The sequence below is a fragment of the Lathyrus oleraceus genome, chromosome 1 (genome assembly GCF_024323335.1).
Source record: "Lathyrus oleraceus cultivar Zhongwan6 chromosome 1, CAAS_Psat_ZW6_1.0, whole genome shotgun sequence".
Classification (NCBI taxonomy): Eukaryota; Viridiplantae; Streptophyta; class Magnoliopsida; order Fabales; family Fabaceae; genus Lathyrus; species Lathyrus oleraceus.
In genome coordinates this window covers 53310914-53383002 of record NC_066579.1, presented here as the reverse complement: position 1 = coordinate 53383002, position 72089 = coordinate 53310914, and the positions used below count along the sequence as shown (strand labels likewise).

At 38.8% G+C, this 72089-nt stretch overlaps 3 protein-coding genes and 1 long non-coding RNA gene across 6 annotated transcripts; 3 read left to right on the top strand and 1 right to left on the bottom strand.

The window, feature by feature from the left end:
• The first annotated feature begins 13196 nt into the window (after positions 1-13196).
• On the top strand, positions 13197-13718 carry LOC127091062 (uncharacterized). Its single transcript, XM_051029584.1, has one exon. The coding sequence runs from the start codon at positions 13197-13199 to the stop codon at positions 13716-13718; it is 522 nt and encodes a 173-aa protein (XP_050885541.1).
• A 9117-nt stretch (positions 13719-22835) lies between these two features.
• LOC127104461 (pentatricopeptide repeat-containing protein At3g22470, mitochondrial) lies at positions 22836-27644 on the bottom strand. Of its 2 annotated transcripts, XM_051041670.1 has the most exons (3): positions 27332-27644; positions 25805-26107; positions 22836-25020 (listed from the first exon to the last, which is right to left on the bottom strand). In XM_051041670.1, exon 3 carries the CDS (start codon positions 24877-24879, stop codon positions 23293-23295), a length of 1587 nt encoding a protein of 528 aa, XP_050897627.1. In that variant the 5' UTR covers positions 24880-25020; positions 25805-26107; positions 27332-27644; the 3' UTR covers positions 22836-23292. The 2 variants fall into 2 exon arrangements, with proteins under 2 accessions (XP_050897627.1, XP_050897677.1); XM_051041720.1 differs by lacking the exon at positions 25805-26107.
• A 488-nt stretch (positions 27645-28132) lies between these two features.
• On the top strand, positions 28133-28693 carry LOC127115416 (uncharacterized). The gene is made up of 3 exons (XR_007800719.1): positions 28133-28180; positions 28283-28348; positions 28489-28693. It is a non-coding gene; the product is annotated as an uncharacterized LOC127115416 (long non-coding RNA).
• Positions 28694-29097: 404 nt separating this feature from the next.
• On the top strand, positions 29098-31740 carry LOC127104334 (proline-rich receptor-like protein kinase PERK1). 2 transcript variants are annotated; one of them, XM_051041593.1, is made up of 9 exons: positions 29098-29634; positions 29717-29803; positions 29889-29959; positions 30095-30171; positions 30412-30559; positions 30743-30904; positions 31090-31309; positions 31402-31523; positions 31724-31740. In XM_051041593.1, exons 1-7 carry the CDS (start codon positions 29166-29168, stop codon positions 31243-31245), a joined length of 1170 nt encoding a protein of 389 aa, XP_050897550.1. In that variant the 5' UTR covers positions 29098-29165; the 3' UTR covers positions 31246-31309; positions 31402-31523; positions 31724-31740. The 2 variants fall into 2 exon arrangements, with proteins under 2 accessions (XP_050897550.1, XP_050897498.1); XM_051041541.1 differs by lacking the exon at positions 31724-31740 and having other exon boundaries at positions 31402-31549.
• The last annotated feature ends 40349 nt before the right edge of the window (positions 31741-72089 follow it).

Here is a 72089-nt window from a genome sequence, read left to right as displayed (position 1 = left end):
TCGATTTGGTTTGTTTAAGTTGTTTTAATGGAAATGAACACCATATTTGTGATGCTTGATGTATGCTTATGCTTTTGGTATACTTGATTGGGATTTCTGGACATTTCGAAATTTCAAATTGCATGAGGATGTTGAATGTATGCTGTTACTTGGAAACCCTACCCTGCCCAGAATTCGCATGAGCTTGTGTTTCGTTTGTTTGTGTTTTGATGTTGCATGATGTAGTTCTTGTCATGCTGTTGTGATTGCTTGCTCGAATTTTGTTTTATGATGATGCTTGCATGAAGATACCTTGGCCATACTGCATAAACCCTAGGGTTTATGTTGAAACCCAGAAAAGTGAAAGCTGGTTGGCGCATGTACTGTTCCATTGGCCATCAGCCAATAGGAACATTTCCTTTCCTCTGCCCAAAACGCAGAGTTTAGTTTAGTGATGCCCAAAATTACAAAACTGCCACGCTGTTGACCATGTTTGACCCATTGTTCCATGTTGTTTGTTCATGTTGTTTCAATTAATCACTCATCTTCAATAATTCATTTCTTTCTCAATTTTCATCCAAAAACCATGAGATTTTTTCCATCATGTTCATGAGAGTGTCTAGTATTTGATTGTGATTTTTAATTAATTTTTCATTGGCTGTATTTTAATTGATAATTGGTTTCCTAACATGTATGCCAAATTGATACATTGTGCCATTCCTTTTGTGAAATACTCATGACATATCCATTGCCCCTGAAATTTTTTGTGATGAAACTAGACACATTGACCTTTGTTTCCATATAGAGTTTGTGCATTTCCCATTTGTGGTTTGCTGGATATGAATTTTTGAAGTTATGTGTTACATTTGGTGTCATACCATGATCATGTATTTTCCCTAATTTTGTTCACATGTCTCCTGGCCTCCAAACAACTTGAAATTTTGCATGAATCATCTATTACATGTCTAGTTTGTGTATGAATTTTCTTGGAATTAACCATGCTGTTTTCCATTTGATTGTGAATTTTCTTCCATGCTTAGTCATTTGTTGACTTTATGTGATACATGTTGCCAAATCTTTTGTGAAATTCTCAAATCTTATTGTATGACCATGAGATTTCATATGTGATAACTAGACACCTTGAGCTTTGCATTGGTGTTAATCTCACTCATTTCTCTTCTGTTTTCAATTTGTTTTGATTTTTTGAAGTTGACCCGTGCTTGTTGACTTTCATTGTGCTTACTTGAAATTGTGTTGACTTCATGATTTTCATTGACTGCCTTCCTCTCATCCAAATGCCATGAAATTTTACATGTCTACCATGTTAGATGTTAGGATTGAGTGTGATTTATTTGATGATTTTTGAAAATGTTTGGGTTGACTTTTGATGCAAGTCATTCTGTTGACCTATTTGTGCTTTCCTTTGCCATGCTTTGCATCCTTTTGTGTATGAAATGATAATAATGCATGATTTGAATGTGGGCCCAATTGTGATAGCGTCTTGAATGTTTGACCTTGACTTTGGTTGACTTTTCTTTGCTGTTTTGACTTTTTCTTTTACCCTTGACCCTAGGCTAGTCCTAGTGGTCTTTTGAGCTTACAATTGAGTTCCTGTTTCAGGTTAAGCACCAATGCCTCAAAGATCATTCAAACTTGTTTGAACTTGATTGTTTTATCATATGCTAACCTTTGTTTTGTAGGTTTGACTCATGTGTTTGAGTCTTATGCCTCGCACAGTTGACCATCTGTGTTGACTGTTCACCAATTCCTTTTGATTTAAACTTTTGAACTGTTTGCTGATTGTTTTGACTTTTTCAGGTACTTTAGTTGCTTAAGTTCTCTGAACTTGATTTGCTTTGCTTTTTAGCAACTTGCTTGAGGTATGTCTCTTTTACTTCATGTAGTCTGGAAGACCTGGTCTGTTACTTGGCCAGGCAACTGTCTGAAGTCCTCCTTAAGAGGCAATGTTTGTGATTGTTTAATTTTGTCCTTGCATAGAGTCAAAGACCTCCTAAGTGAAGAGGCAATTGGTGGAAGGTAGGGATATGCAATCTATCCCCCACTATTCAGTGTGTCATCTGCTTTGCTCACACCACTGTGTTGATGCATTGCAGATACAAACCCAAGATCTTGTACAATTGTACAACTGAGTCAGTTTTAAATGTGTAGAAGGGTTCCCACTTTCTGAACCCACACATTCTTGTCTTGAGCTCTCCCAGGCCAGGGATAAGAGTTGTGAGGTCTCATCCTCACTTCATCCTTTCATCTGCTTCACCTTAGCCCCTCAATGGCAAGGTTAAGAGCACATTCACCCCATTCCAGAGGTTTGTTTGTTGAGGTTGATATGACCCCTTGACTAAAACCTAACCCTTGTTTGAGCCACTTGTTTGTGTATAGCGTGTGCTATCTGTGCTTGTAGGATTGTTTGACTTGCTTCCTGTGCAAGATAGGATTGTTTGACTTGCTTCCTGTGCAAGTTAGGATTAGTTTGGCTTGCTTCCTGTGCAAGTTAAGTGTGTGTGGCTTGCTCCCTGTGTGAGCCATACTTAGGATAGGTTGGCCCTCGTGCCATTTAGCTAGAAGCCTTAACTTAGGGATGATTTTGCATGATAACATCTAGGCTCGAGTCGTAGTCTCCCTAGTTGTGTCTCCCTCTGTTATCTGGTTAGGCTAGTCCTGTATCCCTGCGTAGGGGAACTACATCGCCCTGATCTTCATACCAGATGAAGTATGTAGGCAGGAGATTGAGCTGATCTCTCCGGGCGCCCTTTTTCTTTTTTGTGTGTGTTGTTTGACAGTTGCTAGGCTCGAGTGCCTGACTCCTTAGCAATTTGTTGTCTGTCTGTTTGAGTGTGTGCTTGACAGTTATAGGCTCGAGTCCCCGACTCCCTATTAACTTGTTATGTTGTTGTGTGCTTGGAAGCTGATATAAGTCCCTCGAGTGGCATTTGGGTTCCAGTGTGTGTGTGTTTTGGTTCGGATGCTGATGTAAGTCCAGTGATTGGCATTCAGGCTCCACGTTTGCCTTTGCCTGTGTTTGTTTGTGTGCGTGTCAGCCGAGCTACGAATGCTCTGATTCTTCTCTCGTCCGAGAAGATACGTATGCATAGGATGCGATATCCTAGCGAGCATGTGTCGTTTCCCCCAGTCCGAACTACTTCGACTCTGATGTCTATGCCTGATAGACTAAGTAGGCCCAGGATACGATATCCTGCCGAGTCAGTTTCAGTCAGTTCTCTTTTGTCTCTTTTCAGCCAGTGTGTGTGAGTTTGAGCAGTGTTTAGCAACCAATTTTCCTTTCTATTGTGCGTGGATCCCGTAGAGTACTACGGATGCGTAGGGGTGCTAATACCTTCCCTTCGCATAACCGACTCCCGAACCCATTCTCTTTGGTCGCGAGACCATGTTCTTTCCTAGGTTTACTCTGAGCGTTTCCTTTCCCTCTTTTGGGATAAATAACGCACGGTGGCGGCTCTGTTGTTCTTTCTTTTCCCGCCGGTTTTTCGCGCGATGCGACAGTCTTGAAATCACCATTATCGCTCCGGGAATCGCCTATGGTGGTGGCAAGCCTAGAACACACCCAAACATACATCAACATGGAGCTCTCCCCACCCTCTACCATAATCTTACTTCCTCTAACTTTATTTCCTCATAAATCCATCCCAATTCCAAAACCTAACTGAAACCCTAACTTATGCAAAACTCAAATTAAATGGAACCTTTTCATGCAAAACATTAATGGATATGGGAATTTTGTTCAACAAGGCCAATGCAAGATCATGGTAAAAATATTTTGAAGGAAAATAAAGAGAATTGTGGCTTACCAACAGAACAGAGGGTTGTTCCAGTGAAATGTTGAAACGCAACAACTAATGAACAAGAAACCCTGAGAAGCAATGAGATCCAGGTAATGAATCATTTGACTTATTGTTAGGTGGGAATTTCGACATCGGGTTGAAGGTGATAAGCTAAGGAAAGAGAATGTTCCTTAGAGTTATCTAGGGTTTTGATACAAAGTATTATTGAGATGAGGAAATATTGAAGTGTGCCTTCTGTAAGTTAAGTCGAGTGTGAAACTTAGGAATCATCTCAAGTTCAGAGTATTACTTCGATAGAAGAGTTGTTCGACGTGCATTTGAATTTGAATGATAGAAGAATAACCGTATTTCATTCTTATCCTCTTTTGATAGAAAGGACGCGTGGAATGTTGCCCTGAGTCGCAGACATGCCGAGTGTCACGTGGAAGTGCCTAGGAGAAGATTAGTTGGCAATCGTTCTTTCAATTTAGTATAAATAGGCATCCTAGTGTTAAGATTAGAGGTGTTCAAATTGTTGTACAATCAATCATATTTACTCAAAGTATCCAGTGTGTAGAGAAAAGAGTACAATTGAGAATGTACGTTTAATAACACCATTATATTTATATCAATCAAAGTTTATTTACATCTTTCTGTTCAGAAATCATCTTTACTACCAGTCATTTATCAAGCATTGTTTTACACTTTACTAGCATTTCTGGCATTTATCTTCTTAAGAACGCTTTAATCAAACATTCTTTACGCAAGGATGTTGTGGAAGTGTTCATCTTTTATATACAATTTTAGAATAATAGCACATGTCTTAGAATCAATCTGGTCGATCCTGTGAGTAACCAAAGTTTTTGTAATTTGGAAGACCAGCGGTTGTTTACCAAATTTCACGGTAAACAAATTGGCACACCCGGTGGGACTGTGCTAATATTTTCTGAAAATCAATCTTCGTTCTTAATTTTCCAATATCTCTTTGTATAACTGTGTTGCATGTTATTGAGAAGTGGTAAAATAGCCACAACCAACGAATATAGGTCAAGGAGAGGGTACACGAGGAGAATGGTGAATCCACCAGATAGTCAGAATCCTCCAGATAATAATGGAGAACCACCTCTTACGTCAGCGCCAGGGGGAAGTACGGTTGCGACGTCTGTTGTTGAACTGGTACCATCCACAGCAAATTCGAGCTTGTGCGTTCGAGGGCCAATAATGGGTCTATTTTGTCTTATGTGGGGCCACAAGTCCCACCAGCAAATCCTTTAGGAACACAAGGTCCACCAGGGACCCCCCCCCCCCCCCCCTCCAAGGGGAAATCATTTTTTTAGGCCTTATGTGAGCGGCTTTTCGATGCCAGCGAATGGTCGCGAACAACCATTTGACATGCCAACTGCAATGATGACAAATTTACATAATTCGACTTCGACATATGCCGACCCACTGGCGAATGTATCTTCGCCATTACAGGGATCTGGGTCTGGTGTAAACAATTTGGATCGAAACCAACCTTTAGGGGTGGGTCTTCATACTCAGATGTCTAATATGAAGAGTAATTATGTCGCGTTGTTGAGGCAACAAATGGACGAAAGTAACCATGAAATGGTCCAGATGCTAGCCCAAACGATGGGTACAATATTCAACCCATTAATCCAAGATACTACCCACTCAAACCAACAAATGGCAGCGCAAATGACGCGCATTGCATATTTCTTTGGTGTCCCACAACCTCCTCGACATCCTTAGAGGGGGTGGACAAGAGAGAGTCAAGGAGTAGCCATCGAAGATGACCTTAGCACTAACCAGGTCCCATAGAATGCACCACAAGCGAATATGGTGAATTAAGGGACAGGAGTGGAACCACCTAGGGTCGAAGCCGCTAGGGCTGAACAACAGATCCCAAGAGAGAGGGAGCCAAGGGTAGTAATGGAAAATAGGCACCAAAATGCTGACAAACTCGTACAATAAATTCAACGCGACAATATGGCAGCAGGTAATAATCTAGCAGCCATAGTCGCAAGAATCATGGCGCGAAATAGGGTAGATGTTGGTCTCCATAGGCCAAATTATACGTCCCCTTTATTTGAGTATCGTTCTACAGGCGGAATTACCCCTAGGTGGAAGGTCCCTAAATTCACCAAGTTTTCTGAGGATACTAGGGAATCCATTGTAGAGCACGTGGTCAGATACCTCATAGAGGCGGGGGAAATTGCAAACAACGAGAGTCTTAGGATAAAATATTTCCCAAGTTCTCTTACGAAGAACGCCTTTACGTGGTTCACCACATTACCAGCGAACTCTATTGATACGTGGACTCGTTTGGAAAGACCGTTCCATGAGAAATTTTACCTGGGACAGTCGAAGATAAGTCTGAAAGAATTAGCCAGTATCAAACGAAAGTTTACTGAGTCAATAGATGATTACCTGAACAGGTTTCGTCTGCTCAAGGCAAGATGTTTTACGCAAGTGCCTGAGCATGAGTTGGTCGAAATGGCTGTTGGTGGCTTTGAATATTCTATTAGGAAAAAGTTGGATATCCAATACCTGAGAGATATGGCCCAATTGGCCGATAGAGTTCGACAGGTGGAGCGTTTAAAGGCTGAGAAAGCCATAGCAAATAAAAGCAATGGGAAAGATAGAATAGCCTATGTAGAATTAGGCAACTACGAACCTGAAACATTTGAGGAACAAGTAGATTTCGACGAGGTTGAGATCGACCTTGGTGAACTAAAGCAAGGACCACCCTATTCCTGCAAAGTCCTAACTCCCTCAAGCGGGAAAATCCATTCGAACCAGACAAGGATACTAGGTTCCCTAAAAATACTTATACCTTCGACGTGACTAAATGTAACGAGATATTTGATTTACTTGTTAAAGATGGTCAGATGATGTGCCTCTTGGCACTAAAATTCCCCCTCTAAAATAAAGAAAAAATAAGGGTTTTTGTAAGTATCATAATTTTTTGTGCCATAAAACCTCACAATGTTATCTTTTCAGGGACATTGTGCAGAGTGCTATAAGGGACGGAAGGCTCCAGTTTAGGGACAAATCGAAGATTCCAATGAGGATCGATGTTAACCCTCTTAAAGTCGTTGATGCCCATTTTGCCGAAACATCCATGGTCAACATGGTGGAAATTTATGAGGAATCTGGGGAGAAGGTTGGCATAGTCAAAGTTTCTGGTGACTTTAAACAAGAAGCTGCTAAAGGGGTCATTGAAGATCCCCATCAAATGTTCCCAACAAAAACTGCAAAGGGTTTTCTCAAAGAGGTCATTGAAGATCTCAATAAGGGGATTGTTGTCAGTTTCACAACAAATGAGACCACTGGAGGTTTCATACACATAGATATGACTGAGGGCCTTAGAGTCAAGTTGCAAGAGTTAGACATTGTTGAGGATGTCAACATGGGAATCAACATGGTCGAATTAACCAAAAGGCCGCTGAAATGGAGGTAGACGAAGAAAGCCTCCGACAGGAAGAATACAACAAAATATCCTACCCCAAACACGAAGAAGGCATGGTTGAATTCCTCCATAGGTGTCAAAGGAAAAGGTCAGAAGTTATGTTGTGCCCAAGGTGCAATTCGGTTTTCGACAGGAAGGTTGTAGAGAACTTCGAGGGGATTCAACAGGCCAAAAAGGGGAGAAATTTAAGGGATCCAAGGAATAGCCAAGCCCCCGACGGAAAATGGGACCCCATAAGGGGAAACCAAAACGACTTACCCCTTCAGGCGAACAAGCCTTCGACTTATACGCCTACTAATGAAGCCCTGAGGGATACTTGAACAAAACCCATTGAAGGGAGAGGACAAGGCCATCAAAAATGGAAATTTTTTGATGTCAAAAGAGGGTCCTCAATGGCCTATCAAAAAGAATTTCAGGCATCAAAACAAGTGGCCTATCGTTCCGAGAATTATAAAGGAAACAACCCAATGTCCCAATCCCAGTGGAGAAGGTAACAACGGCAGAGGAAAGCCGAAAGAGAAGTTGCAGAACAGGCGAAGGCTGCATCCTGTAGCAACATGGCGCCAAAGCAGGAAAAGAAGTCGGTCGAGAGAAAATTATTCTCTCCTCAAGAGAAGGGGCCTGCGGAGAAGTCTGATCATGACGAAGACATGATGATAGACGATTTCGACTCTGAATCGGACGTTTCTCTGGACATTGCATGCAATGTGGTGTCTATCCTTCCTAGAGAATATGACCAAGTCATGGAGGTCGAGGAGCCAGAAGAGATGGCTGAAATGGAGATGGCGAAACACAAGCCTATGTGTTATTATATCATGAACAATGGTTGCGTGGAGGAGCAAAACGCTTTCTTCGAAAGGCCAGATGAGTCGATGAAAAGCCATCTAAAACCTTTGTTTATCAGAGGCAAAGTGTGAAATGTAGGGGTAAAAAAGATCCTCGTGGATGGTGGAGCGGCAACGAACTTAATGCCGCATTACATGCTAAAAAGGTCCAGTAAAGATGACATTGACACAAAGCCCCACAACATGATTCTCTCAAACTATGAGGGGAAAGTCGGAACTACATTAGGGGTGATATAAGTTGACATCACTGTCGGCACAATAACAAGGTCGATAATGTTCATGGTAATAGCATAAAAAGCCAACTATAATCTATTGCTATGTAGAAAATGGATTCATGGCATAGGCGCAGTCCCCTCTTCGATGCACCAGAGGGTCACCATCTGGCGAAGCGATGGGATTATGGAAAATATGGAGGTAGACCAAAGCTATTTTATGGTTGAGGTTAACCATGTGGACAAGAGCAGCTTCGACAGGAACCTGGCCCACATAGCGCCTTGCAGTCCAGCAGGTTTCAACCTTTCACCTACGGACAACGCATTTTGCTCACTCTATCTGCACCCTACTTAACAGATTTTAGTGGGATAGAGAAATAGTCGGCGAAGTGGACTTCTGCTATGGAGGTACCGAAGGTATCCAACCTACGGGTTAGGGAAGTGAATTTGGTTATGACGTTTGATCTGCAGACATTAAAAAGGATTTCAACTTATGTAGCCGAAAATAAATTGAAAGCGGTCCTAGAGGCCAAAGTTAAATACATGGTTGTCGAAGACAAAAAGACAGAAATGCACTTGGATGGTCCTGGTAAGGACTTCGATCCAGAACCACCTAATAAGGTTTTAGACGAAGTGCAAGGCCATAGGCTCGACGCCATCTATGATGACGAGCCTTTGGGTTTCGAAAAAGATCCGTTGGCAAGTAACACGAAGACGCTAGCACAGGATCCCTTAGAATAAATCGACTTGGGAACGAGGGGAATCAAAAGGCCCACATATGTGAGCGCCAACTTCAGCCCAGAACTCAAGATCGAAGTGATCCTGTTGCTGAAGGAGTACAAACACTGCTTCGCATGGGATTATGATGAGATGCCTGGTTTGAGCAGAGATCTGGTTGAACTGAAGTTGCCAATAAAGGCTAGGAAGAAGCCTATCAAGCATATTGATCAGTCTCCAATTCTACTTGTTTTCTGACACCCATTCGTCACCTTTGTAAGAAGTCGGTAACACATTAGTCCACTTATTTTATTGTTTTGTTTAGTAATGTAAATGTTTTGTATTGTTGTTTCCATTTGTTGATTACATGTTATATGCATCATCATACTCCATTTTATGTCCCTTTGTGGTAGTTCTTTTGGTTTCAGGTGTAAGCAAGTGTACCGGAGGATAGACAAGCAAATCGGACGTTCCAGGGCCGTCGGAAGAAGAAAATTTGACATATTGTAGCCCTGACACGGCCACCCGTGTTGCCCAACACTGGCCGTGTCAGGAGAAATGCCATGGAAGAGGAAAACAGGGAGCTCACACGGGTGCCCGTATCAGCTGACACGACCCGTGTCAGCCTCCCTAAAGGGGCGTGTCAAGGTTTTGTGCTCCAGAAGCCCAACACAGCCTGGCGTGTTGCCTGACACGGCTAGTGTTGGCTTGGGCACTTGATTTTCCAGTTTTGTGTTATTTTTGGCACAGCTTATCCCGAAGGGCATTTTGGACTTTTGCTAGAGAAAAATTGTCATCAGGAACTATTTACAGGAGATTTGAATATGGAGAGAGGGACTTTTTTACACGATCAAAAATTAGAGAGGATCAAGATTGAAGCAGTGGAAAGCGAAGAAAAGTGGAGAGCCTTCAAGAGCGTACGCGATTGAAGATCAACGGAATTTCGAACTTTTTGTAATGTCTCAATTTTATCTTGTATCTGATTTGAATAATATGAGAGGTTAAACCCCTCAATGCCAGGGGTGTCCCTGAATTGATCATGTAATGACTCTGATGTTAGATTTTCCTTAATATATGTTATTTGTTATCAATTTCACTATGTAATTTGCATAATGCTTAAAAACTAAGATTGGTGTATGGTTAACGATTAGCAGGATTACAACTGTTTAGGTTTTTATACAGTGAAACGATAGTAGATATCACCTTGGACTAGGGATACCCTATGGTTACCGGTTTATTCTTGTTAAATTAAAATGCTTGGTTTCATCATAATCACCTAAGGACTTAGAGGTTAGATTGAATACCAAAGATTTCCCTCCGAGGTCTTAGGGGAAATAATCTTAAGATCCAGTAATTGAAACAATTTTCAGTATTAAGGAGATATACACTCAAGGGTCATTACAAGAGATTTTTATACACCCTCCTTGGAATATCATATTAATCTGTGAAAATATGTATTTGTTTTATTTTTCCTTACATTGAATTTTACCAAACCCAAACTCTTACTTTTGTTCAATTGAGTGATTGTTTACTCTTATATTGTTGCGCAATCCTCGAGATCGATCTTTAGGAAACATCCCTCTTATTACTACATCGGCAAAAATAGTACACTTGCTATTTTTCCGATCAAGTTTTTGGCGTCGTTTTTGGGGATCGAACCCGGGTCACCCGCGTGACAGGCGGGAAGAACGGAGATCCTTCCAGAGCAGACGCGATTGAAGATCAACGGAATTCCAAACTTTTTGTATTGTCTCAATTTTATCTTGTATCTGATTTGAATAATATGAGAGGCTAAACCCCCCAATGCCATGGGGTGTCCTTGAATTGATCATGTAATGACTCTGATGTTAGATTTTCCTTAATATATGTTATTTGTTATCAATTTTACTGTGTAATTTGTGTAATGCTTTCTTTATCAGAAAAATTAAGATTGATGTATGGTTAACGATTAGCAGGATTGCAATTGTTAAGGTTTTTATACAGTGAAACCATAATATATATCACCTAGGACTAGGGACACCCTATGGTTACCGGTTTATTCTTGTTAAATTAAAATGCTTGGTTTCATCATAATCATCTAAGGACTTAGAGGTTAGATTGAATACCAAAGGTTTCCCTTCTTGGCATATCATATTAATCTGTGAAAATATTTATTTGTTTTATTTTTCCTTACAGTGAATTTTACCAAACTCAAACTCTTACTTTTGTTCAATTAAGTGACTGTTTACTCTTATATTGTTGCGGAATCCTCGAGATCGATCTTTGGGAAACATCCCTCTTATTACTACATCGGCAAAAATAGTACACTTGCTATTTTTCCGATCACAGACCCCGAGGCAGTTTGCACCCGAAGTTCTGTCAAAGATCAAAGAGGAGGTTGAAAGGATTCTCAGATGCTAGGCAAGATCAACTTCTTAAGGAGGTTCATATCGAACTTAAGTGGCAAGACTCAAGCCTTCTTACCTCTACTTCGACTTAAGCAGGAAAGTTTTGAATGAGGGCAAGTGCAACAAGAAGCTTTCGACAAGATCAAAGACTATCTTATGCATCCTCCAATTTTGTCACCTCCTTGTAGGAATAGAAGTATGAGATTGTACATAGTTGTATCGGATGTAACTTTAGGGAGCATGTTGGCTCAGGAGGACGATAATGGCGTTGAAAGAGTCATTTATTACCTCAGTAGAGTTCTAAATGATGCAGAAACCAGATATAGTATAGTCGAAAAATTATGCCAATGTCTATATTTCTCTTGTACAAAACCGATGCATTATATAAAGTCAGTTGATGTGTATGTTTCATCTCATTTCGACGTTATTAAACATATGTTATCTAAACCTATCTTACATAGTCGAATTGGTAAATGGGCTTTGGCTTTGACAAAGTATGCTTTAACTTATGTGCCTTTAAAGGTTGTTAAGGGACAAGTGGTAGCGGACTTTATAGTCGACCACTCCATAGTACAAAACTCCTTAATCTATCTGGAGTTTGAGCCTTGGAACTTGTACTTCAATGGTTCTACTTATAAAGATGGGACGGGTGTGGGGATACTAATTATTTCTCCTAGAAAAATTCCAAAAAAAATCAAGTATAAGGTCGAAGGCCTTTGTTCGAACAATGAGGCTGAATATGAGGCTCTGATAGCCGACCTTGAGATCTTGTTGTAATTAGGGGCAACTCGAGTCGAAATAATGGGAGACTCAGAATTAGTAATAAAACAAATCACAAAGGAATACAAATGTGTTAAAGAAAATCTAATCATGTACTTTGTGATAGCGAGTAGACTCTTACGTAAGTTTGAGGTGGTAAACATTCGACATATACCTCAACTTCAGAATCAAGAGGCCAATGACTTAGCTCAGATTTCCTCTGGATATAAAATTTCGAAAGAGAAACTACAAGATGTGATTGAGGTCAGAGGAAGAGTAATGTCGACTAGACTCTCCCCATCAGATTTGGAGAAAACAAAGCTAAGATATGTTGACGAATAGAACTTCGAGATTCTTGCAATGGATTGTTTGGCAGACGAAGATTAGAGAAAGCCTATAATAGAATATTTAGAAAATCCAACAGCATCTACTAAACAAAAAGTCAGGTATCGAGCTTTAAGCTACATTCTTATGGGAAACGAATTGTTCAAAAAGACACCTCAAGGAGTCTTACTTAAGTTCCTTAGTGAATATGAGGCATACATAGCCCTCTCTAGCGTCCATAGTAGGGCATGTGGAGCACATCAAGTGGGACATATGGAGCACATAAAGTGGGTCATAAGATGAAATGGCGATTATCTCGACAGGGAATGTATTGGGCTACCATGCTTAAGGATTGTATGGAATTCGCTAAAGGGGGTCAAGAGTGTCAAGTACATGCAGGCATACAACATGTCCCTGCAAGCGAACTTCACTCAATTATGAAACCTTAGCCTTTTAGAGGTTGGGCGTTGGACCTAGTTGGAGAAATTCGACCTGCATCATCTAAAAGTCAAAAATATATTCTAGTGGGTATAGATTATTTCACCAAGTGGATTGAGGTTATACCTTTGACAAATGTCGACCAAGAGACCGTAATCGAATTCATTCAGAAGCATATCATCTATAGATTTGGAATCCTAGAAACTATTACAACGGATCAAGGATCAGTTTTTACTGGTCGAAAAGTCCAGAAGTTTGCTAAAGAAATGGGGTTCAAATTACTAACATCTGCACCATATTACGCTAAGGCTAATGGTCAGGTTGAAGCGGAAAATAAGGTGGTAATTGGGCTAATTAAAAAGCATGTGGGGGAAAAGCAAAGAAATTGGCATAAGACATTATACCATATTTTATGGGCATGTCGAACCTCCCCTAAAGAGGCTATAAATACTACGCCTTTCTGGTTAACATATGATCACGATGTTGTTTTACCAGTTGAAATTTACTTACAATCAACAAGAATTCAGGGGCACCATGAAATTCCATCTGAGTCTTATTGGAACATGATGTTGGATGAATTAGTTGATTTGGACGAAGAAAGATTAAGTGCCTTAGAATTATTAAAAAGGCAGAAAAAGAGAGTAGAAACGTCCTATAACAAAAGGGTCAAAGTTAAATCATTTTCTACTGGAGATTTAGTGTGTAAAGTAATTTTACCCATGGATCGGAAAGATAGAGCATTTAGAAAATGGTCCCCTAAATGGGAAGGCCATTTTCAATTTACTTAGGTTTTTTTTAAACGGCGTATACGAGATCGAAGAGTTAGTTGGAGATCGAAGACTCTTGAAAATAAATGGGAAGTATTTGAAGAAATATAAGTCTGCACTTCAAGAGGTAAAAATAGCGAAAGAATTATTTATGTAACAAAAAAAAAGTTACAGCCATAATGATGAAATCAATGTCAACTAGATTGCCAAAATGGCCAAGTCATTACATAAAGAGCCACGAAGGGCTTTAAAAATTATCACAAGAGAATTAAACTAAGACAAACACTTCGAGTAAAGCCGACTCATTTAAAAGGGGAGAGATTCTTTCATGTTTTGGTACTTCGACTTTTGAAGCTGTAAGCGATGTTCCCTACCAGATTTGTAAGCAGTAAGAGTGTCAATCTCCTCCCTTAGTTTTTGGGCCTTTTCCACATGTTGCAGACCAATTTGCACTTCTTTCGCCAGCACATATTCGTCCAACTTTAGGAGTTCCTCTTTGCGCTCCTTAGCCTTGACAATCTTGGTTTATAACTCTTTGATTTGTTGCTCCCAAGCTCTTATGTTCTTGTCACAGGCTTCAATTTCCTTCTTATTCTTCTCAGAAGTTTTTTCCAACTCATCGTTTTTGGCAATGGATTCAGAGACTGCTTCCCATTCTGCTGTTTGAGTCTTTGATTTGTTCTGAATCTTGTTAGAAGTTTCCCGTATTCGACCAAGGTCAACAACAACACAATCAATCAGCAACCCTAAATATATGACCAAATCTGCGACTTCTGAGGAGGCATTTACGACATCGATTTGTTTTAGGAGATCTTTGATCTCGTAGGAGGCAAAGGTGTTGTTCTCTAAAAGTTGGATTAAGTAAATGTCTAAGGCTTTTTCTTTAAGTTTCTGGAGCACTTCGCCACCAGACTAGCTTGTGGTTGGACCTCCTGATACTGTCAAAGCGCTAGGACTTTTCTCTGACAAGCTACCTTTGGCACTAATGATGGTCTTCAGATATTCCAATGGATTGCTTCGTTTAAGCACTTCTAACTCTGCAGGAGAAAGGGCGGCGACAGTGTCTGTCGAAGGCTTTGTGGCATCATTAGCGGTATCAGCTTTTGAGTTGGTTTGGGGATGTTCCAGTATTGGTTGATCCTCTTGGATATTCCTTTCTTCATCACCATCCTCATTTTGATCATCATCTTGTCGCTACCGTAATTATTAAATGTTTTGAATTTGACTATGAAAATGCCACTTGACGTTGAATCAAGGGTTTATTTTATTTTGATTATGAAATTTGGCTTATGCAACATGAATGCAAAGTAACCAACAAGAAATTAAAGAGTCTCATTGTAAGGTAGCCTAAGAAAGCCTTTTGTGTGCAAAAGTGACCTAAACTAAACAAAGGATAATGGTCTTACAAACATGTCCCTTAAGGTGATGCCATGATGTCATTCTTACAACATGCATGTAAGTTACGGTTAATGGTTAGTGGTTAGTAGAATAACAATAAGCAAATAAAATAATAAGTTAATGTAAAGAGAATGGTTTCATCTATGTATCAAATGACCCAAATATGGTTGAAATAGAGGCAATCTATCAGTGCCTCAAAGTATCATGAATGATCTATTGATCAACCATTAATAGGTTTGAAGTATTGAAGATTTAATCAACTCTAAACAACCATGGTCATGATCTAATAGAACTCATCAACCAAATAAATGTAACAACAAGTCAACAATAAATATTAAATGATAACAAGAAACAATGTAAAGGAAATGGTTTCATCTATGTATCAAATGACCCAAACATGGTTGAAATAGAGGCAACCTATCAATGCCTCAAAGTATCATGAAGGATCGATTGATCAATCATTAATAGGTTTGAAACATTGAAGGTTTTATCAACTCTAAACAATCATAGTCATGATCTAATAGATCTCATCAACCACATAAATGTAACAACAAGTCAACAATGAATATTAAATGATAACAAGAAACAAGGTTTGATTGAAAATGATGGATAAAAAGTAGTAAGAGCAAAAAAAAATCCCCAAAAGGGTGTAAACCCAATAAAACCCACTTGTTTCAAAGTTGACTCAAAACTCTCTCAAAATACAACCCAAGAGTAAAAATCCATTTTCAAACACAAAACAAAACCAAAAATATCAAGGAGTTTGAGTCCAAAATATTACCAACATTGTGGTGTCAAAACTAGGTTGTTGTTGTGTTTGGATTTTAGAATGAAGCAAAAAGCTTGGAAGAGGGTGGCTATGGTTGTTATGGTAGGAAAATGGAAGAGAAAGAAAGTGTATGTTTATATGGGGGTGGTGAATGATTATGTAAGTGAAGGTCACAAGTTTGCTACTGTTTTTGTTGTGTAGAGATTGTGAATTTTTACATGGAGGTTGGGTGGTTTCAAAGGAGAGAATAGGGTTTGGGTGAGTTAGGGTTTAGGTTGAAAAGAGGGAGCTTGAATGTGATTTGGACAGAGGTTTTGTGGCTTTCAAGCTTGAAAAATGAATGGGATAGTGCTCTATTTATAAGGGAAGCAAAGGGGTTGAAGGGGGTGAACCAAAAGGTCCTTTGTGTAAAAAACAGAGTCATTTCTATTGTCTGCAGGTGTAATCGGTTACCCTGATTAGGGTAATCGGTTACACAGTCCCAAAATGGCCAAAAAATCTTATTTTGGTTTGGGTAATCAGTTACCTTGATTAGGGTAACCGGTTACCCAAAAAATTTTTTTTGAAATAATGAATGTATGTATGTGCAGTAGGGTCATGGGTTAGATGAAAATTATATCGGGGTAGGGTGAATTTTGGGATATGACACATCCTCGTCCTCAGGGGGTTCTTCATCGAAGTTAAACATAGAGCAATTATCTTCTTCTTCGTTATCAGGGTCATCTACATCCTGGTCGGTTTCGGGTGAACCGTCTTCATATTCGTCTTCAGGAACTTCCTCAGGGTCTTGCATTTCTGCATCTTTTTCCAATGGGGCATTTTCATTTTGCTCATCCTCGGATTCAGAGCCACTAGTGTGGGAATGTTGGGTGCTGATTTTTGGTGGAGAGTTTTCCTCTCTTTCTGCAACAGGATTGTTCACTTCGTCCATAGACCCTTTGTCGGAATCAGGAGGAGTTGTGGGATGATAAGTGGGAGCACCACTTCTTTCAGGCTGAATTGTAACAATGATCGATGTGACGGTTGGATGTTGGAGATTTCCTGCAGCAGGCTGAGAATAAGGCGAAAATTGGGTAAGTCGAAGGTGAAAGGAGAATGTAGTAAATTAGTCAAAAGTAAGGATGAGATGTTTCACCATAGGATCTTCAGCCCCAGGGCTAGAGTTATCACTCTCCATTTGTTATGGCGCCTTCTTTGACTTAAGCCCAGATTCAACCCCATGGGTTTTTTGGGCAGGAGATGTCTTCGACGCACTGGTTTTTGTTTTCGGATGGACATGAGCACCTTGAATATTCATTTGTTTTGCCTCCTTTGTTTAGTGGGTTTAGAGGCATCCGGAGATAAGTCTTCGTCGTCAGATTCATTGGTTTCGACCTCGATTTCTTTTTGTTTTCTTTTCTTGGGGGTTAACAGTGGTTTTCGGCTGGCCTAAAGGAACAAGGAATGTAAATATTTAGCAAAAAGATTATGCTTAAATCGAAGGTATTAATATATGGAATGCACATACCTTTGTTGTTGTTTCTTTGTTGGTATCCTTCTTTCTTGCTTCGGTGGGTCTTTCTGTTGTGGGGGCAGTTTTCTTGGATGGAACTCTTACAATTGAAAAAAGAATCAAATTATTGCAAAATAAATAAGTAAGAAGGACCAAAAGAAGGAGTGAGTCGAAAAACCTCTCATTCAACACCTTCATAGATTTCAGATTCTATATGAACGTCTTTTATGCCAACATGAAGGTGCCCTTTGAAACTGTCCAAGTTGTGCTTAGTCAAAACCACCAGTTTAGCTTTTTTCTGAGATTTTTGTCGAAGAACTTTTATAAAGTCCCCACAGATGAACCAGTCTGAATGGAGGGCTAAAAGCCACACCAAATTTAGCACTTGGCAGTCGAGGAAATTTATGAGGATACATATTAAAAGCAGTTCGATATTGTTGCTCAGGTTTAACGTACGAAGGTAATTTTAAAAAATCCATTCTTTTCGTAAATTTTTCCTTCAAAGTGATTACTGCTTCGCAGACGGTTTGACTAAGATCATCAGGTTTATAGGTAGTTTTAAAGTATTTTCGGAATGCTTGGATTTCTTTGATGTGAGTCGAAATACCTTTTTTAACATTATCCTGCACAGAAGTAAAAGCTTTGGTAAGATGACGATGAAATGCAGGAACATTAAAATATTTTGTTTCATAGTAATCACGCCACCACAGGTCGAATTTTTTAGTGCAAAGAAAATAAGGTTTGAAGGCAAATGGACTAAGTTTCGTTTGACCAACATATCTGGCTAGTTGCCTGCTGCTAGTAGCCTCGATATGGATTGCGTTATAAAGAAGGAGAGAATTCTTTCTTGCATAAAGGGGTTTAAGGAAGATCTGAATGAGGTCAAATTATCAAGCGACAAGATTTGGTTGATATGCTATCAGGGTAACCTGACTTTTCGACTGATTGAGTCTCAGGGAGAATACCATGGGAGTGACGAATGCTTCCCAGATAGAAACTGATTCAGCTTCTTTATCTTTTGTGGAGAGGGAAATTTCCTTGTAAACCATTCTGGACCACAGGTTCTAAAGGCGAAGGGGGCCATGGTTGGGGTGAAGTTGTAACGCTTAGCAAACATCATCACGTAATTAGTGAAGCTTTGTTGAAGGTTTCGACCTTCATCACTTGGAGTTAACATTGCTAAGCGCGTTCCTTTGACTCTCCTATTTTTCATTTCTGCAACATCTGAATCAATAGGGTTGTGGGTTGGGAGACATGTTTCAAAAGTAGCATTCAACCATAACTGTAGTAGCCAGAATGGGCCAGAGAGTAGCAAATTTCCCTTTGTTCGAATGTTCTTAAGGGCAGTAACTCCTTCGCACATAGATTCATAGAGGTTGGCTAAGATCATTTTGTTGAGGCATACATTGCGCCCATCGTGAAGTTGATTTACCAATGTGAGAAATTTCTTGGCCACTTGGAGAGACTTCGAACAGAAAACACAACGAGACAGCCACAAGGCAAGGAAAGCAATATGCTTAGTGTCAGAGACTTCATCAATATCTTTGTCATGGTAATAAGCAATATGCGTGGTGAAGACGGTCCTAGAAGTGTCGAAGCCAATGGTGTATTTGGATAAGAAATCTGGATAATAGGTTTCACCCATAGGCCTAAGCTCTATGATGGCAGCGATGTCGAATAGTGTATGTGTCATCATACCACAGGGAAGGTGAGAAGTATGATGGGTACTATCCCAAAAGTACAAAGAAGAAACTAGCATAGTCTGACAATAGTCAGGTCCTACTTTCGACAATTGTATCAAGTCAAAAATGCCCATTTCTTTCCAGACTTGGGATTTCTTTTTCTCAATTTTTTCCAACCAACCTACATAATCTGAGGGATCTCGAAAAAAGGGACATGATCGAAAAACCCTGAAACCATTAGTCGTAGAAATTAAGTCGATGGGTTCCTCGGTCGAAAGATTACCCTTGTTATCTGAATGAGGGTTTTCCTCATAGTGGGTTTCCTCGTTGACCTTGGGTTTTTTGACGCAGGCTATAGGTTTATACCTATGGTAAGTTGGAAAAAAATCCTTGAGCCTATAAGGGTCAACATTTGGGTTGGACAAAGGTCCTAGCATTGCATGTGTTTTCCTAGAAATAGAAATAGGAATTAGTACCTGAGATTGAAAAATCATCCTTTATTCTCCAGTCAATGGTTCTGGAACATATTGTTGGTTACCCATGGTGTTTGAGCCCAAGATCTTGTCAGCAAGAGGAAGGCCCTGAGATTTTCTAGAATCTTTGGTGCTTTTGTTGGATTCCTGACTGATTTTCGTAGATAATGTCATTGTTGAAAAGAAGAACTGAATTGTTTCTGGGTTTGAGGAAGATGAAGAGTAGAACAAATAGTTCTTTAAAAGGATCAGAATGCGAAAAGTTAAAAGAGAGAAAAAAATGTTGAGAATGTCTATTTATAAGTTGTGGAAGTGGAAGCGGTTTTTGGTTAGGCATTAATGGGGGAAAAGAAAGTGGGCACGTGTTAGTGTAAATGGCCATGATAAGTGGTAGCAGTTGAAGGCTAGGCACAATTTCCTAAGGGCTAGGAAACATGATGATTACCTAAAGATCCTCACTTGGGTTATGAAGAGACGTTTTTTTAAAGTGGCCATCATGCCTGTGACGTCATAGCAGATGAATAGTTTTGTGATGTCGAATATGATTGTCGAAAATAAAATAAAAAATACATTTTTCTCCGGTATATCGAAAAAGGCATTGTTTGGGGGCAATTTGTTAGGTGGGAATTTCGACATCAGGTTGGAGGTGATAAGCTAAGGAAAGAGAATGTTCCTTGGAGTTATCTAGGATTTCAACACAAAGTACTATTGAGATGAGGAAGTGTCGAAGTGTGCCTTCTGTAAGGAAAGTCGAGTGTGAAAGTTAGGAATCATCTCAAGTTCAGAGTATTACTTCGACAGAAGAGTTGTTTGACGTGCATTTGAATTTGAATGACAGAAGAATAACCGTATTTCATTCTTATTCACTTTTGATAGAAAGGACGCGTGGGATGTTGTCCTGAGTCGCAGACATGACGAGTGTCACGTGTCAGTGCCTAGGAGAAGATCCGTTGGCAACAGTTATTTTTAATTTAGTATAAATAGGCGTCCTGGTGTTAAGATTAGAGGTGTTCAAATTGTTGTACAACCAATCATATTTACTCTAAGTGTCCTGTGTGTAGAGAAAAGAGTACAATTGAGAATGTACGTTTGATAACACCATTATATTTATATCAATCAAAGTTTATTTACATCTTTCTGTTCATAAATCATCTTTACTACCAGTCATTTATCAAGCATTGTTTTACACTTTATTAGCATTTCTGCCATTTATCTTCTTAAGAACGCTTTATTCAAACATTCTTTACGCAAGGACGTTGTCGAAGTATTCATCTTTTATATACAATTTTATAATAATAGCACATGTCTTAGGATAAATCTGGTCGATCCTGCGAGTAACCAAAGTTTCTGTAATTTGAAAAACCAACGGTTATTTACCAATTTTTACGATAAACACTTATACTCCTTAATTCTCAATGTTTTGCTTCCTTCTTGATTCTTCTTATCTTCCAATTTCTTCTGTGAAATTTTGGTTCAATTTTGAGTCTTTTGTTGTGGTATGTTGTTGTTGTTGTAGAATTAGGATAGAGCATGTTAATCTCGATTAAATGGAGCTTACAAAGGTGAAGCACCAACAATCTTGATGATGAGCTTTTGTGAATGGTGGTGAGGCAGAGTATTGTTAGGGTAATGATTCATGATCATGATGAAGTGAGAGAGGTAATGGTTATATAGGTGAGGGTTGAGGAAATTGGAGGGAAAGTTTATAATTCACTTAGTTAGAACCAAACCACAAACCTCATTGAGAAATTGCCAAACAACAATCAGCCCCGAAACAAATTACAAATTACAAGCAAACACTGAATACGATCTTAAAGCAAAATCGATTGCAAACCAAATCACAATCAAAAAGCAACATTGAATCACGAATCAACGACGAAATCACGATCACGAATCAACGACAAAAGCACAATCACAAATCGACGACGAAATTACGATCACAAATCGACGACGAAATTACGATCACAAGGTAACACCAAAACAAAATCAATAGCTGACACGAAACTTCAAACAACTACAATCAAGGTTTCGAAAAATTATTTCAAAACGACAACGAATGGGAACGGAAGAAATAATTCCAAGAGTGACCCAATGGGGGTTCGCTTAACAAGACCAAGGTAACACGATTTCACATATTTGATTTGATCGAACCTTCAGATACCATGTCATGAAAATTGACTTGATACCTTTCTCTATTGTATTTCACACTATATATAGTAGTGTCGGTAGTTACAAGTAATTACAATTCATAATGAATCCTTCTAATCTAAGAAAGTGAATTGTTCACACCGATTAACATAGGGAACACTTGGTCTGCAAATCTTTCACTGATTGGAGAAACATAAGTGAACATTTGGTGAAAGCTAAATCAAAAAGAGATCTAATGGTGGTCTGCAAATGGCCATCATCCAAAGGTTCATCATGTAATTAGTTAGTTATTAGTGAAGGCAGCAATTGGTACCGCTCAAAATCATACCTGAAACCTTTTCCAATGGTTATCTAGATGAAGCTTTAGATTTAGAATCTCAATGTATATTGCCTTATAATTTTCTTTGTTGAGTAGTGATTATAAATTGATGAAAGGTAGTTGTTTTCAGGTTTCATTAAATTGGCAAGTATATTCCCTGTATGTGAATATTATTCTGGGGAAGTTTCAACAATGTAGAATTTGTTCTGCATTTACTTCTTTGGTGTAAAGCAAGGTTAGGATGAACTTATCAAATCACTACAGAATATTACCCTCGAGTAGCTTGTTTGAGTTTCAAAGGTACAAGAATAAAATATCCGTAAGATCTCTAATAATAGTTTTTAAGATATATTTTGGTAAAGAAAAAGTTGTGGTCTGAGAATTCAAGTAATGGTAAGTTATGTATTGCACAAACTAATCACAGTGAAAACAACTTTCATCTTTGTAGAAATGGAGGTTGGACATGAGGAAAACGATAAAATATAGAAGATGGAGGGCTTAAAGAATATGAAAGAAAAAAAATGGATTTCGTCCTTCATTGCCACATCACTAGTGCATCATACGGAAGTTGATGTCGTGGACAAATACCAAAAGGAAAACATTCAAGGATTATCTTTTATAAAAATAAGATTCAGAGAAAAAAATCAAAAACTCGTTAACTTATAGGAACGATCGACATATTTAAGCCAATAATATATTATCAGAGAACAAGAAGTAAATTAGAAATAACAGTACATAGAACTTTAATGCCATTGTCCATTTATTATAAGAGGGAAATAAATTCACAGGCACAAAAAAAGTTATATCTCAACTACATAAAGAGATCCTAGAAACAACTTATATGCGGCACATCATAAACACATTTGCAAAGGTGAATAACAATGACATAAAGACAATAAATCAACCAGTTGCAACATTCCAATGCTAAAATAAGCTCAAAAAAGCATGTACATTGGCCACAACTTGCTTAAGTATCACTTCTAACCAAAAGAAACTTACATAGCTAAACATTTAGACATAGCATCATAAGTATAAATTTGGGTGAAGCAAAAGTATCTTACTAGGTTTAGCCGTTTGTACAGACCTCCAGCAATCATTTCTTGATGCAGTTCCTCTACCTCTACCTTAAGAAAGTCCATTGGTTATAGTGTTATATGTGATGTCTTTCAGACAAATCAAACGATGATGAACAATCTCTTATGCAATCATCGATCTTTGACCTCTGCATAAACCATCAATTAAAGAATAGGCTATGACTATAAATGTAATAAATCAATCCTCTTTTCAACATTAGGTTGAATAATATGCAATATCCTAGGCTACATGTTGTATTTTGCAAAAAGCATCTAATAATGTATTGTAAGTAACAATATCAACCGGTGGTCCACCAACATGCATCAATTTGAAAAGCTCCCATGCATCGGAGATTCTCCCAGATTTACACAAGCCATTAATAAGAGAATTATAAGTTACAGAATCAGGAACCAAATTTTTGCCATGCATTTCATTCAGGAGGTCCATGGCTTCATCAATCCTCTGAGTCTTACAATACCCATTAATCAAGATGTTATAAGTCAAAACGCTAGGAGTCAATCCCCTTTTAAACATTAGTTCAAATAAGGCAATTCCCATGTCAATATCTTGGATTTTGCAAAAAGCATCTATCAAGATATTGTAAGTGATAACATTAGGTAGTGGACCACGTTCATTGATTGTACTAAAAAGTTCACACGCATAAGAGAATCTTCCAGATTTGCACAAACCATCAATAAGAGAACTGTAAGTTACAATATTAGGAACCATATTTTTGCAATGCATTTCATTGAAGAGACTCACAGCTTCGTCAATCCATTTACACTTGCAATACCCAATAATCAAGATGTTATAACTCCAAACATCATGCAGAATTCCCCATTCAATAACTGTATCAAATAACTTTCTTGCCTCGAGCACATTACCGTGTAAGCAATGTCCACTCATTAAAGTGTTGAATGTAACAATGTCTGGTTGCTGACCTCTTTCAATCATCAAATTGAACATACCTTGAGCTTCTATCATCTTTCCTTTTTTACAAATTGCATCAATTAATATATTGAAGGTATAAACATTCGGCTTGATGTTTTTATTAACCATTTCACACATCAATAGATTAACTTCTCCCCATTGACCCGTACTACAAAAACCACGAATTAGAGAAGTGTAAGTTAAAATATCAGGATTTATTCCCAGTACAAGAATTTTCAAATATAAATCCCGAGCCTCAGTTACAAGTCCGTCTTTGCATAAACTATCAATGATCATGTTGTAGATTACTATGTTAGGCTTAACCACTTGTCCTTCCATCTTTTGCAGCAACTGAAAGGCATCTATTGTATGTCCTATTTTACACAAACCATTGACCAAGGTCCCATAACTAATTTCATCCAACAAAATTCCTTCTGCTGCCACTTTGTCTTGAAAGTCCATTGCTTTCTTAACCTCGCCGTTGGTACACATCCCTTTCATGACCGTCGTCAAGGTTATGTTATTGGGTTGATATCCCCTCTTGAAAACTATGCCGAGTACGGAAAAAGCAAAACCCATCTCACCCAAATGGCAGTAACAATTGATCCAGATACTCAAAGTGACTATAGAAGGAGTAACTCTTTTCAACGCCATTTGTTTCAAAAGACAGATAGCAGTAGGGCAATGTTTCATCTTCACTACAGACCCTAAAATCATGTTGAATTGTACAACTGATGGAAGCGGCTGTATATTAATCAAGCGATTGAACAAGGTAACAGCATCCTCGATGCCATTAAAGGATGATAATTTTTTTGCATTTTCTTTCGGGTAATGAGAAAAGAGCCTCAGAAATTTGTGGAAGGCATACCTTAACCTTGTTGTAGCAGTACACAACATCACAACCTTCTCCCCTAAGTTGAAGAAGATTGCATTTCTTGGATAATTCCATTCAACACTTCTTCTGAAAACACTCTCACACTCTTCTTTTTTCAGACTACTTTTCTTATTTTAGTGTATTGAAACAATCAGATAAGCAATCTGGACATAAAATAAGCAAAGCGGAACATCAATCAATAAGAGGAAATAAACATGTTTAGGTGGATCACAAATATAATATTGGAAAACTATACTAGAGAACATGTTTATGTAAATAGCATTAATTCAATTTGGAGTGTAAAGTAAGTAATCTTCAATGATGATTAAAAAACCAACCATTGATATTCCAACAAATCCACTATTTGTTTATGCACATGGAAGTAACATCAACAGTTAATTTTCTCATCAACGGTCGAGATTACTTCCATTACATTCTAATTGTGTGTTTGTTCTACGGTAACAAAAAATGATTTTGAATGAATTGATTACGGCTAAAAGTGAATTGAAGGTAAAGTAATCTATGTTTTAATACATTAAAATTAAGTTGACCAATAAATTTGAGTCTAAAAATCAATTCTAGAATTAAAAAACTCCAAATTCTAGCTTCAAGTAAGAATCAATTTTTGAGGCAAAATCAATTCTACTCGAGAGCAACCAAACAGATCAAAATCAATTTTACACCTCTAGAATCAATTTTGTCTCCTCCAAAAGTGGAACTAAGCATACGCTAAATTTGTGTTTGGTTCTACGGTGACAAAAATTGATTTTGAATGAATTGGTTTTGTAAAATTGATTTTGGTTAAAAGTGAATTGAATGTAAAGTTAGTTTATGTTTGGATACATATATGTAAAAGTGAATTGAACAATAAATTTGAGGATGATAAAGAGTCAAAAGCAACAAATGTTCATGTTAGAAGAAATTCTGTAGGTAAAGTCAATTTTGTACCTCTAAAACCAATTATGACACCTCCAAAAATGGAACCAGACATATCACAAATTAAATTACTCACTGGAGACGGGCTTAGCATTGTGCTGGGAAAAAATAAAGGATTGGGTGGAAAGATGAAATGGCTTGTTTTACCATATAAACAATGAGAGCTAAATTTAAATGAGCTACATTGTAATGGAAATTGCGGATTTGTAGCACAGAGTGGAGCTGTACTATGCTCCGACACAATTCCAGGAAAAGCAAATCGAGCTGGAATTGCATCCCCGCACACTACGGTAGAAGCCTAAAGAGAAGGGAAATCTGAAAAATAAACAGAAAAAGGAAATTATGGATGGAATTTCTCACCGCTTCAGGAGAGCCGCCAAAATAAACCATTATTTATAAACTACATAGATTCAAACTACATTTCTATATTTAGAAAAACTATAGATTGCCAATCATACAATTAATTTTCTGTTTGAAGAACACCCTAAAGACTGCCATTCTTTTTACTGCCAATTATAAGTTGCTATAGCCATAGTCACTATATCTATATAAAAAGGCAAAATTTGCCTCCCTAACAAGAAAGCCACAAAATTCACATCTAATTGTACCAAACCAACTATAACCTTTGCTTTCTATTTCTACTCTCTCTTTTTTCAATAGTTTTTGAAGACCGTGAGAGCGGGAATTTGTAGCTTTAAGTTGTGAATATAGTGCACAAGTGAAACTACTACATGCTGCTAGTGCTATGCTTGCAACTTCAATAGGACTTTTAAGAAAAGATTGTCTTCAATGTCACTCTCACCCTCTTCAATGAAAAGCTCGTGAGCTTTGTTTCAATCAATGTAGTCAAGCACGAGATCTTAAGCAGGATCGATCGGCTTGTGAAAGATCCTAAAACTCGGACCGTTAGCACAACAAGTAAGATCCTAACGAAGGGGAAAATAGTAATATCATATATATATTTATACATACATACACAACCATGAAAATTATAATTCAGGCCCAACGTGATTTTTTACGATCTTGCTTAAGAAAGCTCGATCTTGACCACACAGGCAACGAAAACGACTTTCTCTGATCATAGCACTCTCAAACATCTTTGACATGTAAGATCTTACGTTCCTACGATTCAACACACGATCTTGACTACATTGGTTTCAGTGGCACTCAACCGTTTACCATCATAAACACAAAGTCCACTTTGAGGTCCTCAATAGTCATCCACTCCTTAACCCTCAAATGCATTGGTTGCAGCCTTCCTATAGATTGTGCTTAACAATGATGATGTAACAAGTGTGTTGAGTGAAATAGTAAAGATGGGAATAAACATAGTTATTGTGGGAGAGAGTGTTTCTAATGCTGAGGGAATTATTGCATTGAAGAGGGAAAATCAACCTAACCTAACATTCAACATTTAACACTCAACAACAACAACAACAACAACAAATCAACATTCAACAATAACAGAATTTCAAGAGAAAATCAGAAAAACAATCTAGCAGTAGGGAAATCAGAAAACAAATAAGAAACCTAAGTTACCTAACAAATGAGAGATGCGCCGGAGAGGGAGAGCGGGGTGGTCGACGGCTGCGCTATTGCAAGGAGATGCGTCGAAGACGGAGAAAGTAAATAACTGAGGAGGGAGTCACTCCTGTCTGCACAAAGCTCCGCCACTGTGACCAGCTCCGCCGCGTTTTCTGGCGAGGTTTTAGTTTTACCGCCGATTGAGTTCAGTTCGACTTGTTTCTGATACAAGGCCGCAGCGGCTGATTTTTTTTTTAATGAAAATTTAGATTGAGACGGTTAGGATCTTAACTAATCATTAAAATCAAATGTATTATATCTACGTTAGGGTTTAATTTCTCTCAATGTTTTTTTTTACAAAGCTAAATAAAATATATAGGCTTAATTCCAATGATCTTCTATTTTTTTTTTCTTTTAATTTTAAAATCTCGAACTTTGATGATTTTTTAATTTATTTTTTTATTTTAGTCTAATTTTAATAATGTTGCGTTATAGTGATTAGGGGTGGACAAAATTTCACCAACCGACCCTACCCACCCAGCCCATGCAAACCGAATGCATTTCGGTCGGGTTAAATTCGAATTTCGGGTCCAGCGGGTGATTCAGTCGGTTTTTACTGGATAGTGGCGGTTCGGTTCGGATCTCTGAATTGACTCCACAGAAAACCGAAACCGACCGGTTTTCATTCCTATAGTTGGAGATGTGACAGGTACAGTTTCATTTATTTGCTAATTTGCTAATTTGACAGGTACAGTTTCATTTTGCTAATTTGCATAGGATTCATACGCACAACCATCTACTTTTTCGTGAGATTCGTACGCACAAACAGCAACGTTACTCCGCTAGGGTTCATCATTCTCTCAGGTAATCGGTTGATTCTAGGGTTCATCCTTTCAATTTCCAGTTCGTGGTTTCATCGTTTAAGAACTAACTCTTTCTACCTTCCAATTTTTCGGTTGATGCTAGTTCGTGGTTTCATCGTTTAACGAAGAACCGTCGCCGTCCATTATTCAACCACAAATCACCACCGATGTAAGTTACTCCTTATCTTTCTTTCTCTCTTTCCCTCTCTTTCTCTCTGACTATGGTTGAAATGTTAAGTTTGGTTGAACTATTTCTGATGGGTTTGACTTTGTTTTGTTTTAACTCCGATTCTAAAACTGCTTCTTCAGATTGATTTTGTGAAGGTGTTGTCGGTAAATATTGTTCCTACTCAGCTCGCCGACAACTTCCGGAATAAGAAGCCTGAGGTTTTACTCTTGGCCGTTATAAACTTCATGTTATCTATAGCTACTAATAACTAGCTGTTCAAATAAAAAGTGATTTTTAAAAAGTGATTTTTAAAGCTATAACTACTGCTATGAAGAATCATTAGTTACTGCTATGAAGAAATAATCATTTTCAGTTTTTGTTTAAATCTCTTTGCGTTTTCTTGCTTGATCTGATCACACACCACGTGTATGATATTTTGTCCCTATGAGAGATTCCAGTTTTTTTAATTCTTGTACATGGTTACCAACATGAGTTGGTCCCAATTGAAGGGACATGGATCCTTTAAGCAAGAGGTTAGGGTTTGAATCACGATACTTGTTAATAGAATATATTGTATTAGGAGAGGTCTCCATTGTACTCGATAAAATCTCGAGGGATCCGGCTTTGCAATTGCACGAGAGGATATTTTGGTTTGAGGTCTAATTTTTGAAGAAATTTGTATTTTTGGTGATGGTAAAAGATATTGGTATTCAAAAGAGTGAATGATAATGGTATATATTGTGCAGTTGATCCTTATGGTGGTCCTCCAAATCAGTGGCAACATAATTCTCACCCTCCTTCAGATCATGTAGCCTCAATGAAGCCACCACAACCTCCTGCTCCAATTCCATCACGACCGCCTTCTCATGTTGCTCCGCCACTGCCTCCTCTCATGAGCAGCAGTGGTGGTACCGGCTCAAACTATTCAGGCGGCGAACTACTTCCACCTCCTTCTCCAGGCCTTGCATTTAGCACTGCGAAGAGTACGTTTACATACGAGGAGTTGGCGCGCGCAACGGATGGCTTCTCTGATGCTAACCTCCTTGGACAAGGTGGATTTGGATATGTTCATAGAGGTATTCTCCCTAATGGTAAAGAGGTTGCTGTTAAGCAGCTGAAAGCTGGAAGTGGACAAGGAGAACGTGAATTTCAAGCTGAAGTAGAGATTATTAGCCGTGTTCATCATAAACATCTTGTTTCTCTTGTTGGATACTGCAGCACCGGGTTTCAGAGGCTACTTGTTTATGAGTTTGTTCCCAACAATACATTGGAATTTCATTTACATGGTATTTTTTTGTCATTCTTTTGTGTAGCACAATGCTTATGCCAGAAGTGTTCTTAATTCTTATGATTATTTTTTAACGGCAGGAAATGGACGACCAACGATGGATTGGCCAACAAGATTGCGAATTGCTTTAGGATTTGCAAAAGGACTTGCTTATCTTCATGAAGATTGTATGCTCTGTACTTGACTGTAATTTTTTCAGCAAAGCTAGTTTTTGTCAAACTCAATGTTTATTGTAATTATCTGTTTGTGTAGGTCATCCTAAGATCATTCATCGTGATATTAAAGCTGCTAACATCCTTCTCGATTTTAAGTTTGAAGCAAAGGTATGCTCTTTAATATATCTTCCTTGCAGCAGTGGTGATGCTCCATTTAAAATGCCCTAAGAAGTTCTGTGCAATAATTGTTTAATATGAAGTGTGGATTTTAGTTATAATTTAGTGTCAAATTTCTATTAACAGGTTGCTGATTTTGGTCTTGCAAAGATTGCTTCCGATCTCAACACTCATGTTTCTACTCGAGTGATGGGGACTTTTGGGTAAGAACTAATTTATTCCCTTCCTCTCAAAATTTGGATATTGCAAGAAATGTATTTTCTAATCTGCTATTGTTTATGGTAGATTGAATTAATGCATTAAAGGGCATGAAATGTGCTATATGGTGGTTTAGAACTGCGTTAACCAATCAAATTGTTGTTGAAATTAGTTGTTAAATTTGTGTCAAAATATCAGTTCTGATATGCTAAACTCATGAATTATCAATTACTGCTTTCTTACAGGTATCTGGCTCCAGAATATGCAGCAAGTGGAAAACTTACAGACAAATCAGATGTTTTCTCTTATGGAGTCATGCTCCTTGAGCTATTAACTGGACGTCGACCGGTTGATAAAAATCAGACTTACATGGATGATAGTTTGGTGGAATGGGTAAGTGTCATGTTACCATCCTCCTCTTTTCTTGAGGGCTAAATATAATTTGCAACTGAAAATTCAGTCATTTATAATATATTATGAAATAAAGAGTTTTCTGTGTAATATTTCTTTTATTGGAAGAGAACAAGATGACATAGAGTGGCCCTTAACTTTATTCATCTTTCATTGTCATCACAGGCTAGGCCTTTGCTCATGCGTGCTTTAGAAGAAAATAATTTAGATTCTCTGATTGATCCAAGACTTCAGAATGAATTTGACCCTAGTGAGATGACGCGTATGGTAGCATGTGCTGCAGCTTGCACACGCCACTCAGCAAAGCGTCGACCAAGGATGAGCCAGGTAAAGTGAATAATTTGTTCTATCATTTATTACTGCACTCCATTCCTTTTGAACTGTCTTTTTAAGAAGAAAAACTATCATTCGTTGTGCTGCTACTGTAAAATCAAACCTAGGTCTTACTTTCCATTCTGAGTTCCTTGTATATGTAAGCATCTTTTTGGGTCTAATAATGGAACAAACCGTAGGTTGTGCGTGCCTTAGAAGGAGACGTGTCACTAGCAGATCTTAATGAAGGAGTAAGACCTGGACACAGCAGTGTCTACAGTTCTCACGAAAGGTGGATTCAGAGCTACGATTCAAATTTTTTTGTTTTGCAGGCATATCAAGAGGAGACTGAATAGCTCAAGCTTCTTGCTGAATGGAAGAGAAAGAAAGGTGGATTCAGAGCTACCATGTTTGTTTTTGGTGAGTACAAGACCATTGTTCTCAAAGTTTACCTACTGAAAAGAGGTTTCTATCAGTGGTAGCAAACCCTGTTAACCTTGTTTCTGTTATAGGAAACTTGGTGGCGGCTCAAGTTGCGACAGAAATCGGTTGGAGCGAGTTTGCGATTTCAATGTTTTCACTAGGAATGGTACATTATTTGCAGGCCAGGACTGTTCAAGAAAACTATAAAAAGGTTAAACATTACATGGTGGATCTACTTATTCCCTTTAACATTCCTTGGTCTAGCTTGTGCTGAATATGCTCATGAAGTGAAAACAAGCATGGCCTCTGGTATAATGCTGCTGATATGTATTGTGTCTGTTTTGGTTTTTGTTTTTCTCATGCTAACTAATGTTGAATATGATAATGCTGAAGTTCTATCTAATTACACAGAAAGCTGCAATAAAGAAGATGGACATGAAAGCATCAAAAGATTTTTTTGCCGAGCTTAAGGTGTTAACGCGTGTTCATCACTTGAACTTGGTAATAGCTTATGAAAAGAATTTGATTTGATTTTATCTTTTGTTATAGAAATTGTTATGCACTAGCTCTTATATATACGATTGTTGATTGATGATCATCTATAGGTAAGGTTGATTGGATATTGTATTGAAGGTTGATTGGATATTGCATTGCCGGAATGGACTTGTCTCTTACAATATTGAAAAATGCACACACTGCTAGAGAACTAAAATCCACTTGTGTTGGGTTTATTTTGGAATGAGCTCAATTATTTTTAAAACCGAATAAACCGCATTATGAAACCGAACCGAACAAAACTGAAACCGAAAATAACCGAATTGCAAACCGGTCGGTTTTGGTTATGTTTTTTCCAACCGATGGTTAGGTCGGATTGGGAATTTGGGCCCGAAAACCGATCCAACCCAACCGATGTCCACCCCTAATAGTGATGACTTATCAGTCTTAGATTGCGGAATTTTATTTTCATATCCTTTTTAGTTAATAATAATATTATTATTTTATTAAGTTTAATATTTTTATTTATAAATAATAGTTTTAATAGTTTACATGATAAAATTAATAATAAATTATCAATATCAATTTTCAAAATCAAATCGTTCAAGCTTTTTTAAAAGAAATCGTCGTTCTTCAAACCGTCGTTCCGGATAAGAAACCTTAAACTTTAGTGTTTATGTCATTGTCTTTTGTTGAGATATAAGATATAATCTAAGTTGTGTGTGGCACAAGCCCAAAGTTAATTAAGGTTTAGGGTTTGTTATTTAATTTGTTATATTTGTTACTTAATCGTCAAGTAACTTTGTATATAAATACATGCATATGTAAATCAGTTTGTATCACAATTATTCTTTAATAATAGTACTCTTTATTTTCCTATTCTCTCTTTTTTTTCTCTTCTCAATAAATGTGTCTCACGCACTACCAAATTGATATCTAGAGCTTCAGTTAGATTCTTGATCGTGTTTTCAACAATCACACGTTGGTGATCGTGTTTCTGAGATCGTGGATTGGTAATCAATCGCTGCAAAGATGAATGGTACTAATGGTATTCTGAATTCTCTTCAAATTCTTGACGGCAAGAATTGGATTTGATAGAGAAAACAAATGTAATCTTTGTTTGACTTTCATGAAACTCTATAAGTGGCTACTAATGGTGTTCCTAAGTTTGCTGAGAATGCAATTGATGCTCAGAGAGTCGCGAACAAAGAGGCAAAGAAGAAAGATTGCAAGGTTGCGTACTGTATTCAATCGACGTAGATTCGGAAAATTTTGACAAGATATCTCATGATGAATTGGCGAATGAGGCATGGGATATTCTTGTCAACACTACGCCAAATAAGGGAAAAGAGGGCGCTTATTTTGGCCTATAACAGCGCTTTTAAGCGCCCTCTAATCTGGAGCTGGCATAGGTAAAGACAGCGCTTTGTTTTCCTGGAGAAAGCGCTGTCTAAAGGCCCACATTATAGTGCGCTTTATGAAAAAAACGCCCTCTGGAGTGGTCCATAAAGGGACACCTTAGAGGGCGCTTTCTGGAGAAAGCGCCCTCTAAAGTTGTCAATGTAAAGTGTTTAGAGGGCGCTTTCTGGAAAAAGCGCCCTCTAAAGTTGTCAATGTAAAGTGTTTAGAGGGCGCTTATTTTTTTAAAATAACTAACACTTTAGAGGGCGCTTTATGCAGAAAGCGCCCTCTAAAGTTGTCAATGTAAAGTGTTTAGAGGGCGCTTTCTGGACAAAGCGCCCTCTAAAGTTCTCAATGTAAAGTGTTTAGAGGGCGCTTCCTACAGAAAGCGCCCTCTAAAGTGTTAGTTATTTTAAAAAAATTTGTTTGAAAAACAGTGGATATTTAATTGGTAACCTGTTCGCATGCTGCAAAAGTGTAAAATTCATATTGATTTCATCCTTTAATCCAATGTTATACACCATTAATCCATTGATATATACAACATGAATCCATTTATATACAACATTAATCCTCCATATATACAACATTAATATATGAGTCTTTGATCAACAATATACAACAACATATTCATGATTTAGTAAAAGTACAACAACAATATACAACATATATACAACAACAGCATACAACAACTACATTCCATACATATATGTACAACAATATACAACCTAGCTATATGATTCTTTGATCAACAATGAATTGACACAATTCATCCTTCATTTCATCCAAATGAGCTCTTGAGTAAGATTTGTATTCCTCAAAGTACTACAATTAAGAGAATAAAACATATTCATGATTTAGTAACAAATTAGATTAGTTATCCGATAATATTAAAATAAACCCTAAGTTATTATTCCATACCATTTTTGGGATGTCTATACGATTCAATGCAATGATATCTCTCATAAATCTCAATACAAAAAATCCGCAATCGACCGAATTATTTTGCTGAGGACACTACACAGAAAAACAAACAATATATATATAGTTAATTTCTTACAAACACTATTATAAGCAAAAAAACAAACACTATTATAAGCAAAAATAAGATACTTAATATATACCTGAACTCTGACCCAGGTAATGTCCTTCCTAATGCGGTAATTCTTTTTCGATCTAAATTTTAGTATTGCCCTAACAAAATAAAAACGTATATTGAGATCAATCTGACAGACATAATTAAATATAGAAATACACACGAATATTTAGGGGAATTTCACTTACGTGTCAACCGTCTTCTTCAAACCCGGATATTTACTCCAATCACCCGATAACGAATCGAGATAATACACTATTAGTCTCGAAAGATCCATAGCAACCAACACCCAGTGGCCACTGTAAAATAAAACAAAAATTTAGATGAATGAAAATTTTCTACGTAAAAGATATACATAGATTAGAATGAAATTATTAGAAAGAAAATCTAACCCGTTGCCAGAATTAAACGGTAAAAAATACAAACTGCGTGTAGTATTATCGCCGGCCGCCATGAATCTATCGACTAGATCATTCTTTACGGATGTTGGATTTTTCGATATTAACGTTGCGTTGACACGGGAAGCAGCAATAAAATTGAAACGGTTACACAATTCAGTTCCCCGCATCAATTTGTCATACATATACCTTAAATAGAAACATAATAAATATTAGACTACTCATTGAAATGTGTAAATAAATTGTTCAACTAAGTAAATTATAGATTGATCGGAGTACCATATGTATGTATGAATGATAGCGATGCCCAATTCGTCGTGCTCAAAAAGTTGTTGCATGTCCTCCTTTCCAATTATTTCGAAATGAGCTTTTCCGAAAACACCTTCATCAAAATCTATACTACGAATGGACCCGTCCATAATATCGGACTCTTCCACCATTTTCTCAAGACGCATCATAATTTGAGATTTTGTCCCGGCCGTCGTTGGAATATCCTTCGTTGGAATATCCTTCGTTGGAATATCCTTACCATCGCTTTTCAACTTTCGACCGGGAACCTAAAAATTCATATAAAATAAATCATTACTTTTTGTGATGCAAAAGAATCGTTGTGTATATAATTCAATGGGTATATATATTTGTACCTCTTTTTGAGATGCAACCGACTCGATGCGTCTTGAAATCCCTTTACCAGCTTTAGGGGTGGGTCTTGTAGGAGTCTAACATTACCATGTAATAAGGATTGATTAAATATCATAATTGTAGCTGAATTGAAATGTGAATTCTAAATATTCATAATCATTTAGAACATATATACCTCGGCATCAGGGAAAATTAGATCTGACGGCCAACCAACAAAGGATCCGACTGCATCTCGCATCAACGTTGTCTCTGAAACAACGTCGGGTAATGGTAGACGGGCGTCCGTATCTAATACGAGGTCAACCGAAACTTTCATAAATCCCACCGGGAGGGGATTATGGTGAAGTAATTCACCCGAAGTATTGTGCACTTTTCCCTTGCCAACCATGCGATAAGTTGGTGACGATAGATACAGCTGACAAGGTGAAATGCCCTAAACCAATAATAAATGTTATTGTTAACTTGTATATGTGTCAAGTAAAAAAGTGCTATTTTAATTTCATAATAACATATATAATTACCTCGGGAAATTTCGGTTGATGATTGATACTAGCTCGGTCACTAGTATCTTTTGCCTCGGAAGCGCACCTTTCCTCTCTATACCTTGCATTCTCGTTTTGCAGTTGGAGTACTTGTGCCCTTAACTCCGCCAAGGTCTCCATCACCTCTTTGTTGGTAGGATTTTTTGTTTTTGTTTTTTTATAAAATGACGACGGAGTCACACCAAAACCCTTACCCCTCACACGACCGGAATACTCAGGAACATTTAGTACTCGACTAAGTACGCTCCTGCAATCCTGGACCTCGGTTGAAGGGGTTTGGGATAAAGTCTCCTGAAATATTATTAGAGGAGATTAAAAATGAATTATATGTCTAACAAAATTTTCGATATAATTAAAGAAATAATGTTACATATACTTACACATTCGTCATAAACATTTTGGACCGCTTCAACGACAGCCCCATCCTTCCCAACCCGAGCAGCCTTCCATAATACGTGGTCCGGAAGAGATGTTGCGTCACTTTTCTCCTCGGCTAGCTACACATTGAATTAGATTATAAGATCATCAATTATAACATATTGTGACAATGTATAAGCTCATAACATTTGAATATACTCACAATTCTTTGTTGTAACCGTGCATAACCCGTACGCCCTTTTTTGTACGGATACGCGGGTTTTGATGCCCTTTTCCTATTTATGTCGCTTATTTCCTGGATAAAAAAGTTTAAGGCATATTAGAACCAAGTAACTTAACAATTGTATAATACCATAATTAATAGACATTACATGGAATTTTTCGTTTCTTCGTTTGGCGACAAAGTTATCCCATTCATCGGCTGAAATAATCTCGGCATACTTCATTGGCCGTTCTCCTTCAACAAATTTTCCTTCCTCATCCTTGAGAAATTTGTTGCACAAAAAGGATCGAAATCCTCGGAGTCTTTTTCCGGCCAATTGAATACAATATTTTTGCCGGCTTTCATCGATGTGAAAGGATCTCTAAAAAACATACAAATGGAGTGTGTTATTATAAAGTAATATTATAACAATATATGGTTAACAAATAGTCAACAAAAAAAACATATAACAATATATGGTAAGTACCTGTATCTCCGACCATATTTTTTCCTTGCCAACCTTCAAGTCCGGACTTCTCCAATTATCACATGTAATCGGAATATGTTGGCGAACAAGGAAACCAATGTAACTTGCCAACATTGAACCGTTAGGCTCAATTAGTTGGTCTTCAGCATTCCAATGTACTTCAAATTTTACACCCTTGTCTCTTGCACGAATGATTGACTTCATAACAGTTAATCCTCGTTTGATTTCTTTTTCAACATTATTACGTGATTCATTCGCGGCATGGGTATCGTCTTGGTTAGCCATTTTATCTGTAATATAGAAATGATTCAATAAGACCCAAGTAAGACAATGATTCAATACGTGAACACATTTACTGCATGCACAAACTTACTGCATACACATTTACTCACACACACCTACTGCATGCAAAAGACCAATGCAAACTTATGGTGTTTGGAACATGAACAAACTTGCATCCATAATCATCAAACTTCCAAGCACAAGCTCAAACACACTTCAAATATATCAGTTTTCAATCAGAAATAAAAAACTCAGTTTGCCCTAAACAACATTAATCAACATAATGCACAAAATGAAAAACTAAGTTTAGAAAATGCCCTAATCAAACACATGAAGAAAGTGAACGGTAACGATGGAGAAGAGAAATACCTTAAAGGTGACGGTAACGATGGAGAAGAAAGTGAACAGTGACGGTGGAAGAGGTTAACGCAGTGAACGTGAACGGTGAGGGAGGGAGAACGAACGGCGACGATGACGGTGAGGGAGGGAGAACGAACGGAGGACGAGAGTAATCGCAGTAGAGAGTAATCGCAGTTGAGAGAAAACCCAGTTACGTAAACGAAATAGCTTATAGAGAGGGAAAATAAAGAGACATGCAGTATATGTTATAATTTTAATGTTTACTAAAGGGGACCTTAGAGGGCGCTTTTTTTAAAAAAGCGCCCTCTAAAGGGGGCCTAAGAGGGCGCTTCTGAAAGCGCTCTCTAAGGCTTTCCAAAAGCGCCTTCTAAACTGGAAATGTACATGGACTTAGAGAGCGCTTTTTCAAAAGCGCCCTCTAAGGGTAACCTTAGAGGGCGCTTTCACAAAAGCGCCCTCTATTGTTGTCCCTCCATTTTTTTTTTGGCTTCACTTTAGAGGGCGCTTAGTTACAAAAGCGCCCTCTAAAGGGGGCCTAAGAGGGCGCTTCTAAAAGCGCTCTCTAAGGCTTTCCAAAAAGCGCCTTATAAACTGGAAATGTACATGGACATAGAGAGCGCTTTTTTAGAAGCGCCCTCTAAGGTTACCCTTAGAGGGCGCTTTCAATAAAGCGTCCTCTATTGGTGTCCCTCCATTTCCTCATTATTTTTTCGCTTCACTTTAGAGTGCGCTTTGTTACAAAAGCGCCCTCTAAAGTGCGCTGTCTATTCCAATAGTATGCTCCTTATTTTTTCTCTTTACTTTAGAGTGCGCTTTTGTAATAAAGCGCCCTCTAAGGGGCGCTGTCTATTCCAGTTTTTGGCGTAGTGCAAGTACTATGAAGGAGGTAAGAAAGTCAAATTTGTCAAATTGCAGACTTTGCAACAGTAGTGTGAATTGCTGTAAATGGGAAAAGATGAAAAGATTACAGACTATGTGTCGAAGGTGCACAATCTTGTCCATCTCATGAAGGGTTGTGGTGAAACCCTAACTGATAAGATGATAGTTGAGAAGGTAATGCATATGTTGACATCTCACTTTGATCATGTTATCGTAGTTATTCAAGAATCCAACAATCTTGAAACCTCGTGAAATTGGAAGATTTAGTTAGTTCGTTGGAGGCGCATAAGATTAGGATTATCGAAAGGAAAGGGGTTCAAGAGTCGATACAAGTACTGCAGGCTATGGCTTGGAAGAAGCATGGTGGTTCCGATAATTTCAAAGGCAAATGAGACAAGGCACAGAGCAAGAAGTCTTGGTCGAACCCTCAAAAGCACAAGGTCGACGATAGGGCTTCTGAATCCTCAAAAGGAGGAGGAGGAAACTCCTATCAGAAAGACAAAGAGAGAAAAAGGTGTGTAGTGCTATAACTGTGAAAAATGGGGTCACGTGGTCAAGAATTATTTGTACAATAAATATAAGGGATCGACAAAAGGCAAGGAGGAATGAGTGAACCTTGCACAACAAGATTCAGATGATTCTAAGGATATGATGGTTATGACTGCAGTTGCAAATGACCATGTCGAATCCAATATCTGGTTCCTCGACTCAAGTTGCTCGAATCACATTATTGGTTGAAAAGTGTGGTTAGCAGATTTTGATTCGTCGAAGAACAATGTCAAACTTGATGATGATATTGCAAGCAAAAGGTACTGGCGACATAGTTATTCAAAAGAGTAATGGAGGAAAAGTTATGATCAAAGATGTATCTATGTACCTGGAATAAAGTGAAATTTGCTAAGTATTGGACAACTGGTCGAAAAGGGTTTCTCAGTGATTATGAAATATTGAGCCTTGGAATTGTTTAACACCCTAGAATAATTTGGTTTTGAAATCCCTTTTGTCGAAGAATAGGACATTCAAGACCATGATCAGTTCGACTGAAGTACAATGCCTAACAACTATTGTCAACCACAAGCATAGTTGGCCGTGGCATTTGAGGTTTGGACATTTGAAATTTCGATCACTCAATCAACTAATTACTCAAGATATGGTAATTGGCATACCAAGTCTGGAGATGTCCGACAAACTCTATGAAGGTTGTCTAGTCAGAAAGTCTTTCGTTTCGACTATGCTAATGAGATACTCATGCATACTCAAAGTTGTACATTCAAATGTATGTGGATCTTTTTAAGAGCGTACCATTGGTGGAAATAGGTATTTTGTTTCGTTTGTCGATGAGTTTAGTTGAAAGTTGTAGATCTATGTGATCAACTGAAAGGACAAAGTATTTGAAATACTCAAGAGATTTAAGATGCTTGTCGAAAACCAGAGTGAGAAAAAAGATCAAAGTTCTGTGAACAAATAGAGATGGCGAATACACATCCAAGATGTTTGAAGAATTTTGTGCATAACAGGGTATTAATCATGAGGTAACTGCTCCTTACACGCCTCAACATAATGGAATAACATAAAGAAGAAACATGACTATATTGGACATGGTGCATGCTGAAGCCGGAGAATTTGCAAAAAAATCTTATGAGGTGAAGCGGTTTCCACAGTTGTTTATATTCTGAACAGGTTCCCTACCTAGAAGTTAAAGAGCAAGGTTCCTAAAGAAGTTTGGAGTGGCAATTGTAACACCCTAAAACTCCACATACAAATTATCGCATAATTTAATAAAATAATATAACCACATAGGGTGTCACACATATCAAACTTATCCTGCTCCGTAACATGGGTTACAATATTTCATATAAAACTTGTCATCGCATGCTCACCTTCACTTAGGGTATCATCGCAGCGTAATCATCATTAAACAATTATTAAAGGTATAACATCTTATGACATTAAGTCTCAAACTTTAACTTTCATAACATAAATAAAAGGAGTTATATCAATCAACTCGGACGAATTAGTTAGAAACTTCACGAAAATAAAATGGTATTTATTTCAACATAAATAATGTGATAAGTAAAACAAACATTTTCAATCAGATGTTACATAATCAGAGCAAGACACCGCTGATCAAAATGATAAACTAAGGAAGTACTCTAAGAGCCAACTTCCACTTACTTCCGTGAGTTCTACTCTTGAGTATCTGCATGATACCCATGTAGAGGCAACATTCAAACATAAGAGGTGATAAATACATTCAAATAATTAGCGGTGCATAAATTATCAAAGTATATAAAATACAATACAGTTCAAACATAATCCTTAATGCACCACAACACATGTATTTAAGTTTCACCCACTTCACCATAATACACAATCAATATGTCATGTGACTCTTAACAAAATTATAGACTCATATGCATGCGGTACCAATCTCAACAAGCAAACAGCCTGCAATTATATTAGCAATTCACCACATCAACTTATCAACAACGGAAACTCAATGTTTCACTTAGTGGTTCATCATATCATCATGAAAACCATAACAATACACACATAATCATAGTTAAATCATCCCTAACTCTCACTGCCACTATGTATTTCAGCGTGTCAGTTTTCCAACGCTTCGAATGACATCTAAATCGGACTTACAAAATGAAAGCTATGACTGAAACCGTATTTGAACCCAAATCTGCTTGACCAAGATGGATGAAGCGCCATGGGCATGGTGCCTGCCACCAGGGACTTCATGGAACCCGCCATGGCTTCATAGCATTCGCCATGGACCTTCAGAATGCATATTTCCTGCGTTTTTCATTGTTGGAAGCCTTTCAGACCTCGGATTTCGATTTCGTAAAAACTTTCAATCTCAGAATTCGACATACTACAATTATTCAATTATTAAAACAAAAAATTCACATTATATCATAAATTAGCATCAATAAAATAATTTAATCCCATCAATTCATATCTACCTCAAACCTTCAAACATGGTAGAAAACATCAATATCTCAAAACAAAAAATTATACACATATATGAACACAATGATCATCATAACAGCCATCATAGAATCACAATTCAATTCAATAATGTGAAAACAAAATTATCAGCATACAATTCATCAACATTCAATTAATATTCAACAGCGTCAATCAAAGTTCATCAAAATTCACCAAAGCGTCAATTTAAGAGCAAACTGTATTGGAGGTTAACGAAACCTCTCAACCCTTTCATGATTTAGCAACCATATATGAATAGTTTCTCCCCCTTACCTGATTGTTCCAGTAAAGGTGAAAGAATCCTTGAACTTTTTCTCTTAAGCCATTTTTCTCCTTCCTATTGTCCTAGCCCTTCTTTTCCCTCTTCTAAGTTTTTCACGTAATATGCAAACTGACTTTTTCTCCACTTCTCTCCTATTTCTAACAACCTTATTCCTCCTAATTATGTTTTCCCTATACTACCCTCAATTTAACCTTGTAATTACTACCCAACCCTCAAAACCTCTACACACTCCCTTTTTCCTCATTATTTTATTATTCCAATATTATTTACTCAATTAATTAAATAAACTCCTATTATTTAATTACCAAGATAATCATAAATAATTTTAACTTATTCCAACTAACCTCTGCACCCCACATATTATAATCAAATCAAATACACCAAATCACAATTTATTCATGGATAAATCAATTAAATGACTAAATTGAAAATGGGGTGTTACAATTCTCCCTCACTTACAAAAATTTTGCCCTTAAAATATCATGAGGAAAACAGAGCCATATATGACTCTCTCATCTGCTCCTCACACTCCCAAGTCATGCTTCCACCAGCTGGTCCTTCCCGAACTACCTTTACCAAGAAAATCTCTTTACCATGTAACTATTTCACTTCCCGATCCTTTATCCGCATAGGCGATATCTCAACACTCATGTTCTTCCTCACTTGTATATCGTCCACTTGGATTACATGAGACATATCTGGAATGTATCTCCTCAATCGAGACACATGAAACACATCATGAAGATTAGCAACCGGCGGTGGTAAAGCAATCTGATAGGCCACCTCTTATATCCTCTACAAAATCTAGTACGGAGCAACGAAATATGGAGTGAGCTTACAAGACTTCAGAGCTCTACCTACACTAGTTACCAGAGGAACCCTTAAAAACGTGTGGTCGACACTTGGAACTCAAGTGCTTTCCTTCTCTTGTCATGATAACTTTTCTGACGACTCTGCGACACTTTTATCTTCTATTGTATCATCTTGATCCTCTCAATCGTCTATTGAACAATTTCAGGTCTGAGCGCAACACTCTCGCCTGACTCATACCAACACAAAGGAATCATACACCTCCTCCCATATAAAGCCTCGAACGGTGTCATTCCAATACTAGAATTGAAACTGTTATTATAAGTGAACTCAATCAAAGGTAAGTAGATATCCCAAACACCACCTTGTTCTAGCACACAAGCCCTCAATAGATCCTCTAAAGACTATATAGTCCTTTTAGTTTGACCATCTGTCTGTGGATGATAAGCAGAACTCAATCTAAACTTTATACCCAAAGCCTTCTGCAAACTTTCTCAGAACCTTAATGTAAGCCTCAAGTCCCTATCTGATACAATACTCAAAGGTATACCATGCAGTCTCACAATCTCTTCAATATACAACTCGATTAAACTCTACAAGGAATGATTAATCTTCATTGGTAGGAACTGAGCCGGTTTATTCAATCTATCCACTATCACCCAAATCGAATCATTGCCTTATCAGTCTTCGGCAAACCTAACACAAAATTTATAGAAATGTTATCCAATTTACATTATGGAATAATCAACGGTTACATCAGACCCAACGACTTCTGATGTTCAATCTTTGACTTATGGTAAGTGTCGCATCTCGAAAAATATGATCATTCGCGATGGTCGCGGAAAAAATTATTCGAACAGAGTCACCATCGACTTTATTTATTCCAATGAAGGAAATAAAAAATATTTATAAAACCCTTAATATAAAAGAAGATGTGCTTCACAATCATATTCGAATTCAGGAGTTGGTTACATAAGGGGAAGGTATTAGCACCCCTCACGTCCATTGTACTCAACGGGAACCTTTTAGTTAAATATGCAATTGAATGTTAGCCATCGTTATTTGTTTTCTTCTAATGATAAAAAGATGTAAAAGGAAAACAAATGGGTCGCAAAAATGTTTCTATTATGGTGTTTGACAAGATTGTGAATCTGACTCTTATGTATCTCCATGTGCGACGGAGAACTCAAAGCTACGTAGTTCTTGGTAGCCAAGAGTGTTAGTTGATGTGTTTTAATGAGAGAATATTTAGGTTGCATTCTAACGGTTAAACATTAGCTTGTTTGCTCGCGGGGGAGGCTTAAGCGCTAGTTCGTATTTGCATTAGAAAGGACTAAACAATGTTCGTTTGTTAAAAGGTTTCGATTGCACGGGGGAGAGAAAAGATAGGTTTGATTGGTTGAATTTTTTTTATTGAAAAAGTGTTTAGATCGCATTCTAACGGTTAAACATTGGCTTCTTTTCTCGTAGTGGAAACTTAAGCATTATTTTGTGTTCACATTAGAACAGACTAAATAATGTTCTTTTGCAAAAAGAATTTGTTGATCGCACGGGGGCGGGAAATTAGGTTTAATGTGTTTGAGTATGTTTTAGGAGGAAGACGAATATTTGGACAAGGAGCTCTAAAGTAGTGTCCAAATATTCGAGGAAGTGGAAAGTTAACACCATCCTTCCTTTTTCTTCTTATTGATTACCAAAAATGTATGGTGAATTTAGTTAATATTCATTAACGGAAGTTGATTATTCGCACAAGGAGCTCTACAACAGTGTCCAAATGATCAGAGACTGAGGAAGGTCTAAATCCAATCATTCTTCTTCCTTCTATAAGAGAACCAACTAAATTCAATTAATTAATATGTTTTAGTATGGGTGACGAACGTTCAGACATTGAGCTATACAACATTGCCCAAATATTCGAGGAAGGGGAAAGTCTACACCATCCTTCCTTTTTCGTCCAAGTTGTTGTGAAAATGAGTTTGTCTAGGTTTTAATTGTGAAAGTGATTTTGAAATGGTTTGAAGTCGATAATGAAATTGGTTTGAAAAGGTTTGAATTTGAATTGAATCGAAACATATTGGTTTGAGAAAAGATCTGCTTGGCATTGGACCAAGGGTTTTGCTTATTGATTGAGAAGTTGTGACAGTGGAAATGATTTTGATTCGGAAAAATTACTCGACGTTGGATGGAGCATTTATTGTTGTTCTTTTTGAAGTTGTTTATTTAAAATTAATCTTGAGTTAAAAGTTAGCTAAGATGGCAAAGCAAACCAAAGAGAGGCGATTAAGATACAAGTCCATTAAACAAGTATATATAAATAAAAAGATCTCATTGTAATAAGGCCAAAGAGAAATCCATAGGACAAGAAATCCACTGAAATCAAAAGCTAAATTAATTTAGTGTTATGTTAAGCAATCGTAAAGTAATTCATGTAGGAATCATCCTATCTGAGACCGGTCAACATAATTTATGCATCCAAACAATTTTTGTAAGCTAAATTGTATTTAAACATCGAAATCGTAATGCAACAATGAACCAAATGCTAGTATCAAACGCAAACATATGTTTACGTGCAATATTGCAAAATTATTATATCAAAATTATCGTAATCCAAATAAATAAAATAAAATAAAAAACCTAACATGAACCTGAGAACCTATAAAAAAAACCATGGGATGTACATAGAAAGAACGAGATGGGTTTGGACCACATGTCATAATTTAGCCCAATAGTGAATAACATATTTGATTTACTAAATGAAATAAATTACAAAAGCAATAATAAAAGTAAATAAACAATAAGACAAAAATGTAAATGCTCATGCAAACCAACAACTTGTGTCACGTTAACCGTAAGAAGCATTCAAAATTTGAACAAAACCAACATTGTTCATCGTCTTCTCAAGGAAAGAAAAACACAATGCAAAACACAATAATAAGTATCTGAGTATCGCGAAAAAGTATTTATTTCACTCACCCAAACAACATCGTCCATCCTTCTTATGCAAAAACCATACGAACAACAAAACACGAAAGATTCTAAGAGAAACACGAGATTTGAGCGATACCTTTACGTTTGTTTTCTGGTGGATAAGGTAGTGGTGATGAAGATAAAGAGGGTGAGGACGAGTTTTGTGTAAAATGAAGGTGATGGGTATGCGATTTAGATATGCAGCTATGAACCATGAACAAATCTCATACATGCCTTTAACTTGTAGTTTGAGTATATTTGCTTCAATATCTTAATCACGGTGAATATGATAATGGCGGAGATGGTGAAACATAGGAAATGAGGTGCTACGAGGTTGTAGAAAAGCTATACGCTTCGAATATCAATGTTCTGTTACGATTTTGTTGTATGAGTGTTTTGACAAAGCATACTAGAGTTGTTGAGTTCGTGCGTATAGTTTATTGATTAAAGATCATATAGAGAAGTGATTGAGTTGTAAAGGTGCGCGTGGTTTGATGTTAGCGGATGGAAAAGGAAATATAAGATGCTCATTGTTGGTGTTATGTGTCGCATCCGCGAAAAACAACCGGCGGGACTCAAATAAAAACACAACACAGAGCCGCCACTGCGCGTTATTTATCCCAAGATAGGGAAAGGAAACGCTCAGAGAAACCTGGAAAGGAAATGGTCTTGCGACCAAAGAGAAAGGGTAAGGGAGTCGGTTACGCAAGGGGAAGGTATTAGCACCCCTCACGTCCGTCGTACTCGACGGGATCCACGTTCTAAAATAAAGAATAGGTTGCTAAAACATCACACACACACACAAGGGAACGCAGGTGGGGTTTAAGAGAAGGGAGCTCGATAGGACGTCGCGTCCTATGCCTACATATCTCGTCTGGAACGAGAATCAGAGCCACTGTAGTTCGGCTTACGCACGCCAAACAACACAAAACATACAAACAGATGGCGAACATGGAGCCTGACAACCACTCGATGGAATTACGTCAGCATCCGAACCAAAACACACTCAAAAGGGCAAACGTGGAGCCCGACAGCCAATCAATGGGCTTACGTCGGCATCCGAACCAAAACACAATCAGATAACAAGTAAACACACACAAAAAAGAAAAAGGTTGCCCGGAGTGGTCTCGCACAACCACCTGCCTACATACCTCGTCTGGAACAAGGATCAGGGCGATGTAGTTCCCCCTCAAGGGAAAGAAAATCTAGCCAGAAACTGAGGGAAGACACACTACCAGGGAGCTGGACTCGAGCCTAGTGTTGTCATGCATCGTTACCCTACGTTCAGGTTTCTACCTACTTGCCTAAGCAAGCTAATCCTATCCAGGAAAGAAAGCAAGCATACAAGCATACAATCATACAAGCATCAACAGATCAAAACAAACATTTCAAACAAATATTCACATAGCACACACTATAACCAGTCAAGTGGGCTCAAACAATGGGTTTGACTGCCGAAGCAAGCCATCTGTACATGGGTATTATTTGCTCTTAACCTTGCCATTACGAGGCTAAGGTGAAGCAGATGAAAAGGTGAAGTGAGGATGAGACCTCACAGCTCTTATCCCTGACCAGGGAGAGCTTTTAGACAAAGGAGCGTGGGTCCAGAATGGAGGGACCCTTCTACGCTCAAAGACTCTGACTCGATTGTGCAACAGCACGAGATCTTGGGTTTGTGTCCCAATGCATCAACACACAGCCGTGTGAGCAGAGGGACGACTCACAGAATAGTGGGGGATAGATTGCATATCCCTTGGCTTCCACCAATTGCCTCATAGAGGACTTCACCTGCTTAGGCACAATATTAAACAATCACAAGCATCGCCTCTTAAGGAGGACTTCAGACAGTTTGCCCGGCCAAATAACAGACCGGGTCTCCAGACTACATGAAGAATAGAAGTCCTACCTCAAGTGGTTTAAAAACCAAGCAGCAGCAAGCAAGTTCTTAAAGAACTGTAAGCAACTAAATGTACCTGAAAACAATCAAGTATCATCAGTACTCAGACAGACAAACATAAACAGCAAATGTTAATCAGTTAGACTATACAAGTCAATGCACAACAAAGCAAGCTATAAGCTCAAGCCCAAGCTTCACAACCTACAAAACAAAGTTATGTTAGTGTACAAACATCCAACAAACTCAATTGAATTAACTTGATTCAATCTCCTTGAGCATTGTGCTTTTTATCCTGAAAAATCAAGCAAATGTAAGAAACTAGACCACTAGGCCAAGCCTAGGGTCCAAAGGTGACAAAAATGTCTAAACAGCAAGGGATCTTTAACCAAAGTCAAATTAATGTCAAACAAAAGCCAACACAATTAGTCCCATGCTCATACCCTTCACCATATTCATTTCATGCACAAAACAATTCAATTTAGATCAAATGGAACATCAAACATCCAAACAGAACTATTGCATTCAATTCCATATCAAAACAATTCCAAAAATCCTCAAATAATTTACACCTAAACAGGACCTATTCAAGGTATAGCATGTCAATTTTCAGCTCAATTGGACAAGAGGAACTATGTCAATGAAAATCAAGAAAAACAGACACAATTACATGAGCCAAACCACAACATCAACACATGCATTCACTTCAAAAATTCATAAGTCAATGAAAACAATAAAGAAATGAATGGGACCAAAAGCATTATGTCTTATCATGTGTCTATTACCAGCATACCAAATTTCATCATCATCCAATACCATATGAGCATTTCACAAAGATATTCCAAACATATATCACATGAGCTTGCACATTTGACCAACAGAGATGAAAAATACCAATCAAATTGAAAATGCCACATAAAAATCCAGAAAAATTCACATAGCATCTTAACATGTTAATGATCACACATATAAAATTTCAAGTCATTTCAACAAGCCTAGGCTAGGCAAATAATTTCATGAAGTTGCCCTAATTAGGTGTGACACAAATTGTCACACCTAAGTTCAAAAATTCATATCTCACTCCACAGGTATCCAAAATTCACAAAATTTACATGTAAATCACCATTGGCATGTCTACAATCACCACAAAAATTTTCAAGAATTTATTTTAAGGTATGAGAATTTCACAATAGGAATGGCAAAATGTGTCAAAATATACCACACGTCAAACATCTCTAAGTCAAACCTATTTTTTACCAAGCACAACTTGCAAATTCATGTCCATAAAATTCTAGAGGGAATTTGGAATCCATAGAAAAAATCCTCACATTTTTCTGATCATTAAAATATTTTTTATGAATTTTCTAATATTTATATGATTTGTAAATAATTATTTAGATAATATTATTAATTAAAATGAATTAGAAAGCTTCAGTGGCAATTTTGAAATTATACTGAACATGGCCAAAACGGCGTCGTAGCAATGGAATGTTGTGATTGACTAGATTTCGCGCTAAACACAAATTTGAAATTGGAAAGGCAATAAAATGGATCGAACAGTGAAAGACCAGAAACTTCATCGTCTTCCTCGCGCTTCAACACCTCAAAAACGGTTTCGACTCAAACTTCCACCAAAATCAACAAATGAATATCCGTTAGAATTGTCTCACCATGTACATCTCAACTATGTAACTAATTACACCTAACTCCTAACACAACTCACGGATCGATCGAATAAAGTTTCACATTCAAAGCTTCGAATTCAGATTTCTCAACCTATAGTTCATCGTTTCACAAACCAAGCCTAGCATGATAAACTACATCAAACAAACTACAAAACGCATATGATAATTGAAAGAATCATGAGACTCGAATTTTGAGTACCTTGCTATGGCAATGATGATTCGCGTGCTCTTTGCGCCTCTTGACCAAAAACAGATGGAGTGTAGGCTTTAGGAAGTTGAATGCAGGTGTTAAGTCCAACTGAAGTTGCTTCTAATGCACGAATTCTTCAAAAGCCATGGATGCATCACATATGAACAGTTGCGTTTGGTGACGATTTGGACGATGAATAACCAAAACAGATGGAGTATGAGAGGAATGAAGATCAACACAAAAAGAATCTTCGAATTTGATCAAGAATTGAGAGAGATTTTGTGACTTTTGCTTTGATGTGTTCTTGAAGAATTTGGAGAATTTGGAGAATTTGGATCTTGATTTTGATGATTGTGATTTTTTTGTTGGAGTTAGTTATGATTAGGCTTATATATTCATGATTAATCCATGCTTTAATCACTCTAATTAATCAAATGGAAAGTGATTAGCAAAAGTGGTTATTTTCAAGCTAGGGGCAAAAATGTACTTTCACATGCCAGCTAATGACAGCTCATTGCCACCTCACACACCTCCTAAACACCTGTCATGAGCTGTTGCCACTTGTTTCATGTTCATTGGATGTGTATTTTAGAATTTCCACATGTGATGGCACTTTATTCATTTTTTCAAGTTCATTTCAAAAGCCAATTTTCAAACCATGAAGCCTTGGCATGTTATGAGTATTCCAACAAGTTTCAAATGCCATTTGTGAAGTGTTGCAAAAATCCCCATCCAAAAATTCCCATTATTTCTCAAGTTGGACAATTTTGCCCCTGGCCATTTTAACTGTCCAGTTGAAATTTGACCTTTTGCATTGACCATTTTTGAGAAAATCCAATTATGCACCATGAAAGTACATGTCAAATGGAGTTTGTGCATATAAAGAACATCCAATTTGGACAATCCATGTGGAAGTTATGCCCTCCTGATTATGGGTCATTTTTGAAATTCACTGGACCATAACTTGACAACCATACATGGGATTTTCAAGTTCTTGGACTTCTTGGAAAGGTGAGAACAAGATCTACAACTTTCATGTTGGACAAATTTTCATTTGAAGCTTCCTTGGACACGTGGTCTTGAGGTGAAAAACTTTCCATTTTTGGAAACTTCTATTACAAGTCACTTTCTATTTTTGGCAATTTTTGTCCTGACTTGATTTTCTCCATTCTTAAGCTTTGACATGTCAAATAACACTTGTTCCAACATGAATGAAGTGTATCCAACTCATTTCCACCTCCAAATCCATTAAATCATGTACAGTTGACCACAGTTGACTTTTCAGCTGATATATGAATTTGGCCATGCATTGATCAATCTGAGCTCCAATCCCCTGATGAAATGGCTCAAGGGTGAAACCCTAGCCTCAATTAGCTCCATATAATGATAGAATGATCCCCATATACCTCATAAACCTCATCTCCTGATCATGCCCTGATTGACCCAATGCAACTGATTAGGGTTGACCAGTGGTCAAAACCCTAATCTCAAAGTATCCTGATCCAACACTTGATTCTGCTGATGATAACAAACCATGATGATGATGATGTATCACTTCAATCAAGATGAAGACCAATATCCTTTGAGAATCATGAATCCCTAATTCATAGCCCAATCCTCAGATGGCCAATGATCAATCAATAAAACCCTAGCTTGCACTTTGACTTCCTCATCTTCTGAACCAGACTTGGGAGGATGGCTTGCACAATGTAACCACATGATATGCAATATGTAATGCCTAATGACCTAAAAATGATATGTAATATGTTAATGCTAGTCCCAAGAGAGGAGGGCAAATTTTGAGGTGTTACAGCTGCCCCTATTCAATCCACTGTGAACCTGTCGATATGAACAGCCTCGGCTTTCAGATGATCAGGATGAAGAGTGATTGAATACCAAGAACAGACGAACAATTTGCACTCTGATGGAATAATAATTAACAACGCCTGTCAGAATCGGCGAAGAAGCAATCTCAAAGAAAAATCCGTCTGGTACGGAGAAACTCGGCTTGAACCCCAAAACATAAACGTCGATCCGGATACCAAAACAACACTGTCGACCTGGATACCAAAATAAATGGTAACACAGGGATAACCCATGGCCTGAACACCACTCGCTCGGGATTACTATTCTCTCTCCTTTTTTCATTTTCTTGAACCCCGAAATTTTCTCTTCTTTTTTCATTTTCTTGGCCTGAACACCACTTTGGTCTGAACACCTCTTCGGTCTGGATACCACTTCGGTCTGGATACCACTTCGGTCTGGATACCGGGAAACTGGCCGGATTGCCGCAAGCTGCCTCGATCTAATCATCGTGAGCTTCTTCGATCTGGAAATCGGAACTGGCCGGAGTGCCACAAGTTCTTCGTCCTGACTGTTGAGAACCTCTTCGATCTGGAAATCGGAAACTGGCCGGAGTGCCACAAGTTCTTCGTCCTGACTGTTGAGAACCTCTTCGATTTGGAAATCGGAAACTGGCCGGAGTGCCACAAGTTCTTCGTCCTGATGGTTTAGAACCTCTTCGATCTGGAAATCGGAAACTGGCCGGAATGCCACAAGTTCTTCGTCCTGATGGTTGAGAACCTCTTCGATCTGGAAATCGGAAACTGGCCGGAATGCCACAAGTTCTTCGTCCTGATGGTTGAGAACCTCTTCGATTTGGAAATCGGAAACTGGCCGGATTGCCGCAAGTTCTTCGTCCTGACTGTTGAGAACCTCTTCGATCTGGAAATCGGAAACTGGCCGGAGTGCCACAAGTTCTTCGTCCTGACTGTTGAGAACCTCTTCGATCTGGAAATCGGAAACTGGCCAGAATGCCACAAGTTCTTCGTCCTGATGGTTGAGAACTTCTTCGATCTGGAAATCGGAAACTGGCCGGAATGCCACAACGACCCATGCTGAGGATGACAAGCCCTGAGCCGATTGCTCTCTATTCAACCCTGGCAGACAAACACTTCGCGTTTAGCTGGGGATTATCTTCTTTCTTGTTTTTCTTTTTGGACCCCGAAACTTTCTTGATTAACATTCCCATCTCTGCTCGACAGAAACTTACCCTCCAGTATCGTACTACTGGGGAATATCCTTGATTAAAACCATGATGCTAGACTCCTCGGAGTAACACCTTCATTGTCTGATAAAATCAATCCTCAAGCGGTAACCACGACTTGAATCGCGCTGATCGCGTAACGTCCTCTGATTTTATTTCCATCTCTGTCCGACGGAAACATTTCCTCCAATATCGCACTACTGGGGAACACTGCTGATCTGACGTCATGATGCTAAACTCCACAGAGTAACATCTTCGCTTTCTGGCACAACCACCTCTCAAACGGTAACCACGGCTTGAGACTAGCTCTATGCTTGCAACAATGATGCATGATCTTTTTCTGCGTAATGCTCCATAATTATGGAAATGCTACGCGATTTATTATTTTTTTTCTATGCAATATGCTATGCTTATTTACATGATGAATGTATAAAAAAGTATCCCCCTCAAGGGACTCTTCTGGGGAATACGAGGCACTCTGCTGAGGAACTCGTCACTGCTCCGATTCCACCCTGCTGGGGAATAGCACTGCTGCTGGAAAAAGGCAACCCTTGCTGGGGAAAAACCTCCTTTGCACCCAATCCGCTCGGGAATTGCTGGGGATAAGCACCACCACCACTCTGTGGGGATACAACAATCTTTGACTTGCCGGGGATATCAATCTCGACTCTGCTTCGAGAAACCCTCACAGATACCTGACGACTTCACTGGGGAAATGCTCACAGATACTCCGATGGGGAAATAGCAATCTCCAGGTCTGGCAACTGGGGAAGCATCGATCTGACACCTGCTGGGGATAACCATCCTGACCCTGCTAGGGAAACGAATGCTACTCCGCTGGGGACAACCCATGCAATCCATATGCAGAATCAACTCAGCTGGGGAGGCAGATATCAGTCTGCTACGGGAACTTGTCCAATCCACTGGTAGGATGAACACTACTAGAGATATATTTCATTGAAACCTGCTCCACTCGGGGAATAGCAACCTTCAGGTTTGGCTCCTGAGGAAACACCGTTTTAAACCTGCCGGGGATAACCATCTTGACTCGGCTGGGGAAGTCACAGACCTTGGATCTGCTGGGGAGTTGGTCCTTTAATTCTGTTTGGGGATCCCGCTGGGGAAATGAGAAAAGTTGGTACAGAACACCCGTCGACTCGTCGAACCCTGGTATCCACCTCCCAATCTCGCATCAGCTTTCCACTTTTGAGAACTCCCAGACTCGTCTGGACCTTTTCTGCTCCATCATCTTGTACCCCCCAATCGCTCCACACCCTACGAAGAGCGTACTCCTGGGATTGTACAGACTTCAATTTTCCGACTTTGAAGAGTCTTCTTGATATCATTCAAGGATCGTCGTACGTCTCAACGTCTTCTCCGTCATCCCTTCATATTCATTCGTCCCCGATTGGACTCCATGGGGATTTGTTTACAACAGCTTCCACATCACCACCTGCAAGTGAGTGAACATACATAACAGTTCCTGCAAATCAGATCGTCAGATAAAACCGTGCCCCAGGCGTGTCAAGATTTCAACACTTGGGTCACTCAACCTTCCAAATAAGATTTCAAGCTTTCAATCTTATAAACATGCATTGGAAGGGACCTGTATGTCTTAAAATGCAAGATTCTTTATCAAAAATATCTGGATGTTTTTGCAATCAAAGCGGTAATGAAAACAAAAAACAAAATTATTTGACTGAATATGCATTTTATTGATTGAAAAAAAGTGTGGCTCAAATGAGCAATACAAAGGAAGCAATTCCTGAAAAGAGGTAATTGCGTACAAAAGGAAAAATCTATCCTAATGGCAATGTGAAACCCGTGATCTCGTCGAGTTCCAACTCGGTTACACCCCATATGTCCTCAGACTCTCCGTGCTTTCTGCCTTCTGAACAGGACGGCTCCAACTGATCCCTACCGGGTATTATCCATGATGCTTTAACCAAAGCGCAAACGATCATGCTAGACGCAGTTGTTCGTTTCAATCCCTCTTTTGCCTGGACCGCCCTTTCGGGTTTTCAGTCCACCGGGATACCCTTTTTTGCCCAAGTCGCCTTTTCAGGTTTTCGACTTGCCGGGTGTACATTTTTCATTTTTTTCCCTAATTTTTGCCCGAACCTTCCGTTCTGTTTTGGTTCGCCGGGATGCCCATTTTTGCCTGGACTATTTTGTTCTTTTCGTCCAGCGGGTCAATTATACGAAGTATTTTTTAACTGCGTCCGCATTCACAGGGGATGGAAAATCTTCGCCATCCATGGTCGTTAGCAACAAGGCTCCGCCAGAGAAAACCTTCTTGACCACGAATGGACCTTCATAATTCGGTGTCCATTTGCCCCTTCTATCGTTTTGAGGAGGAAGGATCCTTTTCAGCACCATATCACCTACATGATATACCTGAGGTCGCACCTTTCTGTCAAAAGCACGCTTCATCCGCTGCTGGTACAACTGCCCATGACAGATGGCTGCCAGCCTCTTTTCTCAATTAGGCTCAACTTTTCATACCGGGTCCTCACCCATTCAGCCTCTTGCAATTGCACGTCCATCAGGACTCTCAAAGAGGGAATCTGAACCTCAACTGGTAATACCGCTTCCATCCCATATACCAGTTTAGAAAGGCTTTGCCCTAGTAGGCGCACCGAGGTTCGATACCCAGGATACAAGCTTCATGCTTAATCATCGTCGGTGCATTCAAACGTTATCCGGGCAACCAAAAGCACATTCACCTTAACCTCCCCATCAGACATCAGAATCCGTTCGGATTCGGGGTCAGGCCCCTCCTCCGGGATCGGCTACTCTCAATCTTTCGATCGGAGCACCTCGAGATGTCCTCATCAGGGAACTCAAACTTCATCGGTTGATAATCCTCAATGGGTTGTTGGGCGAGGAAATCAGACAATACACTCCCCTTGATTGCTTTCTGAGAGATGTACTGAATATCGTATTCAATCAAAATCATTGGCCCTTTCGCAACCCGTCCGGTCATTGCTGGCTCTTTCAGAAATCTACCTGATCAGATCCATCTCGAAATCCACAAAGTGGTATGAATCAGCATATACTGTCTCAGTTGGCGAGCAGCCTATGCCAAAGTACATCAAGTTTTCTCAAACAGTGAATGTATTGTTTCACAGTCGGTAAACTTTTTGCTAAGGTAAATTGCATGCTCTTTTCGACAAGACCCATCATGCTGACCCACTTCACCTCGTAGACCCCTCGAAGGCTTGTCAAGTACAAATTAACAATTGTTCCTTCCACAGGAGACATCGGAATCAGAGGCTCCTGCAACTTTTCTTTTATCTTTCAATGCCCCTTGGCAATCATTATTTCACCTGACCGTTTGATCTCTTTTTTTTTTTTTTTTTGAATGGGTTCCCACGTGGCTGTTATGTGAGATGTGAACCATGACATGTAGTTCAATTTACCCAGACGACCACGAACCTCTCTTTCCGTTCTCGGTTCAGGCATTTCTCTTATTGTTCTTTTTTTTTTTTTTTTTTTTTAGCAGGATCAACCTCGATTCCTCTCTTATAATGAACCCCCAGCATTTTACCGGACCGCACTCTGACAGTGCACTTATCTGAATTCAACCTCAGTTTGAATCATTTCAACTGGTCAAACGACCTGCCCCAGTCTGCCAGATGCCCCTCTCCTGTTTGGGACTTTGCTATCATGTCATAGCATTTGATTTCATGACGAATCATATCATGAAACAAAGTCACCATGGCTCTCTGATAAGTAGCACCGGCGTTTCGCCTCCATGGCAGCTTGTGCACAACGACATCGGTATCTGACCCTGGCATATCCTGACACGACCAGGTGAAGGTATCCACATGTCCCTTCAACCGGACTACCATTCTGCTCTCGACTTGCCTCTGAAGCGGCTATAATTTTCACTTCCTTCCTGACCTCGGCGGTGCTCGGAATAACAATCTCAACCCGCTCCTCATGCGGCTGAATCACCTTCTCCTCTTGTTTTAACAACCTGGCTAATTCCAGCAGATCACCATCTTCTTCGCCTTCTTCTTCAGCCTGATTGCTCGGATTGTCGAAGTCATATGAGGGGTAACCAAATTGTTATCAACGAGATCCGGAGAATTATTTTTTTGAATTCGGAACGAGACAAAATCAAAAAAGAGAAAAATGAAAATAAACATTGCCATTTTTATTTGTTTTTAAACTGCAAAAATAAATGAAAAACAGGGAACACCGCTTTTTGACTGAAAAACATCCATTTATTAATGATGCAGAAAATGCAAATTTAAACATGAGGTGGCCCTTACAATGAACCATTACGTGTCGGGCAACACGTATGGCTTTCATGCAAATAAAACTGAAAACAAGAAAGTACTACTCTTCCGGATGAGTGACCGTGCAGATCTTTTCAAGCCTTCCAGTTTCCTGGTACGCACGCTTTTATCCACGACTCCAGCTCACAGTCATTGTCAGTCTCTTCCCCCATCGCACAGACGCGATCTGAATTTTCAGCAATTGCACCCACCATCGCCTGTCCATGCGCCGGCATGGGATTGGCATCAGCATTCAATGACAATGTAAAATTGAGGGCCTTGGAATCCACCAGATCTTGGACAGTATGCTTGAAGGCTCTACAGCCCTCAATGTTATGCCCAGGCGCACCAGAATGGAATTCACACCTGGCGTTCTCATTATAGTTAGGTGGCCTCTGATCTGATCTTAATGGAGCTAACATCCTTGGCTGAACCATCCCCCGATCCATCAACTTCTTAAACAGAACAGCATATGTCACGGGCGGCTTGTCAAAATGACGATCAACCCCCTTTCCTTTCACTTGACTCCCAACTCCCTGTATCTTCTGTGGAGTTGTCTGAGGTTGCTGTCGGACTGACTGTTTACCAGCAGGGATGGTTACTGCAGCAGTGTGCTGGTAGTAACGACCCCTACTGTGTCCTCTCTGGGCGTACACAGCACTCGATTCACCCTCATCCTTGTGCTGGTCATTACCAAAGGATTTCTTCGGTCCAGATGACGAAGCGTTTCCTTGCATGTTCCCCATCTTCAGCCAGTCTTCAATCCTCCCCACCTTTTCGGCAATTACTTTCTGCCCCAAGGCGAACTCTTGCATGACATGAATCAGCTCTCCCATCTTCTCTTTCAGCTCGAGAACGTCGGCGTTGGACGGATTCATCATTCCTGTGTCAATCAAACAGGTTAGAAACTGACACCTGCAAAATAGAAAACAAGTTATTATGCATGAATGCAATGTCCATCCATATGAGGAAGACTCTGTCCTTTGATTCTGGTTTCATCGAGACAGACAACATTTTGACATCCACATTCTGAAATTCAAGATGTCTCTCAACCAGATTCTCAATCAATAATGCTCCCCATATGGCTAAACGTAGTTTAGGTGCAGATGAATGCAAAATGAGAATGATGCAGATGTATGCAATGCACTGGGCCATCCTCCAAGTCATCTGATCATTTGTTGCTCTGAGTCACAACCCTGATTTCTGAACCGGTCACAACCATCTGAGGAACTATGTAACCACAATTCCGACCCAAGGGTTCCGAAATAAACGGAAGACAGATACATCATCATCATCACCATCACCAAACCATCTCTGAGCAGATACCCACAATCATCTGAATCGGCCCGGGGAATCCCAAAATAAACGGATCCCCACTGATAAATAACACGGCCCGGGGAATCCTGAAATAAACGGATCCCCATTGATAAATCACGGACAGCACTCCGGCGTCACGGCAATAAATGACCATAAATCCGACTTATAAATAGGACTCTGATACACGGAACAAAAAGTCACCATCTGAGTCACCATCTGAACATGCATCTGTAAGAATCACCCTCCCCTCACAGGTAAATTCTAAACAGGTCATCCTAAGGCGGATAATAGTCTCGACAATCGGGCAAAGATACTCAATGGGTTTGCCCTTTCGGGTGTGCCATTGTAGCTCTCCTGAGATCGTCTAAACCAAAGATCCGGGAAATGATCGGTCACCAGAGTCAACAGTTCAGATGAAGTAACTCAACCAAAGCGGAATATCCGCAGAGGCAAGCACTATCAAATGAACCTCGTCCGGCTTGTGGTACATCATGCTGCCAGGCACATGTTGACTTAACATGAAAGAGGCAACATGAGACCACACTAATCCTAGGTGTATACTCGGGCCTGGGTTTTAGCCCCACTCAGAACACCCACCCCAAACAGAGGAACCACCTGCACAGAGGACGGCAACATGATAGTATGATGCATGCAAATATTTATGCAAATATATACACTGTTAGAATAATAAATGCAATAAATAAAGCAAAACAAGCAACCTAAACTATCCTAGAACGCTAGGAGAGACTCGCTTAGGGAAGATGGACCAACACAGGTCTACACCTCGAACTCCCCAGCAGAGTCGCCAGCTGTCGCATCCGCGAAAAACAACCGGCGGGACTCAAATAAAAACACAACACAGAGCCGCCACTGCGCGTTATTTATCCCAAGATAGGGAAAGGAAACGCTCAGAGAAACCTGGAAAGGAAATGGTCTTGCGACCAAAGAGAAAGGGTAAGGGAGTCGGTTACGCAAGGGGAAGGTATTAGCACCCCTCACGTCCGTCGTACTCGACGGGATCCACGTTCTAAAATAAAGAATAGGTTGCTAAAACATCACACACACACACAAGGGAACGCAGGTGGGGTTTAAGAGAAGGGAGCTCGATAGGACGTCGCGTCCTATGCCTACATATCTCGTCTGGAACGAGAATCAGAGCCACTGTAGTTCGGCTTACGCACGCCAAACAACATAAAACATACAAACAGATGGCGAACATGGAGCCTGACAACCACTCGATGGAATTACGTCAGCATCCGAACCAAAACACACTCAAAAGGGCAAACGTGGAGCCCGACAGCCAATCAATGGGCTTACGTCGGCATCCGAACCAAAACACAATCAGATAACAAGTAAACACACACAAAAAAGAAAAAGGTTGCCCGGAGTGGTCTCGCACGACCACCTGCCTACATACCTCGTCTGGAACAAGGATCAGGGCGATGTAGTTCCCCCTCAAGGGAAAGAAAATCTAGCCAGAAACTGAGGGAAGACACACTACCAGGGAGCTGGACTCGAGCCTAGTGTTGTCATGCATCGTTACCCTACGTTCAGGTTTCTACCTACTTGCCTAAGCAAGCTAATCCTATCCAGGAAAGAAAGCAAGCATACAAGCATACAATCATACAAGCATCAACAGATCAAAACAAACATTTCAAACAAATATTCACATAGCACACACTATAACCAGTCAAGTGGGCTCAAACAATGGGTTTGACTGCCGAAGCAAGCCATCTGTACATGGGTATTATTTGCTCTTAACCTTGCCATTACGAGGCTAAGGTGAAGCAGATGAAAAGGTGAAGTGAGGATGAGACCTCACAGCTCTTATCCCTGACCAGGGAGAGCTTTTAGACAAAGGAGCGTGGGTCCAGAATGGAGGGACCCTTCTACGCTCAAAGACTCTGACTCGATTGTGCAACAGCACGAGATCTTGGGTTTGTGTCCCAATGCATCAACACACAGCCGTGTGAGCAGAGGGACGACTCACAGAATAGTGGGGGATAGATTGCATATCCCTTGGCTTCCACCAATTGCCTCATAGAGGACTTCACCTGCTTAGGCACAATATTAAACAATCACAAGCATCGCCTCTTAAGGAGGACTTCAGACAGTTTGCCCGGCCAAATAACAGACCGGGTCTCCAGACTACATGAAGAATAGAAGTCCTACCTCAAGTGGTTTAAAAACCAAGCAGCAGCAAGCAAGTTCTTAAAGAACTGTAAGCAACTAAATGTACCTGAAAACAATCAAGTATCATCAGTACTCAGACAGACAAACATAAACAGCAAATGTTAATCAGTTAGACTATACAAGTCAATGCACAACAAAGCAAGCTATAAGCTCAAGCCCAAGCTTCACAACCTACAAAACAAAGTTATGTTAGTGTACAAACATCCAACAAACTCAATTGAATTAACTTGATTCAATCTCCTTGAGCATTGTGCTTTTTATCCTGAAAAATCAAGCAAATGTAAGAAACTAGACCACTAGGCCAAGCCTAGGGTCCAAAGGTGACAAAAATGTCTAAACAGCAAGGGATCTTTAACCAAAGTCAAATTAATGTCAAACAAAAGCCAACACAATTAGTCCCATGCTCATACCCTTCACCATATTCATTTCATGCACAAAACAATTCAATTTAGATCAAATGGAACATCAAACATCCAAACAGAACTATTGCATTCAATTCCATATCAAAACAATTCCAAAAATCCTCAAATAATTTACACCTAAACAGGACCTATTCAAGGTATAGCATGTCAATTTTCAGCTCAATTGGACAAGAGGAACTATGTCAATGAAAATCAAGAAAAACAGACACAATTACATGAGCCAAACCACAACATCAACACATGCATTCACTTCAAAAATTCATAAGTCAATGAAAACAATAAAGAAATGAATGGGACCAAAAGCATTATGTCTTATCATGTGTCTATTACCAGCATACCAAATTTCATCATCATCCAATACCATATGAGCATTTCACAAAGATATTCCAAACATATATCACATGAGCTTGCACATTTGACCAACAGAGATGAAAAATACCAATCAAATTGAAAATGCCACATAAAAATCCAGAAAAATTCACATAGCATCTTAACATGTTAATGATCACACATATAAAATTTCAAGTCATTTCAACAAGCCTAGGCTAGGCAAATAATTTCATGAAGTTGCCCTAATTAGGTGTGACACAAATTGTCACACCTAAGTTCAAAAATTCATATCTCACTCCACAGGTATCCAAAATTCACAAAATTTACATGTAAATCACCATTGGCATGTCTACAATCACCACAAAAATTTTCAAGAATTTATTTTAAGGTATGAGAATTTCACAATAGGAATGGCAAAATGTGTCAAAATATACCACACGTCAAACATCTCTAAGTCAAACCTATTTTTTACCAAGCACAACTTGCAAATTCATGTCCATAAAATTCTAGAGGGAATTTGGAATCCATAGAAAAAATCCTCACATTTTTCTGATCATTAAAATATTTTTTATGAATTTTCTAATATTTATATGATTTGTAAATAATTATTTAGATAATATTATTAATTAAAATGAATTAGAAAGCTTCAGTGGCAATTTTGAAATTATACTGAACATGGCCAAAACGGCGTCGTAGCAATGGAATGTTGTGATTGACTAGATTTCGCGCTAAACACAAATTTGAAATTGGAAAGGCAATAAAATGGATCGAACAGTGAAAGACCAGAAACTTCATCGTCTTCCTCGCGCTTCAACACCTCAAAAACGGTTTCGACTCAAACTTCCACCAAAATCAACAAATGAATATCCGTTAGAATTGTCTCACCATGTACATCTCAACTATGTAACTAATTACACCTAACTCCTAACACAACTCACGGATCGATCGAATAAAGTTTCACATTCAAAGCTTCGAATTCAGATTTCTCAACCTATAGTTCATCGTTTCACAAACCAAGCCTAGCATGATAAACTACATCAAACAAACTACAAAACGCATATGATAATTGAAAGAATCATGAGACTCGAATTTTGAGTACCTTGCTATGGCAATGATGATTCGCGTGCTCTTTGCGCCTCTTGACCAAAAACAGATGGAGTGTAGGCTTTAGGAAGTTGAATGCAGGTGTTAAGTCCAACTGAAGTTGCTTCTAATGCACGAATTCTTCAAAAGCCATGGATGCATCACATATGAACAGTTGCGTTTGGTGACGATTTGGACGATGAATAACCAAAACAGATGGAGTATGAGAGGAATGAAGATCAACACAAAAAGAATCTTCGAATTTGATCAAGAATTGAGAGAGATTTTGTGACTTTTGCTTTGATGTGTTCTTGAAGAATTTGGAGAATTTGGAGAATTTGGATCTTGATTTTGATGATTGTGATTTTTTTGTTGGAGTTAGTTATGATTAGGCTTATATATTCATGATTAATCCATGCTTTAATCACTCTAATTAATCAAATGGAAAGTGATTAGCAAAAGTGGTTATTTTCAAGCTAGGGGCAAAAATATACTTTCACATGCCAGCTAATGACAGCTCATTGCCACCTCACACACCTCCTAAACACCTGTCATGAGCTGTTGCCACTTGTTTCATGTTCATTGGATGTGTATTTTAGAATTTCCACATGTGATGGCACTTTATTCATTTTTTCAAGTTCATTTCAAAAGCCAATTTTCAAACCATGAAGCCTTGGCATGTTATGAGTATTCCAACAAGTTTCAAATGCCATTTGTGAAGTGTTGCAAAAATCCCCATCCAAAAATTCCCATTATTTCTCAAGTTGGACAATTTTGCCCCTGGCCATTTTAACTGTCCAGTTGAAATTTGACCTTTTGCATTGACCATTTTTGAGAAAATCCAATTATGCACCATGAAAGTACATGTCAAATGGAGTTTGTGCATATAAAGAACATCCAATTTGGACAATCCATGTGGAAGTTATGCCCTCCTGATTATGGGTCATTTTTGAAATTCACTGGACCATAACTTGACAACCATACATGGGATTTTCAAGTTCTTGGACTTCTTGGAAAGGTGAGAACAAGATCTACAACTTTCATGTTGGACAAATTTTCATTTGAAGCTTCCTTGGACACGTGGTCTTGAGGTGAAAAACTTTCCATTTTTGGAAACTTCTATTACAAGTCACTTTCTATTTTTGGCAATTTTTGTCCTGACTTGATTTTCTCCATTCTTAAGCTTTGACATGTCAAATAACACTTGTTCCAACATGAATGAAGTGTATCCAACTCATTTCCACCTCCAAATCCATTAAATCATGTACAGTTGACCACAGTTGACTTTTCAGCTGATATATGAATTTGGCCATGCATTGATCAATCTGAGCTCCAATCCCCTGATGAAATGGCTCAAGGGTGAAACCCTAGCCTCAATTAGCTCCATATAATGATAGAATGATCCCCATATACCTCATAAACCTCATCTCCTGATCATGCCCTGATTGGCCCAATGCAACTGATTAGGGTTGACCAGTGGTCAAAACCCTAATCTCAAAGTATCCTGATCCAACACTTGATTCTGCTGATGATAACAAACCATGATGATGATGATGTATCACTTCAATCAAGATGAAGACCAATATCCTTTGAGAATCATGAATCCCTAATTCATAGCCCAATCCTCAGATGGCCAATGATCAATCAATAAAACCCTAGCTTGCACTTTGACTTCCTCATCTTCTGAACCAGACTTGGGAGGATGGCTTGCACAATGTAACCACATGATATGCAATATGTAATGCCTAATGACCTAAAAATGATATGTAATATGTTAATGCTAGTCCCAAGAGAGGAGGGCAAATTTTGAGGTGTTACATTATGGTAAGGTGATGGCATCTTTGAAGGGTGGTGGTGATTTGTTGTGACAATTGTTTTAAGGTTAACAATTGAGGGTTAGTGAATGAAATATGGCTACCGTGTGATGTTAATATTCATATGATGGAATAGGGTGACTCCATGAAGGTACATGTATGGTGTTAAGTCCATATTGTGGTTTATAATATGGTTTGGAGGGAATTGTGTGTATGAAGAAGATGAGCAGTGCAGACGGTTCATTGGTGTATATAGAATGTTGGTTGTGTGTTGTTTGGGGATAACAGATTGTAGGTGGAAGGTGATGTAAATCTAGTCAGATGTGGGAAGGTTTTGGTTTGTATGAGTGATATATTGTTAATGAAGAGAGGTGACATTTATGGTGGTGTTAGTTTTGTTTATGAATAATATTACGGATGGAGTTATAGTGAAAGGATGAGGGTAACATGTTTATCGTGTGCGTGAAGTCATGTAAGAGGTGATATGAAGAAGGAGAGTGGCAATGTATGAAGTGTTATTAGAAGTTATGGATCTGTAGTGGTTTGAAGAAGAGGAGGGTGGTAGTGGCGATGGGTATGTATCAAGGCGGAGGAGTCGGTGAAGAAAAAAAGAAAATTGTTCTTTTGAAGATGTGTAAAAGAGAGATATTGTTGAGAGATAAGGGTCACGCCTCTTTTTCTTGGAAATGTCAAGCTGGTCTTTTTATCAAATGAGGGAAAATAGGTCCATACGGCTGTCAGTTGTCACCATAAAGAGGGGTAAAATTCTATTTCCTTTTTTTGTTTCCCACGTTTTAAGTTTTTTGATGAGGAGATAAGGATTAACTTGGGACGCATGGCATCAATTAAGTGGAGGGAGAAGAATATCCTTTTTCTGTTAGAGAGAGATTCGTTGAGAAAAAGACAAATGGTTCCTCCTCCTTTTTTATTGTCAACACGTGAGGGAGCAGTATTTGAATGAGAGCTTCCAATCCATATGGGGTGTGTGACATCTATGCCAACGGAGAAAACATTATCAACCTTTTTTTTTTTTTTTCAATTTTCTTGATTGGATGATGAGGGAATATAAGGATAACTCATATAGACCATTGATCAATTTGAATTTGATGGTCAGAGTGAAAATAAAAAAACACAAATTAATTTCTGGAGGGTTATGCATAGGTATGCTGATGATTGATTATGATTGTGTTTTTTTGAAATTTCTTGTTTTGGAAGGAAGGTTATGCACGAAGCAATGCATATGGGAATGCAATTAGGTAATTGGATTTTTTGTAGGGCTTTATTTTATTTTCGATGAAAGATTGTTGGGGAATATCATTATCAAAGGATTGATGGAAGGGACTTCACCAAGGAGTGACATCGTCAAATGGTTAACGGAAAAGATTATCATCATCAAATGTTTGATGGAAAGAACTTCGCTGAGGAGTGAAATTTTCAAAGGGTTGACGGAAAAAGATTATCACTGTCATAGGGTTGATGGAAAGAACTTCACTAAGGAGTGACATCGTTAAAGGGTTGACAGAAAAAGATTATCATCATCAAAAGGTTGATGAAAGGACATCACTAAGGAGTGACATCGTCAAAGGGTTGATGGAAAAAGATCAATTTAGAAAATATCATCATCAAATGGTTAATGGAAAGGACTTCAATAAGGAGTAACATCTTTAAAGGGTTGACGAAAAAGAATTTGTCATCTTTAAAGGGTTGACGAAAAGAACTATGGAGTGACATCATCAAAGGGTTGACGAAAAGGGTTATAAGGGGCTATCATCACCGAAGGGTTTATGGAAAAGAATAATTATGGTATGTCATTATCAAAGGGTTGATGGAATCATCAAAGGGTTAGTGAAACAAGCTTCAATTAGGTAATATTATCATCAAAGGGTTAATGGAAAGAAACTTTGCTAAGGATTGACATCGTCAAAGGTTGACGGACAAGATTTGTTTTGGAATATGGTCATCAAGAGGTTGATGGAATCATCAAAGGGTTAATGGAAAAGGATTATCATCATCAAAGGGTTGATGGAAAGAAATGTATTATATATGCATGTGGTGCATGTTAATGAAAACTTCTCGTTTTAAAGAGAGAGCTTTTGATATGAAACTTGTTGTTTCCGCAATAAAGTTATGTATGTATGTTGTATGCAATGCATGCAGGTGGTTGGTTTTTGGATTGGTCTCCCTTTTTCAAAAGTGAGATCTTTTGGGGTACCAATGTTGATTGGATTTGAGTTTATAAAGATGTCAGCATGGTAGACTTTTATTTTTTTGGTAGTTGCCAATATATATTGGAATTTGGATTTTGAGGATGTCAATGGGATTGGAATTTTGGTTGGTGAAAGTGTCGCGCCGCAAAAAATACCTGAGTGCATCGCACACTAGAAGATACAACAGAGTCGCCATCGAACTTTATTTATTCCTGAAGGAAAGGGAAAACATCAATAAAACCCAGGGGAAGAGAAATGGGTAAGGAAGTCAGTTATGATAGGGGAAGGTATTAGCATCCCTCACATCTGTTGTAGTCAACGGGAACCATTTTGATTGTTCTTTTCTTGAATGGGTGTTACTATATAAAGGTTACTTGAAAAAGAGGGGGGAAAGTTTAATAATTTAGTGTGTTTAGCAAGGATTTAGATCCCTGTGCCTACGTATCCTCATAGTGCAATAAGGAAATCAGAACTCCATAGTTTGTGGAACTAAGGATAGAAACAAAGAAAGAGTTGATTAGGTTGCCAAAACGCGAAGAAAATTGCTTGAATAGAAATAGTATGGCATTAACCAATAAATGTTAATTAGCCAAAAAGAGTAAAAGAATGTGGCATTAACCAATAGATGGTGATTAGCCTAAAAGAGAAAGAGAAAGTGGTATTTAAATCAAAGAGTGTGGTGTTAACCAATAGATGGTATGGATAATATAAGGATTGTAGGATTTAGCCAAAGTCTATAACTTTACAGGGCTTTATATGAAAAAAAGGAGTTTGCCAGAGTTTGTAACTCAACAGGGCTTTGTATGAAGATTTGCTAGAGTCTGTAATTCAACAGGTAATATGAAAGGTTATCAAAGTCTATAGCTATATGAGGCAAGAATGAATGATTTCCAAAGTCTGTAACTCTACAAGGTAAGGAAAGTCTGCCAAAGTCTGTAACTCTACAGGGAAAGCGGAAAGATTGCCAGAGTTTGTAACTCTACGATGTAGAAAACAAGGTTGCCAGAGTTTGTAACTCTATAGTGCAGGATGAGAAGTTGCCAAAGCATGAGGATCCATAGGTCATAAAGAGATTTTTAGAGTTTGTAACTCTACAAGGAAAAAAGAAAGGTTTGCCAGAGTCTGTAACTCTACAGGGTAAAATGAAAGATTGTTAGAGTTTGTAACTTTATAAGGCAAAAAGTAAGATTGCCATAGTCTGTAATTCTATAAGGAAAAATGAAAGGCTTGCCAGAGTCTGTAACTCTATAAGGCAGTGCAAGGTTTCTAGAGTATGTAACTATACAAGGCAAAATGAAAGGTTGTCAGAGTCTGTAACTCTACAAGGTAGTGCATGAAGGGATTTATTCTGATATGGGTGTTTGACCATGAGGTGATTAACCCAAAATATGTATGGATGTCAAAGAGAGTATGATACTTGATCCAAAGAGAAGTTGTATTGTTGATGTAGATTGTTGAAGCAGATTATTGAAGTAAACTTGTCAATTGTTTGATTCGAATTGCACTAAAGTCTATGAATGAAGGCGAATACTTTGAGTAACTGGGGTCTACGCCCCATACTCAAAGGTACTATAGACAAATATATAAATGATCCCTCTCATCATTTTTCATTTCTTAAGGCTCATGACGTGTAACTCTCATCTTGATTGACAAGTGTTGAAGAAGATTTTGTTTGTTGATCTTGATGATGCAGTGTTGCTTGTGAGGAAGAAGACTTGACAATTATTTGATTCGAATTACACTAAAGTCTATAAGTAGAGGTGAATACTTTGAGCAAATGGATCATTCGTCCTGTACCCAAAGATATCTAGAATAAGGATATGAACTCTCCCTTTCACCCCTCCTCTACTACTTAAAGCTTGTGGCGTGTAATTCTCCTCATGATTGACAAGCATTAAAGATGAACCTTTATTGTGCCTGAATAGTGATCTGGCCTCCAGCCTGTCTATAATGTTGTGTCTGACTTGAAGGTGAAGTCATGAGACATCCAAAGCAGTTTCAGTACCAGGGAATTGGTCTTGTCAAGTGATCAAGGGACTTCTGATCACTTGACTTAGACAGGGGAAATAAGCACAGTCAAAGGATTTAGTTGATCAAAGAATACTTTGATCAACATAATTAAACATGGGTGAGATATAATTGTAATTTAGGCATGGGGATTTTATTAAGTCTACAAAACCCTAATAAAATAAAATACTACTAAGCATATCAAATTAATCTAAAATTAATGTGAACATGACATGGTTATTATTTTGTAAAAATTAAAATTAAAATTAACCAAAAAACTAAAGATGTATTATTTTATTTTTTTAAATGTGGATTTAATGGTAAAAACCTAATTAACTAAGTTTTAACTTTGTCAAAGAATTTTTTATTTAAAATAAAATAAAAATGCATAAAAAAATATTAAAAAAGAAAAGAAAAATAAGAAATAAGAGGCATGAGGTGTGTATAACGTAGTCAAGGTGTACAAGCAGCAACTGAATTGCATATTAGGCTCAGAAAAAGTCCAACAGGCTGATGCCAAACAAAGCACCCAACAGAGGGGTGCAGTGAATCATAGGGTGCATCGTACAAATTGAAGCCCACTATGAGTAGGGTGCATCATTTTGTTGTTGAGATTAGAACCATTATCAGTAATGATTCTTTCGGGAATCCCATAGCGGCAAATGATTTCTTTCTTGATGAATCGGGCAACCACATGTCTGGTGACCTTCGCAAATGACGCTGCTTCGACCCACTTGGTGAAATAGTCGATGGCAACAAGGATGAAGCGATGCCCATTGGAAGCGATCGGCTCAATCCATCCAATCATATCGATGCCCCACATAGCGAAAGGCCACGACGAAGACATCACATTCAAAGGATTTGGTGGCACATGCACCTTATCAGCATAAATTGGGCATTTATGGCACTTCCGAGCATATTTGAAACAATCAGATTCCATGGTCATCCAGTAATAACCTGCTCTCAACAACTTCTTAGCCATTGCATGTCTGCCGGCATGAGTACCGAAGGAGCCTTCATGAACTTCCTGCATTAACATGTCCGCTTCGTGTCTATCCACGCATCTGAGCAAAACCATGTCGAAGTTCCTCTTATACAGAACATCGTCTTTGTTCAAGAAGAAACTGCCTGCCAATCTTATCAAAGTCTTTCTATCATTGTTGGATGCCCCTGCAGGGTACTCTTGATTCTTCAGAAAGCACTTGATGTCGTGATACCAGGGCTTGTCATCAACTACCAGTTCAGCAGCAAACACATACGCGACCCTATCAAGGCGCATCACGTTGGTCTTGGGAGCATGGTTCCAACGGATCACCGTGATCATGGAGGATAGAGTAGCAAGAGCATCTGTCATCTGGTTCTCATCACGAGGTATATGATACAACTTTACTATTGTGAAGAAAGTCAACAGTCTTCTCGTGTAATCTCTGTAGGGGACCAGAGTAGGCTGGAGAGTGTTCCAATCACCATTCACTTGATTGATTACCAGAGCTGAATCTCCGAAGATGTCCAAAGTCTTGATTCTCAAATCAATGGCTTGCTCAATACCCAAGATACAGGCTTCATACTCAACTTTATTATTGGTGCACTCGAAATTCAGACGAGCGGTGAAAGGCATGTGAGCACCTTTCGGAGTTGTAATGACAGCACCAATTCCACTTCCTCTGGCGTTGACGGCCCCATCAAACATTAAAGTCCACTTTTCGTCTGGATCAGGTCCCTCTTCAACAACTGGCTCTTCACAGTCTTTCATCTTGAGGAACATGATGTCTTCATCTGGAAAATCAAACTTCATCGGCTCATAATCTTCAACCGGCTGTTGAGCAAGATAGTCTGACAAAATACTCCCCTTGATGGCTTTCTGGAAAGTATACTGGATGTCGTACTCTGTCAGTACCATTTGCCAACGGGCAACTCTTCCGGTGAGAGTTGGCTTCTCAAATATATACTTGACTGGATCCATTTTGGAGATTAGTAAGGTTGTGTGAGACAGCATGTATTGTCTCAATCGCTTAGCAGCCCATGCAAGTGCACAACATGTTTTTTCAAGCATTGAGTATCTCGACTCGTAATCTGTGAATTTCTTACTCAGGTAGTAAATGGCATGCTCTTTCCTACCTGTCTCGCCGTGTTGATCGAGAACACAACCCATGGAATTGTCCAGTACTATCAAATACATAATCAGCGGTTTCCCTGGGACCGGAGGCACAAGGATAGGAAGATTCTGCAAATACTCTTTTATCTTCTCGAACGCCCTTTGACAATCATCATTCCACCTAATAGCCTGATCTTTTCTCAACAATTTGAATATTGGCTCACACGTGGCTGTTAGGTGAGAGATGAACCTTGCAATGTAGTTCAACCTCCCTAAGAAACCACAAACTTGTTTCTTTGTTCTTGGCTCAGGCATTTTCTATATCGCTTTCACTTTGGCCGGATCCACCTCAATCCCTTTTCCGCTAACAACAAAACCCAGTAGTTTTCCAGATCTCACCCCAAAAGTACACTTGCTCGGATTAAGCCTCAGCTTGAATTTCCTCAAACGCTCAAACAGTTTCTGCAAATTCACCAAATGTTCTTCTTCTGTCTGAGATTTGGCAATCATATCATCAACATAAACCTCGATTTCATGACGAATCATATCATGGAACAGAGTCACCATCGCTCGCTGATATGTTGCTCCGGCATTTTTCAGACCAAACGGCATCACCTTGTAGCAAAAGGTGCCCCATGGGGTTATGAATGTTGTCTTATCCATGTCTTCTGGTGCCATCTTAATTTGATTATAGCCAGAAAAGCCATCCATGAAAGAGAATACCGAGAACTGAGTCGTGTTATCCACCAAAGCGTCAATGTGAGGTAAGGGGAAATCATCTTTAGGACTAGCCCTGTTCAAATCCCGGTAGTCAACACACATCCGTACCTTTCCATCCTTCTTAGGTACTGGAACGATATTTGCAACCCATGGCGGATAATTTGTGACTGCTAGAAACCCTGCATCCAACTGTTTTTGCACTTCTTCCTTTATCTTGACAACCATCTCTGGTCTTGTTCTTCTGAGCTTCTGCTTGACCGGAGGACAACCTTCTTTGAGAGGCAAGCGATATACCACGATGTTTGTGTCAAGCCCTGGCATGTCTTGATAAGACCAAGCGAAGATGTCAACATACTCTTGCAGCAATTCAATCAACCCCTTCTTCACATTGTCTTCCAAAGCAGCCCCTATCTTGATTTCTCTCTTGGCATCCTCGATGCCGAGATTAATCACTTCAACAGACTCTTGATGCGGTCGAATGACCCTTTCCTTTTTTTTAATAACCTGGTAAGTTCTTTAGGGAGTTCACAGTCTTCATCACCCTCTTCTTCAGCTTGAAAGATTGGATTTTCAAAGTCGAAGCGAGCCATAGCAGAACCGTTATCAATAGGATCCGGTGATGTGCATCTGCATGAGTGATGGTATGTGCTTATGAGTGTGAAAAAAAGAAAAAAAGTGGAAACTAAACAAAACATTGCCATTTTTTTTTGAAAAACTGCAAAAATAGAAAGACATGGAACGAAATATTTGAATGCAAAAAGACGTCCTTTATTTATGATAAAAAATGCAAGTGTCACATAGATGAGCCCTACAATGAGTCATTACGCCCTGGAGGAACGTAAGACTTGGATATGCATGAATAAACAAAAAAAATTACTCCTCCAGACAAGTGGCTTGGACAATCTCCTCAGAAGACCAATTGTTGAGAACTTCACCCGGGATCCTCGGACGCACCCAATTATCGATGTCGCAATCACTATCCCCACCTTCATTATTGACCTTAGAGACTAATTTGACTTCTCCTTCAACCATGTTAACGTTGGCTCCACCATGTTGGGGCATGGGATAGTTGACGACATTAGGAGCTGGTGCAAAGTTAACGGCCTTTGAATCAATGAGGTCCTGAACTACGTGCTTAAAAGCTTTGCAGTTCTCAATATTGTGGCCAGGTGCCCCAGAGTGGAAGCTACACCTAGCGTTGGCGTCATAACCCACCAGAAGCCTACCAACGGGAGGAGCCAGAGTGCGCAACTGCACAAGTTGTAGTTG

What these genes read in the sequence shown, in the direction of transcription:
- LOC127091062 (XM_051029584.1), top strand. Translation starts at nt 13,197, where the DNA reads ATGGGGTTCAAATTACTAACATCTGCACCATATTACGCTAAGGCTAAT.
- LOC127104461 (XM_051041670.1), bottom strand. Translation starts at nt 24,879, where the DNA reads ATGTTGTGTACTGCTACAACAAGGTTAAGGTATGCCTTCCACAAATTT.
- LOC127104334 (XM_051041593.1), top strand. Translation starts at nt 29,166, where the DNA reads ATGAAGCCACCACAACCTCCTGCTCCAATTCCATCACGACCGCCTTCT. An exon ending in ATTGGAATTTCATTTACATG is followed by an intron (nt 29,635 to 29,716) that starts GTATTTTTTTGT and finishes TTTTAACGGCAG; the next exon opens with GAAATGGACGACCAACGATG. An exon ending in ATTTTAAGTTTGAAGCAAAG is followed by an intron (nt 29,960 to 30,094) that starts GTATGCTCTTTA and finishes TTCTATTAACAG; the next exon opens with GTTGCTGATTTTGGTCTTGC.